This window comes from Topomyia yanbarensis, chromosome 2 (assembly GCF_030247195.1).
Source record: "Topomyia yanbarensis strain Yona2022 chromosome 2, ASM3024719v1, whole genome shotgun sequence".
Classification (NCBI taxonomy): domain Eukaryota; kingdom Metazoa; phylum Arthropoda; class Insecta; order Diptera; family Culicidae; genus Topomyia; species Topomyia yanbarensis.
The window spans coordinates 415,491,492-415,563,580 of record NC_080671.1 but is presented as its reverse complement, the minus strand read 5'-3'; the positions used below and the strand labels follow the sequence as shown (position 1 = coordinate 415,563,580).

The 72,089-nt window shown below is 39.6% G+C and overlaps 2 protein-coding genes across 2 annotated transcripts; one reads left to right on the top strand and one right to left on the bottom strand.

Moving 5' to 3' along the window:
• Window positions 1-20,578: 20,578 nt before the first annotated feature.
• On the top strand, window positions 20,579-49,875 carry LOC131680910 (uncharacterized). The gene is made up of 8 exons (XM_058961626.1): window positions 20,579-21,251; window positions 21,326-21,874; window positions 21,926-22,236; window positions 22,306-22,729; window positions 24,845-24,875; window positions 38,558-39,368; window positions 49,208-49,278; window positions 49,839-49,875. Exons 1-8 carry the CDS (start codon window positions 20,579-20,581, stop codon window positions 49,873-49,875), a joined length of 2,907 nt encoding a protein of 968 aa, XP_058817609.1.
• Window positions 49,876-50,737: 862 nt separating this feature from the next.
• On the bottom strand, window positions 50,738-51,865 carry LOC131680909 (uncharacterized). The gene has a single exon (XM_058961625.1). It carries the CDS (start codon window positions 51,863-51,865, stop codon window positions 50,738-50,740), a length of 1,128 nt encoding a protein of 375 aa, XP_058817608.1.
• Between the last annotated feature and the right edge of the window lie 20,224 nt (window positions 51,866-72,089).

The window sequence follows — 72,089 nt, the reverse complement described above, 5'->3', positions numbered from 1 at the left end:
GTACAATATAACTTTATGGAAATGTCTTTCATTCTTATTACACTTGGTAAGTATATATAAGAGCACCTTTTTGCATTCATCGCGGTATCGGCTTGAATCGGAGTTTTCTATGTGATCGACCTCCACAACCCGTAACTCCGGTGCTGGAAGTCGGATGGAGATGGAATTTAATATCAGTTTCTGGGGACGCAACACCTTTGATTTGAGACTAAGTTGAGCAAACCTAGCCATTTTCGAGAAACCAATATAACCGTTATTCTGACTTTGAATGCTTCCGGATCCGTCGATGGTGGCCAGTGTGGCCAAAGAGACTTTGAATGACTGTTGGGGACCTAGATCTACAAATTCAACAGTTGTGTTTACGTTTTGGAAAAAAATCACCTTTTTACATTCATCGCAGAATTCGTCAGAATCGGGATTTGCTGCGTGATCGTACGTATCACCCTGTAATTCAGGAACCAGAACTCGGATCCACACAAAATTCAACAGCAGCTGATGGACCTTTCATTTAAAATTAAGTTTGTCAAAATCGGTTCAGAAAATTCCGAGAAACCGATTTGGAAAAATCAACAAATTTTGTTTTGTAGCAATACTCTTCAACTCGTAATTCGGAACAAGATGTCGGTTGAAAATGAAATTCAATAGCAACCTATGGGAATATTATACCTTTCATTTGAATCTTAGTTTGTAAAAATCGGTTCAGCCATCTCCGAGTAACCGATGTGGACATTTTGTTAACAAATCCGCACATACACACACATACATACACACATACACATACACACACACATACATACACACATACATACACACAGATATTTTGCGATCTCGGCGAACTGAGTCGAATGTTATATCGTCGCTGTTGTGCTATCTTATGACAAGCGCCATTTAGCACATTTCGAGAAAAACGATTTTTAAAGTTTGAGATTGAATATCTTGAAACTTATAAATGGTATAAACAATCCAAAGAAGACAATTGATGCTTCTATCTGTTCTGCATTAATCTCTCAAATATTACGAAGATCGGTTGACTATGTTGCGAGTTTTTACTATGAATGTAAACAAAAGTCGCACTCACACGTGTCATAGGCGTGTATTGATGACAAAATTTGTATGACGTGTCATAATCGTGCATGGAAAATTTTCCATAGAAAAAAATCATCACTTTTTAACTTTTATTCATATCTTTGGGTTCATATGGTCTATAAACATTCGGTGAAATGCATTTTAAAGGAAATGAGTCAGGGAATCTAGAAAAAATAGTTATTCTTGATTACAGTGTTGCCAAATATATTTTATTTCCAGTTCAAAACTAAAACTGTGTTTTTCTCACAACTCGTATAATTTTCTTTCGAAAATGTTTATGCCATTGTGTTCCTCAGACATTTTCACACATAAAACCGTCTAAAACTTCAATATAACTTGAGCCAATCCCTAGATATAGAGATTTGAAGCAAAAAACTCACAATTTCTTATCATGTTTCTAGCTATATCTAAGTAACCAAGTAGAATTTCAAAATTCTGAAAACGCCACTTTGTAGAGATTTTTCAAACAAGTAATGTGGCATATCTAACTCAGTTTACCCCAAAATGGCGTTTGTCATAAGATAGCACAACAGCGACGATATGAGACTCGGCCCTCCGGGCCTCGGTTAGAAAGTCGGTTTTTGGAGCAATTGCATAACCTTTCTATATAAGAAAGGCAAAAGAATAATATTTAATTAGCTTAATAAGCATGAGTTCAATGTTATCTTCATGTGATTATAATTTGCAAGGGTTGGTGGAATGGGTTTGAACGTGTAGGAAATGGGGGATTAGTAGAGTGGGAGTGGAGGATGCGTCAGAAATCCTTCATCTTATTTCGGTATACGGGATGGATGAAGGAAATGCGGGCGTGAGGGTGGTCCAAGGGTATGAAGGAGGGAGGTGTAAGGGCAAGACGGGGGGGGGGCGCGCGACGCAATACTCAACTGCATATTTTGCCTTCCATTTGAGACTTGGTTTGAGAAAATCGGTGCAGTCATCACCGAAGAACCGATTTGAATTTAATTGTGGAATATGCCCGGAATTCCGGATTTCCGGAATCGTCGATAGTGGACAATATATTCAAAGAATGTTTGATTGGCAATCAGTGATCTAGATTTGCGATTAGAAGTTATTTGGTGACCATTTCAATAGTTTTTAGCCTCTGAGGTATTACGATTTATATGGGAAATTCCAGTGTATCCTTACAAACACCCCTGTAACTCCGGAAGCAAGAGTCAGAACCGAATGAAATTCAGCAGCAGTCAATGGCATTACTGTATCTTTCATTTGAAATTAAGTTCGTAAAAATCGGTAGAGAATTCGTTGTGGAATGGGTGTGATATTAGCTTAGGAACTTGGCGGGTTTCCCGAGGGCGTCATGAACCGCCATAGGTGGCCAATGTGGTCAAAGCTGCTTTGATTGATCATTAGTGATCCAGACCCGCAAACTAGAGTAATGTTACATCAATTTTAATATGTTTTACATCATTTGAACATTATGGTGGTACCAGTTTATATGGGAATTTGCTGTGTGACCGCACTCTTCAACCCGTAACTCCGGAACCGGAAGTCGGATCAACTAAAAATTCAATAGCAGCTTATGGGAGCGTTATACCTTTCAGATGAAACTAAGTTTGCGAAAATCGGTTCAGCCATCTCTGAGAAAATTGTGTGAGTTTAAATGACACACACACATACACACACACATACACACACATACATACACACACACACAGACATTTGCCGATCTCGACGAACTGAATCGAATGGTGTATGATACTCGGCCCTCCGGGCCTCGGTTAAAAAGTCGATTTTTACAGTGATTGCATAGCCTTTCTTTATATGAGAAAGGCAAAAACCTGTTTTAATCCACCTAGCGGTGCAATTGTGCCTTTCTCATTTCTCTAAACTATGGCACGGAGGCTTTTTATGTTCAACATAATTGTGGAAATGTCCATTACATTCTTAGTACACTTTGCACTTATACACAATGGCATGCCAGCCACGAACTTGATGAGCTACGTGTCGACGGTGAAACACTTGAAACAAAAAATAATGTGTCAAATAATGTCACTCATTTTTCTCAGAGATGGCTGGACCTATTTGCCCAAACTTAGTCTCAAATGAAAGGTGCAACCTTCCCATCGGCTGCTATTGAATTTTGGATCGATCGGAATTCTGGTTCCGGAATTACGGGTTTCAGAGTGCGGCCACACAGAAATTTCTCATATAAACTATAGGAAAAATTAAAAATAGATATTTTATTTTTGATGCTAAATGTCTTCAAGGTGCATGAAACGTCGAGATTTGATGCAAACTCGAAAAAAAATTGGCGACGATTCACTTTTTTGGATTTTGGCACATTTTTGTCTTTCTCATATAGAAAGGTTATGCAATCACTCTGAAAAACGTCAACCTAATCCCGGCCCGGAGGGCCGAGTGTCATATCCCATTCGACTCAGTTCGTCGAGATCGGAAAAAGTCTGTATGTGTGTGTATGTATGTGTATGTGTGTGTATGTGTGTGTATGTGTGTGTGTGTATGTATGTGCGTATGTGTCAAATAATGTCACTCATTTTTCTCAGAGATGGCTGGACCGATTTGCCCAAACTTAGTCTCAAATGAAAGGTGCAACCTTCCCATCGGCTGCTATTGAATTTTGGATCGATCGGAATTCTGGTTCCGGAATTACGGGTTTCAGAGTGCGGCCACACAGAAACTTCTCATATAAACTATAGGAAAAATTAAAAATAGAATTTTTTTTTGATGCTAAATGTGTTCAAGGTGCATGAAACGTCGAGATTTAATGCAAACTCGAAAAAAAATTTGACGACGATTCACTTTTTTGGATTTTGGCACATTTTTGCCTTTCTCATATAGAAAGGTTATGCAATCACTATGAAAAACGTCAACCTAATCCCGGCCTAATTTTTTTTTCGACTCGCATAAGGTTTCTGGATTTTAACAGGGGCGTAGTTGATGGTTTACGGAGAGGGGTTACACCTCCCCCCTTCTACTGTTCACTCCCCTCCTTTAAAAATCTCCTTAAATCAGCCCTCAGACCACCACCCCATCCAGCCCTCATACCCCTCCCTTTCAACCCCATCATCTTTAAACCACCACTATATCACAAAGCATACCAATTTAAGCTGGGGAGTCGTTCGTTCATGGGACTTTCGTCCTCCTAACATACCCACCCCCGCATGACAAAATGAGTTAGCAAGCAGATATCATTGATCTAATGCTGATTAGGCTAATGGAGTATGATATTTTTTTGTTTCAAGTGTTTCACCGTCGACACGTAGCTCATCAAGTTCGTGGCTGGCATGCCATTGTGTATAAGTGCAAAGTGTACTAAGAATGTAATGGACATTTCCACAATTATGTTGAACATAAAAAGCCTCCGTGCCATAGTTTAGAGAAATGAGAAAGGCACAATTGCACCGCTAGGTGGATTAAAACAGGTTTTTCGAGTTTGCATCAAATCTCGACGTTTCATGCAGCTTGAACACATTTAGCATCAAAAATAAAAATTTTATTTTTATTTTTTCCTATAGTTTATATGAGAAATTTCTGTGTGGCCGCACTCTGAAACCTGTAATTCCGGAACCAGAATTCCGATCGATCCAAAATTCAATAGCAGCCGATGGGAAGGTTGCACCTTTCATTTGAGACTAAGTTTGGGCAAATCGGTCCAGCCATCTCTGAGAAAAATGAGTGACATTATTTGACACATACGCACATACATACACACACATACACACACATACACACATACACACATACACACACACATACAGACTTTTTCCGATCTCGACGAACTGAGTCGAATGGGATATGACACTCGGCCCTCCGGGCCGGGATTAGTTTGACGTTTTTCAGAGTGATTGCATAACCTTTCTATATGAGAAAGGCAAAAAATAAATGTAAAACAAAAAAATTGCCATCTTTAAGTTAATGCCAACGTGCCTTATCAAATTAACGAAAAGGTTGAGTCATCCAAGCTTCAAGTCATTCAATCTTCAGAAGGCATCCAACTTCAGGCTTGCTCATGTAACTCTATTACACACCTTGCTAGATTTTCTTCCCTTAAACCTTTGCTTTACCTTGAGTACTGTGGCTCAAAATAATCCTTTCATATCTTCCAGTCTCTTGCTAATTAAATGTCTCTGCACGTTGAATATAATGAACAATCAGTTTCCAGATACACTTTATGTCGGAAATACCAAATTTTTGTCTCCATATCAATAAGCCTTCTTCTTCAGGAAAAAATAAGGATCTCTCCCAGGTATTCTCAATGGTATTCGAGTGATGAGAATGAAGTTGGAACGCCCCATTTCGCACTTCGTGACCCTGAAACTTGTATCTGCCAATGTTCAGACCACGCTGTGTACCTATGACGATTAGTCTCCCATGTGTCAATACTGTATACCATCCGCATTCAACGGGAAATTACCCTACGAGGGTGTACCTAATCCCAAAAACATCTACCACAACGAAAAGGAATTTAGAAACTTTTTTTCTTTTTTATTTCGACTATGTTAGTCACATTTTCTTTTTTACATTTTAACAACATTCGATTAGCTAGAGATTACTGGGTAGGGAAAGTTATGAAAATTAGAGCCATAGTACTCAACTGAAAGCAAGGATGTGAAGTAAACAGATCGGAAAAGCAGAAGTGGCAGGGTCATCAAAACAGGCTTAATATCGTACGGGCTTAATTTTTGTCTTCGGCTTATGAGGGTCGAGCTTAGGCAGCATAACTACGAATCACCCGAGTTCACTAGCATGTGTCCTGGTATCGACAGACATGTCCATCTTTACCGTGACAACCGTCGGTGCGCGGGGATGCATTTTCTTGACGTTGCACCTTTCTTAATATTATTTTGTTTATTTTCATTGATGACTTCGTCGTTGGGTTGTGACATTCGGCAATTATTCAATTCATTCTAAAGAAGCGATTCGAAAATCTAGTGTACAAATGAACGGAACTGTCATTTATAGATCTCACATGCTTCCATGCTTCGTGGACTACGTTGATTTCACGGGAGTCGATCGCCGAGCAGTAGAAGAGGCTTATGGGCTTTTTAAAAGAGAGGCTGGCTGTCAACTATTACAATACGAAGCACATGATGGCTGGTAGAGAACGATGCAATCGGTGTTCATTCCGATGAGGAAGTGGGGTACTGTATGAAGCTATCATATAGCTTGTTGAAATACTAGTGACTAAATACTAGTGACGATAACGATTGTGGCCGCGAGATTAAAATACATATTTCGAATATAACTTTCTACAGTTTGAGTAGTCATCTAAAGACGCATTCTTTTTAATCATACATTTTACAACCCCCCTCCCACGTTGTAGATCTGTGCAAAACAAAAGGCCTGGTGCTGATAAGGTTCGGTTGGAACACAGATAAAAAAAATCATGTAAAGTTATGCTAACTATACTGCACATAAAAGGAACGCGACCAATAGTGTAAAATTATGCGTGTGATTAATTTTATATTTGCCACAAATCGAGCTAGAAATTAGTTACGTATGTGTTGGTGACCATACCGAAATTAAAAAAAATTCCTATTAAATAATATGCCAAAACATGAACCGACATCTATAGACTCAACAAAGACACCCCTTTACTGGCTGAGCTAAAGCGTCACATAAAAACGTGACTGCAAAGTGGCGTATATAAGCTTCGCTTGAGCGTGAACGATCCAAGCTCATTGAGTTGCGGATCGTGCATGTATGTGTATAACGCAGTTAGTTTTTCTTTTTACTCAACACCGTTGCGCATGAAATCGTGTAAAATTAGATATTTTAGCTGAAAGTTGAATGAACAGCGCGCAAGTCTCGAACAGAATGACGCAAATTTCCATAGGAACATACAGATTTTCATGATTTTTAGGGTTCCTTTTTATGTGCATAATATATAGCGTAAATTTATTCGTGAAATATAATTACGCGAATAGTTTTTCCGCGATATTATGAAATACGCTTAAGTCAATTTTCATATTTTTTTGCTGTGAAGGTAATCGATGACGAAGTCTACGTTAAGGCAGAATTAAACAATTTTATGTGCAGGAATTTTATACAGAAATCTGAAGGGAAAGGTACCAAACATTTTCAAGCAAATTAAACTCCCGAAGCTACCTAAGAAATATCTGGTTTGGCAGGCTGTCTGTATCTGGGGTTTGAAAAGCGAGATTTGCATTGCAGCTGATTTTGTCAGCCGCGAAATTGTTTAATAAATTTGCATTTGTATATCTATTTGGCTGACAATGTAGCGCGAATACCGAAAAAACAGCTAAAATAACGTTCAACAGAAATCCAGCAAGTGGTCGGCGACTTCGGGGCAAACTCCACACTCGGTAACTGTATGCAATCGTAGAAGATGTGCGCGCGTGCAAGGAAAGAGTGACGACCCGATTTCGACCTTGAAGGTTCCAATACATGTTATGAACACGCGGATTGTTCGGTCATAATGAGCATGATACCTTACTTTTAGAAGATTCCGTGGAGTTCATTTTCTGAAGTAGTCTGTAGGCTAAAAAATGCCAGTTTTGCGAGAGATATAATAGCGTGGGATAACTGTATTTGAGCTCTCTAACGTTGTTATCAATGCTAGGACGAAAAAATATCCAAGTTCAATTAGTTACGCATTTCATTTATTTATATTCCCTGAATATTTTAACTCTATGAATATTGTAACTTGATAGTAAGCGGTATGAAATCAAAAACAGCACTACAGTCTCTTTTTGAAATTTTGACTTTCTCTTTCAATGGACTTTGCAGTCGCTTCCTAGTATACAGGGCAATTGCAGGGATAGTGAAACAACTCTGCTGATACAGAGAATGCTTCCTGGCTGGGACTCGAACATACGATGATTGACTAATCAGACCAGCATCTTACCATATGCACCAAACACAACAGAGTATAAATTGGATAGATTTAGGTTCGAACGCCTTCTCACTCAGTGTAGTGTTTCATTTTTTTCGACAAATTAGGATTTCTGCGTAGATAAAGGCTCTTAATGCAATTTTTACTGTATTCATGGCACGATAAATATGCATATAGGTGACCGCGGAACTAATCCACATTGTTTATTTCAATAAACATTGCACTTCACGAATAGAAGGACATCTTCTATCACCATAAATCAACAGCAATTGTGACAAATTCGTTGTATAAGTAGTTCAAAAAATAAATTTTTCATCGTACTTTTCGACCACGATTATACTTAATTATACGCATAATTGTCCAATGTTCTATGCGATGTCATGTAGAGTAAACAGGGGCAGCCACAAAAGATAGCCTGAATAGTGGTCGCCGTGGCAAAAGTTTCCTCTAACAAAAAAAATAGGATGTCCTATGCACATGGGACACTAATACGTAGAAAGACAGCAAAATTCGTATAGAAAATGGGCAGGGACTCTCAACCCACAATCCCCTCCCTCCTTAGTTAGGCCACTGGTGCAGTCTTTACAGTGCTGGTACGGGGCGGATTCACTCTCATACGTTTATAGTGTGGCTTAAACATGGAGTGTGTCAGGAAATAATGGGAGGCAAATGAGAAACTTATTAGTCCCAGCATAGGAAAAGTCAAGTTAAGTTGTTGTTAGTTGTCGGTGATTCACCAATCCACATTAGAAACCCAAATGTATTTATAGACTGGATATTCAGGAGCGACATTAAGCTTGTATGGGGATTATTGAGGCAGGAGAGCAAATTTGAAACGATAACAAACTCACATACGGACAAAGTAATGATTACCTAAAAACTGTGAAAATTTTAGTGGAAAGACTATTCTTCGTTACGTTACGTGTGCAGCTATATACTATGTGTAGCTTGGAAAACATCTTTATTACAGTCCTAAAGTTCGATGGAAACATATTTTAGTCCTGCTACTTAGGGATTGACCAATCAATATTTTTTAATAATCATCCTCATAATCAAATGCTATTTTTGCATTGTTGTGATAAAACGGTAAGAAAATACCTATATATTATAGATGAAGTTCACTTTTTTTATATAAATTTCCGATCAAAAAATTGTGCAGTCCATCGTGCGAAATGGCATTCAGCATATAGTAATGGGAAAATGTGCACCTCATCGCAAAACAGTACGATAGAATAAATGCTCAGCTGTCTTCGTTTTGTTGTGAAATACAGTTGGAATGCCTTTTTTCCCAGAAACTGCTCCACCTTCTGATGTAGGTCATAATAGCAACGGGCAACACCTAGAACGCGAATGGGCTATAAATTAAAGTCCCGTCATTAAAATGCACCCACCGTTCGGCCACCTACGAAGGTCGCCCATAACGCGGGTAGATTTGATTCTGGAGACACATTTCGCATGCAACGTGTTTGCTTTGGTCGGGAAAAAACACCTGGCAGTAATTCTTTGCGATGCTGCAAGGAACCGATGTGCAGTTAGTGTGATCCTAGCTAGCCACCACCATCGAACCGCACCAATAGATAGATAGTGGGTAGGTACGGGATGGATGGCAGAATTTATTAGCAAGTGGTCACCAGTGAACACGCCAGGGCAAAAATAAAATCACCGACGGTGGTGGGTGCGATCCTTGAAAAAGCAATAAATTTCGATCGTTTTCTTTATGCTCTTCCGAAAGCGCTCTCCAAGGATATAAACTTTAGTGTGGAAAGTTTTCTTGTGGAATTTGTTGCCGTCAGGGGTGAATATTGGATGCTCGAGAAGAGTGCTGCAGTAGAAAATTAGATTTGTATAGTGCATTCGATGAATCTTTTCGACTTGTTTCTCGGTCTGATGAACGGGTTATAGTCAGGGGTTGCCTCATACTCGTTTCGGAGCCATCAGAATGGAGATTGGTTTTTGGTTTGATTGCTAATGTGGGCAAATAAATCCTCTCCCGCATACCACTGAAACCAAATGTGGAAATAATAGCTATTAAATTGCTTAACCCCGCGGAAGTCGCGCAGTCGCAGACTTCATTTTAAAATAATTACAGAACGAGAGCACACGTCGACGGTAAAACATGATGATGTGTTATGTTCTATCAATGACCATGCGGTAGACTTAGGTGCAACGCCCAACTCCTATTTAGCAGAAGGTAAAGGATTCTTCACATTTCCGTTCGATCATGTCCATATGAGCCTGCCTAGTCCTAGTGTTCCGTTCTAAGTTTATAACTGATTCACTCTAGTATACCTATCCAAACAAAATCGATACAGAAGAATCCATCTTGTAGTTAACTACAATCGCTGAATGCGAGCTTTTTTCCGGTAGAATAAGAAGCCGCTTAGCGATTACCGTCGATAGATAACGAAGTTTTCTTCTCAATTCCTTTCTTGCACACTTCCCTTAAATTTAAGATACATTCCTGTTAGCACACCCACCCACGTGCAAAAATGGCAGAGGATGATTAACAACTTAATATTAACATGCAAATCACGAAAGTCTCCAAAACTGATTTCTCTTATTCTCGGAACTCTCTCCCAAATCAAAAAAATCTTAAACTCATCAGAACTTGGATTTTGTACTTTTGGACCGGAACGAAATCGGCGAGTTCATTCGCAACTTTTTTAAAATCTAACTACTAACTACCCGGCCGTAACCCAGAACATAAATGTAAAGCAAATAAGATGCGTGATATATTGGATGACATCGTCCAGGTAAATCAGATTTTTTAGCGGTGAGAGTTTCACTCTGAACTATCGTGTCTAAAGACCCGTCCGAGCAGTGAAGAACAATGGTGTGATCATCGAGCTGGGTCCAAAGCGTGAAAACCTATTGAAATACGTGGTTGGCTGCTTCAAGAATCCCTTATTTCGACAGACGAAAAAACTAGATGGCAAGCAATTACATTTCCGACCCGAATCTTCCCTTTCCAATTATATTTTTCTAAATAAGAAGCATACTCTTCTGTTAATTAAACAACTTTTGCCCGCGACTTAGCAACTTCAATTCGCACGGTATGACATGGATCAAAGCTACCAGCGCTTGCAGGTACATAAGATGTAATGCAATGCTCGAGATCGTTACCGGTGGATGTGAAGGGTAATCTCGTATCACCACGATAGTGACCAACTACCCATCGTGATTTCGAATGCTAATGGCTCAAAACAATCGAAAACAATCAATGTCCCGAAACATTGATGAAAAGAGTTACGCGACCACGATGTCCAAAATAGTCGGATCCACTAATGGGCATCCTCCAGTAGAAGTGTTCAAGTTTTTGACCGACATTGTAATCAACGTCGCGAATCTAGCACGGGTTAAACGCATTGCCGGCGCGAGCTTTTGACGAACGGTCTCAAACGTGGGACAAAGAGTGAACGTTGCAACAACCGATAGTATCAGGAAGCACTCGACGTTTAAAATAACGACGAGTTTGATGAAAGCCAAAAAACGCAGTTATTGGGGCCGCTTCGTTCAGGGGTTAACGAGAAAAACATCGGCGAGCATTCTCACGAGCACAACCTGACGAATGCACAATTTAAACAGTAACAACGAGATCGCGGAATATTCGAACTGATTAATGACAATTTTGAGTAACTTGTCGCCTTTAATTCTCAGAGACGATTTATTTCTTTGTACTTCAACTTCATGGCATAGCATAATAGTCTTATTTGGTATAATCTTAGTTGAGTTCTTTTCTTTGATACTCCTGATTAAACTGTATTATTTGACACATCCAAGATTAGGAGATTTATGTTCAAACTTGTTCGCTAGCTTATTACCCTTTGGACGACAGTCCTTGCGATAGCTGTTGCGACATCGAGCACGTTATTTGGTCATGCGCCGAGTAGTGTGACGTCAGGTCTAATGTTCTTATTTGTAACCCATCAGAGTAACAAGTACTAAGAGGACAAATACCTATTTTTGGTTACTCACTCCGTAACAAATGTATTTGTTTATGCAACATAATGCTTACCCCTGATTCTTATGATCGTTCACATTTTCCTTGTAAATTTTCTTCGTTTTAGTTTTCTATTAGCTTAGATAGGTGTAGCAATTTTTGTTGAACATTTGTATATACGTAACAAAGACCCTCTTGCTATGAAATGTGTACTGATTATGTTTCACAGCGACGATGGCAGCTATGCGGCGATGCGGTTTGTCGTTTGTTTTGGTCGAGGTGGCCATAGAGAGAAAGTGATGGACCACAGCAACGAACAGATATTCCAAATTTATTCCTTTTTTCCGGACAATTGTTCGTTACCGTAACATATAGTCAATACGTATATGCGTAGGGTTAAATCCATTGGAAAGTGTCGGTCTGTTGTCAGAGTATCCTCGAAAGTGCGGTATCGGTTCGTTATTAGCTAAACGAGAAAGAGTGTTTTGGCTGTCCCGACTAAAAACCAAGGAACTGAGATACCGACCGTTCTCACTATGGAACAGCAGTTACACGAGCAAAGCTTTCCAGTAATACGCAAAGGAGAACGAAGCAGGATGGGCAAAGGTTCCTCCTCGGAGGTTCACTGCAGTGGTTTCCGGCATCGTTTACGGCGGGTAGGCGATTCGGCGCTAGTTGTTAGAACAAAGAATGGTTCCTTCCTGCTCACCTCTTCAACGAACTGCAAAGGACCACTGCCAGAGCAGTCAAAGACATACCGAGAGTACTCGGCCGTTGCAGTTCCGGCCGGTCGAACGAAACCGCTCATTTACCGCCACCAGAAAAAGCAGTAAATCGATGTACGCTGTGGAGGAGTTTTGGTTAATAAACACACTAAAATTTAATTTAGCTATGGAATTTCTGTTTCGACTTCGTCTCGTTAGAATTCGATACTAACTTTAACACAAATTTTGATTTTATTTTTTGGAGTTAGAGTCAATTCGACGCTAGCTTAGACCTGTCACTAATTTAGTGTCGGGTTCTGATGAGACGAAGTCGTTGAAGGTGTTGTGCCCTTAACGCGCGAATGTGGTACTAAACAATTATCTCTTCACAGTCTGATTCCTCATCTCGTACAGAACGGAAGCCAAAAAGTGCACCGCTTGTGAACAGCACACACACAAAAAATACTACCCGCGCTGCGCCACTCTATCGTGGACGTGTAACTTACTCATACAGGAAAGTTCCGTTGCCATCAACTGCGAGTAAAATAAGTGAACCACTAAATTAGTTTCGCCCATTGCGGGAGAACACAATCGCGATTTAATTTCTGCAGATCCGTCTAAGACCTTCAGTAGGCGATGTAGGTCAGTTGATCAAGGTGAAAGTGGAACTTGATCTTACAGAAGTTTAACACATCCAGTTACACCATACGAGGCAAGTAGTACTAATAATTGGGGACGGACATAGCGTAGTTGGTAAATCGAATGCCTTGCACGCAGCTCATCTGGGTTCGATTTCCAACCCCGCAGATAGTGTTAGAAATTTTTCTAAGGTTAAAACCTCAACATGACGTCGAATATGAAAACATTAAAACCAAGATCCCGGTGTATATGGAGCTTGATCTAACGGAAATACGCCTACATGATCTGGCACCTCGTACTAGAACGGATTATATTAAAAGATTCATTTCGAAGTGTGGGGAAGCGGAATCCGTCTCTAACGACACATATAGAAATTTTCCCTGAAAGTCTTAACGGTTTTCAGGTTGTGCGAATACGGCTGAATCAATCTTTACCGTCTAACTTGACTTTAGAAGGCAGATCATCCTAAGGTGTTAACTATACACCAATAACCCCCACATACCCTGGAAAAACGCCCACGGATCAGTTCTGCAACCAAACAGTACACTACGGTAAGTCATGCGCCAAATCAACTAACGAAAACTCATCTACTACCAACAACATCACTAAACAGCCTTCGACATCTGTTGATACACTACAGACAGCTGGCCAAAATATAAATACCGGACAAACAATATTTCACGGTATCCCAAAGCCAATAGTTAACATACCTAGGGAAGAAATTAACAAGAAAGAAGGGGGCTATACCAAAGTCACTCGAAAACACAAAAAAGCACCAAACATCTAACAGCGAAAATCAATACACTAACGACGACGAAATGGACGTAAACACAAGCGAGGGGCGGTAGACGAAATGATCAAAAAGCGGCGGAGGGTAAACCTGACCATTGCTCATCAACAATAAAGCGGATTCATACAAGAAGAGGATGCAAAATTTGAAAGAAATCGGTTAAGTAGTTTTGGAATGGTAGGTGTTTTTTCCACAGACGTTCTACAAAAAGCTTCGTCGCCGAGTCGTTTGTCGTTTTGCATAGAAAAATACAGCATGTTATTGGAATGATATACTATAATGTACAAAAATTTTGATCAATTAACTTCACGCAAAGTTTTTAAAAAAATCGCAAAAAAGTGTTTTTTTTTCTCACGCTGAAACCCTTACCCCCCCTTAAACAAACTGTGAGTAGTTGGTAGTTTCAAAAAAATCGTTGACTTTTAGTAAAAGTTTCTCGTCCATCCCCAACACGCCAACGATTACAGCCCTGTATTACACCATCGATATCCTCTCCGCGCGTGTATTGCCAATAGAATCCACCAAGAACGCGAACGACAGGGCGACAGGCAGGATTAAGGTTCCACCAAGAGAGATAATATTTTCTAATCTTCCGACGGGCGGATGCGTTAGTTTTCTTTTGGACTGTTCACCACCCTTCGCGTAGCTTTGCTCGACGGAATGTGGTGGTGGACAATCCGTGCACATTGATATACAACACAGTACACACATATTGCTGTAACAGAAGCGATCGAAATTTATTGCCCGACTTGTGTTCGGTAGTTATGGGGTCATCTGCGAAGAAAGCGTCGAAAGGATATGTGCGTCTTAAGGCGTGTACGATATACCGATGTATGGGTCAACAGGGCAAAGTAAAGGTTCCTTTTGATTCGATGAGGATATTCGGTAGTCGGGTCGGTAGGTAGGAGATATCTGTCGCCACTCGGCCAATAATTCATTTTACTGCTGAACGGTTTGTTTCAATCAGAATAGTTATTAGGCTTTGGGCGAGAGTTTTTGAGATAGCGTTTGTCTGGTCCGGAATTGTGTAATGCTGAACGGCAGATTTTCAAGTTCGCGTGAGTCAGCTCTGAGTCAGAAACGGAAAGTTGTTTCTGGATTGTCTTTGCTCAGCGATAAATCCTGTATTGGGGGGAAATTGATTGGAAACATAAAGCTTGACGAATTGATTGAAGGTTAACCTGAAAAGTTTGGGAAAGCTTGTTTCTGTAATATATTGACTATTTAATGAACATTATTCACTCAGGATTTCGAATGCTTCAGATTGGAATGAAACTGTGTCGATGATATAGGATGCGGGGCCGTCTATCGTAAATCATACTAATGAAAAAAAAAAAAATCACTGATCATCCTCGTGTTAATTTCGACCCCAAAAATTGAATAGCTTAAATAAGATCCAAATTCTGATTCCAAATGAATTGTGCCTCTCAAATGATTGAGATTACAACTAATAAACTACGATAAAATTTTTAGTTCTAATCGAATCAATCAAATCCGTATAACAAAAGCAAGATGCTTTCCTGCTCCAAACCAACAACGAAGAAAAAACATGAACATGCTCTTTAGGAGGCGATCATAGCGCATTGGGTAAGTTGATTGCTTTGTACGCAGCTCATCTGGGTTTGATTCTCAACCCCGCACATAGAAGTAGAAATCATTCTTATCCGAAAAAGAGGAAAATGATCCAAAAGTCAAATACACTATAATTGAAATAAAAGAAAAAATTAACATGATCCATCCAAAGATTACTTTTGTTGATTTTCTAAACAACAATAAACGTGTTTTCCCTCCACAACTATTACCTAAAGTAAAAATAAGGAGAATAACAGTCCGATCACACAAAACATGCATCCAACACATTGCTCAAACGATGTTGATTCGCTTGGGATACACATGGGAAGCGTTCACGGAGACAGACTCGAATGCTAGTACCAACCGCTTGAAACCCTCGCAGAAACTCTATATCCCTCACCGAACAGACCGAAGAGCAAAACAGTTTTCCGACGCTAGGGATAGTGATAAAAATTGTCAAATGCTAGATGCATTTTAAACTTCCCCATTCGTTCGATTCTTCCGCTGAAGCTTTCGACCAGCAGCGCAACATTTTATTCCCATCCAAAACTACGAGGTCTCATTCAGTGAACTGTTCACTTATCCGCATTCGACTGATATTTTCCTCCCACCACCACCCACCACTTTTATCGCTGCCCTCTTGAGTAAATGGAGTTATGATTGCTTTGCTCTTGATCGATGGCGCGCCACTTGAGCTGGCAGGAACTTCCGCCTGCTAACGGCACACACCAGTAGCTCGTTGTACCGTTAGGACTCGTGTGAAAATGATAACAACTTGCTTTCCCCAAGAAAAGAAAACAGCAAAAAATACTTTCTCGAACATTTTGCTACAAAGAGTCAGCTCTGATGAAAGTTCTATCACTTTTCCCAGTGCTGTGTCCGTCTTTTATGAAGATGCGATGCTGCTATCCATCACACATTTTGAATCAACGAAGGGGGGCAAATCATTTTCGTTGGTTAAGCAGAAAATTGCTTGGCCAATTAAAATTAGCCTCGAATAGATGTTTGCGGGTTCGACCAACCGTTCCGAACATCCACAGAAACCCAAATCGGCCGTCGATAACTGCCTGAGCCAGGCCCCAAATCGAGTGAAACGCAAATAACGTCCCCAAGCTGTTTTGTTAAATAAAAATCACATTTCATTAGAATGGAACCGAACGTGGTTCGTTCCTGGATCCAGGGGCACACACATTACACGTACACCCCCCTAACGATTCGGTCCCGCACAGCTGAGAGGACATCGAAGACAAAAGTTACCGAAGCAGAAATTTTCAACCGACTGAACATTCCCCAAGAATCTGGTAATTTCCCAATCAACCAAAACTCTTAACAACTTTATCTTGTCACATGCTTGCGCTTTGGTCGTTCGGGAATAACGGCGACATATGTAGATAATATAGGAAACATGTCTCACCGTTCTCGAAGGAAGTCTACCAGAAAGGAAGCTGCTTGGTTCTGCTGGTGGTATTTTTAATTGAAACATTTTCCCTGTACGTGGTGTGTCGACTGTTAACGGAAAGGGCTGGAAACTACTGTTTTTCGCTTTACTGATATTGTAGGTGGTCATGAGGCTCACTATTTCCTAGCGATTAATGATAATATCATATCTAGCTTGCAGCTGTTGTACTCAAACGTATTACGATAAAGGGCAAAATGACATGACTTATAACACCGTGACAAATGAAGTATTCTTTATTTCTGATGCGTCAAAGAGAAGTTGATGTTAGCTTTATAGTACCAGGTTATAATTTTTCTGAAAATTTTATTTTAATTTTGCTCTAATTTCGTAAATTTTTGAACTATTTGGATGGATCCGGTTTTGAAAAAAATTTCAGCTCAGTTTCTGTGTCGCTATTTGCATTCGAATTCGTTGACCAGTTTCGGAATTATTCAGAATCCCCGTGGGGTATACCCGGCTTCCAAATGGGACGATGGACAAGTTTTGAAGAAACATCTCATAAATGTAAGTAAATTTTTTTGAATTAGCCTTCATATGCCTATTTTTCATTGATCCTCCACAATGGACATCAATTGGACTAATTTTGGCCACCGGAAAACTGTTCCGGGAGAGCCCTAAAAATATATAAACTTTCCTATCACTTAAGTTTTTTGGATTCATAGATTTATACGAAATACAAAGCTCTTTAAATCAAATACTCCTACAGCTCCCTCAACCTTGGTATGACCATTTCTGCACCGTTTCCGGATGGAATCAAATAAGAACAAAAAAACCAAGATGGCGGCTTCCGATTACCACAAAGCAGCGAAAATCATCATCAATAATCGTGTCATCATAAAGCGGGTGGTCAGTACAACACGGAAATTGATGATTGACGCCATTTTGAAAATTCGGATGCCGGCTTCCGGTTATCACAAAACAATGATCATCAATATGGATGTCATTTGAAAAAGGGCTGGTCAGTGGAAGATCGATATAGATTATTTATGCAATTTTGAAACCCAAGATGGCGGTTTCCGATTACCACACAACAGTACCAACCATTATCAATATGGGTGTCAATTAAAAGCGAGTGGCCAGTATAAGACTGAAATTGATTATTGATATCATTTTGAAACCCAAGGTGGAGGCTTTCGGTTACCACAAAACAGTGAAAAGCATCAGCAGTATGGTTGTCATTGTAAAGTGGGTAGTCAGCAAGAGACCGAAATTAAATAAATAAATGACGCCATTTTGAAAACCAATATGGCGGTTTCCAGTTACCATAAAATAGTGGAAACAATATGGGTGTCATTTGAAAGGCGGTGGTCAGTAGAAACCGAAGGTGAGTCATACCCTATACTTGATGTTATACAGACGTTTAACTGTACGGTGGCGATATGAAGCATTACAATCCTGTGCAAATTTTTTAATCAACAACTGCTATTCGGACTGGTTCTTCATTTTCTTTACAACAGGGAACATAATAAAACATATTTGAAAATTAGTAAGTTTTGAGTTGCGATGTTATAACTAACTGATATTGTTGTGATGTTAAGACTATTAGAAACATCGTTTTCATATATCTACTACTCGTACTCTATGATTGGTCGTCAGCAGCTGGACATAAACAAATATGTTATATTTTATGAAACAGTCAACGGAACAAAAATAAATCCATGAATGATATTTCAAAATTTTCTTCAAATGCTTCAAATAACAAGTTCAAGATCAAGTTCATGAAAGTGGAAATGATTGGAAATATTTTCTAAGTTTATGAACTTATTCAAAAGCACGCAGTTTACGAAACAAGAACAAGTTCCGTGAAATTGTTAATGTAAAATATTAAGATCATGCACAAATTTGCATATTTCATGAAGTAAATCATGAAAGTAAGCACGAATTTCACGATTTTAGCGACTATTTAACGATTGCGAAACGTGAGCATGACATGAATGGATCCATGAATAACATTCTGAGTTTCATGAAATAGTTCATGAGAAAACATCAAGACTGTTTAAGTTCTGTTCCCAAATTCAAAACCGTGATCAAGATGTAACAAATCATGGGTCCAGTCGTCTAGTTGGACCGTAAATAATGTAGATTTATGGATATAAAGGGCGCACACGAAATTATTGCGACACCGAAAATGTCATGCCAATTTTCTTATAATGTTTAAAATCAAACCAAAATTTTAGGGTAGCTTTATACATATATTTACTCCAAAAATCAAAAGAAAAGTTAATCGATGGAGCTTTGAGCGTAAAATTGAACGCATTTTCGCTTGATACCCCCATCAAAGTCTTTACAGTGCCATCCGGTACCAGTTTCTCAGTTTTTTTCCATTTTCTTAACATGTCCTTCTCGTCTTTGACTGTCTTCTTGCTCTTCCGAAGTTCCCGCTTCATCGTTGCCCAGTACTGCTCCACCGAGCGCAGTTCCGGACAGTTTGGAGGATTCGTGTCTTTTGGAACAAGATGGACAGAATTGGCCTCATACCACTCCAGGACACTTTTAGAATAGTGGCATGATGCCATATCTGGCCAAAATAGCGGAGCTTCGTCCTGCTGCTGCAAGAACGGCAAAAGGCGCTTCTCGAGGAACTCAGATTTGTAGATCTCGCCATTTACTGTGCCCTTTGTCACGAAAGGCTCACTCCTCAGTCCGCAAGAGCAGATGGCCTGCCAAATGAGATATTTGGAGGCGAACTTCGACATTTTCTTCTTCTTAAATTTGTCGTCCACATATAACTTGCTCTTGCCGGCAGGGCAGGAAATCTTCGCAAAATGAACCGAAGGAAGAACGAAGTTTAATACAACATATTCGTGCAGACGAACCTCGCGTTTGCATCGGTTCCACGAGAATTGAAAGCTTTTCGGTGAAGCTTTACAAAAGCCATCTACGAAACTAAAGCAAGCTTCGGGAAAGATACATCAATGTTCAAGAAGAAACATTCGAAGCTACAATCCCGTTCTCGGTGAACGTGAATCACGCTGATGGTTCGTCTTTGTTACTATTCGAGAATATATAGACAACTCTCCGAAGCAACCTTCGGCAAATGAGCCGAAAGAACTATATCGTATATACGAAGGCTATGAGTAGAATCACGAAGCTCCCGAAACGAAGTTCGCCGAACACAGGTAGGCGAACACAGGGATGCCATTATGCCAGATTTATCTGGCACAGCAAGAGTTTTTTGCAGCTTACAGACAAAAAGACAAACCTCTCATTCTGCCAGATTTTTAAATTAAAGAAGTGTTTGCACACACATTTTGAAAATCTGGGGCATATTTTCCAAAATTTATAAAAAATCGATTGATAAATATTAATGACTTTGAGGTCGACAGATTTTGCCAGATATTTTTAATTGATCTGCCAGATATTCTTTGAAAAATAGCGGCAACCCTGGGCGCACACATCACCCGATCGAAAAATGATGCAATTTATCTAGGCCATCGAGAGCAGAATACCTTTCATTTCATATCCTCGCGTCGTACAAATAATCCTTTTTCATTGTTTCGAAAGTGTTTTATATTTCTTTGGTGAAATGACGCAAGTAAAAGTTGACAACATGAATAAAGAATTGCTCTGTAACCAAGACGAACCATCTAGCTCAGTGCATTCAAAAAAATCACCAGATGAACCAAATTCAGAACCCAAGCCTAAGCGGATGCGTGCCAGCGAGCAGATTTCCAAAAAATCCTTTATTTTGGCACATACCACTTCGGAATGTAACGATGGTGCTTCGATGATAAAGTGCATACTGGAACTCAATTGCAAATATATGCAAAAAGTTTTTCGTCAGCAAAATTTCGAGAGGCATTTCAAAGCAGCCCATCCGCTACAATATGCCAAGCTAAATTTAGGTGTAAATACGATCGATAAAAACGAATTCTTTCCGTTATCTGAAAAAGTAATTATAAAGACATCGAAACAGCAAATGGTCGGAGGGGCAGTCAAACTCGTTACGCAACACGGTTTACCATTCGCTACCATGGAATGGGAGGGTTTCCGCGATATTGCTGAACCAATACTAGATGCGTACAATATTAAAGTGAATCGACACAACATAGTTGACTTCGTCGGAAGTGCTGCCAAAGGAATCGACAAAATCATAAAGGAGGAATTACGAGGATCTATGATTGCGATTAAAATGGATATTGTGACAAAAATGTATCGGAGCATGCTTGGCGTGAATTGCCAATACATAAACAATGTCGGCGAAGTTGTGAAGCGAACGTTGGGTAAGAAAAATTAGTTTAAATATTATCAAAGTAGTTTCCATAAATATCTTACTAAGATGACTCTTGAATTTCAGCGATTGTTGAATTACATGACCGCCATACCAGCAACGTTCTTAAGAACGAATTTCTTAAGGTCTTGGATGGCTATGATATACAGCTTTCTCAAGTCATATCGGTCACTGTTGACAACGCAAGCAACATGTTGAAGTTTGGCAAAATTTTAAACCAAGAGCCCGAAGCTGAACATTGGTATGAAGTCGAGGCCGGTATTATAGACCCTGACGATGATGATTCCAATGATTTAGATTTGACAGAATGGGTTAAAGCATTAGAGGAGACCGTAAACGATAGTTACATAGTTATTACACGCTGCGGAGCTCATACCGTACAGCTTATTGTACACGATGCATGTAAGCCTCACAGCGACGACCTAAAGCAAATTAGAAAAGTGGTCAAACGTTTTCGCTCTGCGGAGTACAAACATTTCTTTGAAGCAAATAAGGAAATTGGGTATCCGTCTCTGCCAAACGAGACAAGATGGTTTTCAGACTATCGATCGATGGCCTCCCTCGTTAAAGGAAAAAAGTTTTTCTCCAATTTAGGAAAACAGTATCAGGAGTTAGGTGAGTAGGGCTAAAATTATTTACACTGTTACTGATGAATAGTGATTCTAGATCTGTCGATGAGCTGGGAGTTTGTCGACTCGTATGTGGAAGCTTTCAAACCACTTTATGATTGCACGGTTTCCATTCAGAAACTTGGATTGACATTGCCTGATTTCTTCATGGAATGGATTCGTGCTTACGGCCGCATTACTGAAGTTCAGGATAACAATCGGTTCAAACAAGAGATTGTAGCATCAATGGAATCAAGACAAAAATTACTATTCGCAAATGCGGCATTTAGAGCAGCTTTATTTTTTGATCCAAGAATAAATTTCAATGGATCTAGCTTGTTTTCGGTCACACAAAAAGATGAAATTATTGTAAGTAAAGTATATTTAATTACATTTCAGACACTATTAGAAAAAAGAAACCTGTTGATTTTTTTATAGGAATATTTAATGCGTCTTAACTCCCGTTTAGTGAGAGAAGAGAGTGATGTATTTACAAGCCCTTGCAGTTCCAAAGACTCCGTAACACCAACGGGACACTTCAGCCTTAATAAATATTTATCTCGAACGATAGGCGGACAGGAGCCACAAGCACCGAACCAAGTTTCATTTGAAGCGATACTTCGCGCGATCGCATACCAGGAGCGAATTGATGCAGATGTGAACTTCAATCTGATTCAACATTGGATCCCGCAGTTGTATCGAAACGAAAAGTTATGGAGAATTGTTAAAACATTATTGACAATTGCACCTACGCAATGTTCTATTGAGAGGGATTTCAGCTCATTCAATAACATTTTCACTAAATCAAGAAATTCACTAGACTCACGTGGCTTGCAGAATATAATGAAGGTGAAAACCAATAGTAGCCTGATAATGCAGGCAATGTACGATGTTTTTCCTCGAGTAAACTCGTGATCTATTCTTTATTTAAGTAATAATAAACGTGAATTGGTAATTTCGATATTTTAGACTATCTCACAATCTTACCCATTACAATGGACGTGTAGACGTTCTCCCACAAATCCTCTTCGCGGATAATAGTTGTGGTGAAAATCCTGCAGTCGCTGCAAATAGGTTTCTGCTAGATATGAGAAACAGAAAACTAAAACTTCTGCAAACATGTTAGACTATAAGCGAAGTGAGGACTCAGTTCTGCTTCGCCTTTACTCTAATATGGCTGCAGATTTTGAGATGAAGTGTTTTGTCTCGTCTACCGGTTATCAGATCAGCAAGTCTGTTGCTATTACACTGTCAGCACCTAAAGGTAGGAAAAAAAATCAGAGATGGCGCCAAAACTTACATTAAGATACGAGTTGTGACAAACTTGCAGCAAATTAAAGTGGTGAAGGCAGCGGATTACTTGTTTTCACAATGACATGCTCTGCCATTATACGCGCAAATGTACAACGTATACAGGAAGTCGCATAGCACATGAAACATTTATGCGTATAGCGGTAGTGCTCGTTTCGACTTCATCGAAGTAGATTTCTTGCCTTTGACATTTCAATGTTAGTTTCCGCTTCAATCTTGCTCTGATTAGTGGTATGTGCACTAACTCAGTTATGGTTAATATTATGAATTTAAACTACAGATCGATGACATAGACGCCATCGAGTATATTTTCAGGAAATCTCTTTTTGTCTTGCGTGATAAGGCCAAATGCATGCCTTTGTCACTTTGATTTTGGCGCTTTAAGGGGTAATTTTTTACTATCATTTAAAAGCGCTTGCGCTGAAAGACGCAGATTTCCGTAGCGAACTTACACTTACAAAAAAGGGAAATTCGACCAGCGGCGTGTACGTCACTTTTGCATACAAGATCAGTCCAGTATGCTTTTCCTAACTATACACTTTTGTCAAACTTTGTGTACTACAAAGCATCAAACGCATCCATTGATAGGTGATTCTTGATGTTCGGTTCTGAAAGTCTCATGTGCCTCCATCGGCCAGTAAAATTGTGATCAAGAATAACTGCATCCTTTCGTTATGTTTGATAGCAACAACAATGCCAAAACATCGATATCCGACCGCCGCTGATTTGGTTATGTGAAAACATTTGATCGAGGTTGACTTATACAAGAATTTTGATGATTACGTTTTTGAATTTGAGGATGAATTCATTGGCTCGATTGGCACGTTCTCCTTGTCTTGTTTTCAGTCGACCTCAAGCTCGATTTGTTGAGCACTGTTGTACTGGAGTCTTCGAAAAAATTCTCGATCAAAACGAACTGGAAAATAAACATTGTTTGTAGCATAATGTGAAAAACGAAGAAGTTTAAGGTTTATGAGGTTGAAAATTAAAACCAGTTGAATATTGGCCTGAACAGAATACTGCGTAATTGACGGAGTCTCACACATGGGTTTCATTCTATTTCTAATGTTGGGAAGTCGTTTTCACAAGGTTTGATTGTTTTCCATGGAAACTTTTCTCAGTATTAGTGATAAAACTATTTGAGCTTTATTTAGACAAAACGTTTAATGCTAGGAGCTCGAAGTTAAGGAAATAGCGCTTGAAAATCTTGCTATTTTGCAATGTATAAGCACCTGCCATATGCCGTTTTTCATTGAAAAAACCCGTTGCAGTGGATTGCACTGGAGTTGCATTTTCCAGCAGAAGAGCAGACCACTGTGCGGGTTTATTCCCACTTTTTCTGCTAGATAGTGCAACACCAGTGCAATCCACTGCCCCGGGGTTTTTCAATGAAAAACGGCCAGACTCTTATGCTGTTTTCGGTTTTAGAATCGAGTCGCCCTAGGTTCGCTCTAATGTTTACAGTTTCCATACAAAAGTGACAGCTCCGAGCGAACCTAGAGCAGCTCTGATTTAAAAATGAAATCAGCATTAGTGAAAAAATTTCATGACTATATACTCATACTAAAAATATGTATATAGAATCTATTAAAGACCCAACCGTTTGGGCGAACGAAGTACTATACCCGCTCTAAAGATACATCAGAATATATTTTTCTAAATCCAGAAAACTTACCAAAGCCTTATCTAGTTCACATGTTAGGTTGAATGTTATCCATTAGTTTAACAGTAATATCAAGTATTGCGTAGTCTTGAGGCTCATAAGGGATTCAATATAGATTATTTTCCGGAAAAAAATTTCGACCTGTCACCTCGAAGAATATACTGCGAAGAATATGTTTGCCAGCCCTCGCCTGCTGCGATTCCATTAGCTGTTTGGTGGCAATCTATTCTCGCGTACTTTTTAATATGGACCTATGTGAAAATGAGAGCCTCTCTTTGTATACTTCTTCTTTCGATTATCACGGCCTCACCATTAATCTTTCCAATAATGCTCCAGTACATAGTGGTAGACTATGATTTCGACTACCACATTATGCAAAGAGTTAAGCAGCAAATGCAAATGCGACCATGTTAATAGCGGAAGAGAAAGTAAACAAAAAGAGGCTCTCATTTGCACGTAGGACCTTTTCAATAAGTTTGCTTGAATTGAAACATCATCAATTGCAAATGTGCAATGTAGAATATACGTGGAATGTATAAATTCTACATTTGATGATTTTATATCGTGTACATGGTGTTTAACTTCATTTTCTAGCCCTAATTTATTTCATTTGAAAATTTATCCCCGCCCTGTTACGAAATCTTGATTTTATCCCTACTGGTAATATATCAGTAGGGTATCTTAAATGAACTTGTTACGTCACTGTTCAGTTAACCTCAGCATCCATAAGCCACACATTGTCACAATTATTTTTCACCTATTCCACCCTTAATACAAGGCCTCTGTCTAGAATATACTTTTTTGCATAACTAATAGGTAGGTATTTGAATAAAGAAAACTATTATCGTCCGGCGAACATGTTAGCGATGGCCCTCGCGATGCTAAATTGATATAATCTTTTGGTGTTCGTGACTCTGAAATACTTCGAGATAATCTCTTTTTCTGTGTTCGCGAACATCATTTCGAAGCTCCGTGTAAATTTTTCAAAAACATCGATCACACGAACCAAGAGCTTAGCTCGTTTTCGTCGAAAACTACGCAAAAGCTTTTACATATCTTTCCGAACATCAATGAAATGAACAAGAATCTTCATTAGTCCTCGCCGAAGAGCATTCAAAAGTATCGCCCAAATGTCCGCAATTACGATGGTAAGCGATTGTGATGCGAAGCTTGTGTATACGAACCAGTAACGCAAAGCTTCGTGCTTTGAAAGCATTCGAACATAGGTTCGGTTCGAATATTTCCTGCCCTGCTTGCCGGTGAAAAACTCCAACCCCGGAATTTGCTTAAAATCGGCTTTTATATACGTTTCGTCGTCCATCACACAGCAGCCATATTTTGTCAGTATCTTCTCGTAGAGCTTCCGTGCCCGAATTTTGGCCGTCGATTGTTGCCGCTTATCGCGGTTTGGGAAGTTCTGTACCTTGTATGTATGTAGTCCAGCTCTCTTCTTTGCATTCTGGACGTAGCTCTGCGACATGCCGATCTTTTTAGCCAAATAACGGCTTGAGACGTTGGGATTTGCTTTAATCATCCGCTTCACCTTTCCCTCCGTCTTTTTGTTCTCCGGTCCCGGTTTTCTTCCAGCTCCTTTGCCGTGGTCCAACGTCAACCGCTCCTGGAACCGCTTCAACATTCTGGAGACGGTTGAATGGTGAATGTTCAACATTTTTCCCAACTGCCGGTGCGACAGGTCAGGAAATTCCAGGTGGTTGGTTAAGAATTTGTTCTCTCGACTCGCGTTGGTTCACCTCCATTTTCGTTGAATCGAAAAACACGACTTCGACAGTATGTAAACAATACACATCAATGAAAAAGTGTGCAAAATTTGGTTGATTTTTACCCAATGGAAAAAAATTATGCCCTGTTGAATGTGTCGCAATAATTTCGTGTTCGCCCTTTAATCACGACTCAACATTTTGTTTATGGCTAATATTCATAAAGTTAACTAATTCACGGACAGAAAAAATTTGGAAATAAATAAAAGTATTAGACAAGCGTTACGGAAGGATATTACGTAAAAATTAATCAGTAGTCATGGCATTTTATTCACGAATCTGTCGTGCGGTGTATTCAACGTAAATACAGCGAAGACACGTTTTTATCAGCCTCCTTGGCTAATTTTGGGTTGACAGAATAAGAAAAATAATAGAACATATTTGTTTATTTCTTTTCAATAAACCTAAGTGTACTAATGTTCTTCTACAATCCCAAGACATAACCTTATAACCCTGTCTGGTTGACAAAATTAGGTAAAAAAACTGATAAAATCGGGGGCTGATAAAAACGGATCTTCTATGTATAACATTAGAAAAACGGGTAATCTAAAATTGAGTGAATTTATATCATAGTAGTTTGTCTTCTTTTGGTGACATTAGGATATTAGGAATATTCGAGTTCTACATAATAGGTGTGGGAAATAAGTCACGGCGCCACGTCGTCCGCGTATCGTTCGGCGGCGTGGCGCAGTGGCGCACATGTCTGACCGCAAGTCGCCATCTTAGCTTTCAAAATTGCATCAATGATCTTTTTAATGTCTTTTACTGACCACCCTCTTTCAAATCATACCCATATTGATACTGGTTTTTACTGGTTTGTGAAAATCGGAAGAGGCCGACATCTTTGGTTTCAAAATGGAATCAATAATCAATTTTTGTCGTTTATTGACCACCCCCTTTCAATTGACACCCATATTGATGATGGTTGTCACTGTTTTGTGGTAACAGGAAATCGCCATCTTGGGTTCCACATTTGCATCCATAATCAATTTCGGTTTTCTATTTACCACCTCCTTTCCAATGACATCATTATTGATTATAGCTTTCATTGTTTTGAGGTATCGGAAGCCGTCATCTTGGTTTTCAAAATTGCATCATTAATCACTTTCTGTCTTCTACTCACTTCAGGTCAAATTATTTTCGTTTTATTTTAGGCCCCCATTCCGTTCCATTTCTGGTTCATATCTGATTATTTTAGGGAAACTTCTGGTTAATTTCCGTTCTATTTCCATAAATGTTATGTCCATTTTCGTTAAAATTTAGGTCTGTTTCTCGATTTTAGGGCCACATTTATTCAATTTCAGGTTCATTTTCGTTCCATTTCAGACCCACTTCATTTTACTTTTCGTTCCATTAAAAACCTGTTTTCATTTTTTCCTTTCAAGTACAACTGTGTTCCATATCAAGTTCGCTTCAGGTTGAGTTCAGATCCGTTTCAGATCCATGTCAGGTCCACGTCACGCCCCCTTCATGTTCAGTTTTGTTGCTTTTTCAAGTTCGTTGCATATCAGGTCTAATTTCAGCTTCATTTCAGTTCCGTTCCTATTCCATTACAGACTCCAAACTCCGCTGTCCTCCGTGCCGTTCTAATTAACAACCGGGAAGTTTCATTGTACATGCTCCGTACGCTTGTCGACCGTGAGTAATGCGTGGGTCGAATGTATACCACCGGCCTTCGCCTAGGCCCCAGACGATCTCCGCAGATTTATCTCCGTCGTTTCGGTTCGGTGATCCGGCCTGATCAGTGGAACGTAGGATGCTGTAAAAATAGGCCACGAGAAAAGACCCTATTGGGCACTGACATTTGACCTCCGCGGTCTCGTATGACTTTTATAACCAAATCACCCTTCGAAAGGGGTCTTTGTTCAAGACGCTCTGCCTTGGACGGAATCTCACAGGTTGCTTCTATCCGGTCGTTGCTTGAGTACTGGAAGAAAAGCATGTTAGACGTGCTTTACTGTTGGCTGATATTATCCCTACCGCTAGTAGCACTTTGTGGTTGTTCGAGGACAATGCTCTCAGGTTGTCGGTGCCTTTCTTCGATCGGCTTTTTCATGAAGTCTAAAAGGGGACGACGTTAAGCGAAATCCACAATGTGATGCATTTGCTTAGCGCTTCGACATCGGCGAAACCATCCGACGGCTGCTATTGACTGTAGGCTGCAATGTCGAATGTCATCGTCCTTAGAATCTTCACGAGTCCTTCCACTCTGACGTCGTTTCAATCTAATGCAACCGCATTAGATGGGCTCGCCTTCCGGATCTTTACAGGTTCTTGCTATCTGGTCTTGTTTCAGCGCTTCGATGTCGCTTTTTGTAACCTCCTTGCGGGAACCATTCACTTTCGGCTGATCTGAGTGCTGCAAATTTTTCTACGGCTGCTAATGACCGTGAACTTTTCGAGATCGAGTCTAAAAATCACTAGCCGAGCTTTTTTCGATCGAGAAACGTGCTCATAAACCTACTTCTGCAGCGTCGGTTTTACTTTTGGCGTTGCTGTGTCAATGCCGAGGCAATATCTAGCACTACGGTTGTGTTAGGTTGTGTTGTGAGAGTGCGTTTCGATCGCACGATGGTGTCTTTGCGTGCATTTCAAGCGTCGCTTTGCGAAAGACCTTTCGCCAGTGGCGTAGTAGCGGGGGGGGGGGTGGTTTTGGGGACAAAATGTCGCGAAAACTAGGGCCATGCAGTAGACGGCGTGCAGCTTACGGATTAAATGAGTAGCTCAGTACGCTACACGCTGCTTGTCTTAGATCCAGAAGGCGGACTCAGAGCGTAAGATCGGAGATTGAGAGAGGAGCGCAAGCGATGTTTCGAGAGGGTAGTGACTCTTTAAAACGGGAGATCAAGCTTAGCAAGCCAATTGCCATAAGTAGCTGTGCTGAGAAATAAACGCCAATCCCTGGGGGACGCGTACTTAGTCATCATGACGAAGACGAGGGTCCGTCAACACCAACTGAAATATACCCGGGTAAGCTAAAGATAATCGTTGAGGGTCTCTTCCCGAATCACGATTCAACTACCTGGTCACCGAAACCGTACGGCGAAGAAGAAGGAGGTAACACAGCCGAGTGGTACGTGACTAACGACGAGCTCAAAGAAGCGTCGATGTGACTAAAATCAAAGAAAACCCCCGGTCCGGATGGAATACCAACCGTGGCGCTGAAAGCTGCGATCCTGGCATATCCGGACATGTTCAGGATGCTACTGCTGAAGTCTTTAGATGATGGTAATCCCCGAAATGAGGAAGGTGCAGAAACTGATGTTGCTCCCAAAGTGTGGGAAGCTACCGAGCCATCCAGCCTCGAATAGACCAATGCCGCAGCGTGGCATAAAAGAATGAGCCAGATCCTGAAGAGATACTTCCAGAGTAGAGCACTGCTGTATTAGACGAACAAACGGGCAATAGGCAATGCGAGTCACAGCGGGCGTTCCTCAGGGCTCCATTCTCTGTCCAACACTTTGGAATGGGATGTACGATGGGGTCTTAGCACTGCGACTTCCCAGGAAAGTGAAACGTCAACACTGCTTGGAGTGTGAGATCGTCGAGGAGACACCGGAGCGTCTTTGAATGTCCAAGGTTTGAAGTCTTTGAATGTCCGAGGAGAGTCTTTGAATGTCCGAGGTTTAAAGTGACGTGCAGGGAGCTACTTTAAACGGGAGGACCGGACATCAATCCTGATAATGTAGCCTACAGAATGACAAGCGACGTAAAGACGTGGAACGCAGTAAACAGAGATATGATGTAGATCAGTGATTCTCAACCTGGGGTCCGCGGACCCCTAGGGGGCCGCGAAGTCATTGCTGGGAGTCCGCGAAGAAAAATATATTTTCCGAGTGCATATTGAAATTTCAAGTCATGTTTCCTAACAAATTGAAAATAACATATTGATAGCATACAAAATTGATGTTTATCTATGGGGGTCCGCAGCAACCCAGTGTGATATCTAAGGAGTCCGTGGTACGAAAAAGGTTGAGAACTGCTGATGTAGAACATGACCGTCTTACAACGGAATGGACATCGAACAACGGTTTTGGGAGAGCAATCACCGCCAGGGAACTCTCGCAGGAATAAGCTAGATTCACCGCCGAGGACTAGTCGAGTAGACTGCAACAGAGCAGCGAGTATGAGTCGTCGAAACGCCAGCGAACTGGACGTCACGCTCCATGCGGATTCGTCAGACCGACCACGGCACCCCGCCGGTTGTTCCGATAGAAAAATAGCGAAAACCAAAGAAGAATCGATATTGGGAGATTTCCCCGCCAGGGAAATCTCCGTTAGCGTAAACTAGATTCACTGGGGACTAGACTAGCCACCACTAGTCGCGGGTCATCGGCGCACCAGTGCACCGGACACCCTGCTTCACCAGAATCGCCGAACTGACCTCGGCACCTAGCTGATTAGCTCGATCTCGGGAGAACTTCTCTCGCCAGAGAATTCTCTGTCGGAGTAGGTCAAGTCGAGGAGCTGAATGGATCATCAAGGAAGTAGTGCTAAATGACCCAAGAAGATAACTAAAGGGCTTAAAGTAGTTGCGGTGCTAAATGGCACCGGTCACGGAGCCAAAGGGCTCAAGAAGTTGTAGTACTGAAACCAAATAAGAATCGGTATCGGGAGAACTTCTTTCGTCTGAAATCTCAGACATCTGAGATCAGCGACAGTCAGATTCACCGCCGGGAACGAGACCGCGTAGATCGCGACGATACACCACCAGCCGCGCCGGGGCTCCAGCAAACCGGATGCCCTACTCTACCGGAATCGCCGAAATGACCGCAGCACCTGGCTCGTTGGCTAGCTTTCGAACTTCTCTCCGCGGGGAACTTTTCATCGGAGTAGGCTAGATCTATCGTCGGGGACTAGACCGAGTAGTTCGCGAACCAGTCGGAAGCTCAACGAGGAAGTGGTACTGAATAGCACAAGGGAACTGAAGGGCTCAGTAAATTAGACAGTCCGAAGTTTGCCGCCCAGATTGTCCTCGTAGGGGAAGAGCATTAATTCTATGCCAACAGCTAGCTTTCCTACCTTGACTACCCAAACCCGTTCCCTGAGTTGTTAGTTTTGAACATTTTTTTTCCTGCTCAGAATGTTTTTGAACATTTTTTCATATATATACAAAAAAAATTATATCCCCCCCCCCGAAAAAATTTCTTACTACGCCCCTGCCTTTCACCTTCCGTGTAAGGTGTTTGATTTGACGGTTGGCCAGGGTGGTTCAATTTGACGGTTTTTTGGCAGACATTACAATTGCTATTTTTAGCTTTTTCTCTTTTTTGCGTGGCTTATAACTACTTAGGTCAGGGTCACATTTTGGCTTCCTTCTATTCTAAAAGTATATCAGTTTTATCACAGAGAACAGACATATAAGCTAGAACAACCTTTCTCGAAAAACCTGTGTAAACATTTAAATGAAAATACGTTGAAAATCACCATCGCATACAGGTTCGCATGCGTGAATCATCATTGCATTCAAGTTTGTACGCAAGGTCCGTATAGTGATGGCTGGCTGATCGTAGCGCCGCCCAGTGGCAAGTTGCTACTTGCTGTTGTCATTTCAAAGCGACAGTTTAATTTCTTACACAAGTTGAAAACTTAACTTGTATGTCAGTTCTCAGTGGTTTTATAGAAAATCCGCGATTTTCTGACTTTTCAAAATTGAAAAAGTTCATGTTCCCAATCCGTCCATGTCAAAACTCTTATATCCAGATTAAGTTTAATCTAAAGGCTATTAGATCGGCGAAAAAACTTGCGCATAATAACGCCATTTTGAATGTGAGCTTTGAATAACTAGATATTTTTTACATTTCTCCTCGTTTTAATACATTGACCGCACGAAGTTAAAACTTTTGCCAGGATATTTCTTTTGAAAATAATGGGCAATTGTGGGCAAAATTCAGGTTTATAAACTATACTTTAACTATAGTATACTTACCAGGGATGCAAAACTATGGTTTTATTAAACCAAAGCGCTCCAAAGTGCTTCGATACTAGCTGATTCATTTCCAAACGCGGTTGAAGCAAAATATGTAGTTCAATTTTGCACGAAATGAAATCGATTCATAACTGCAAATAGAGAAGGGCTTCACAAAACTATTTCATTTGCCTGCTGGAAGGTTCCATTGAAAGCTGAAAAAATATCTCTCCATATTGACTTGACTAGAAGGCTAAACGAAATAACACAAAAAGCTATCAAACATGCCAAATAATTTATTACATCGTAAAATCTGCTACTTACTTGTTATCAACCGAAATCCTCACTAATCAAAATTGCAATACAGCCATCCTTTGGAAATACAATATGTAAAAAATATCTTTTTAACATGACAGAGAAGGCAAGTCTTTGATTGAACAGAAAGCTTTTCTTGCACTTGTATAACACAAACCTGTAGATTATTACTAAATCATTGATTTTATACAGGGTCTTTGGTTCATGATTAAGAACCTCTGTGATTGACTATCATATTTGGAGAAAAAAATCGTTCTACACATACCATCAAATCTCAACCGTTACAGAGTTATTGAACTTTTTGTGTTAAAAACTTATTTACCTTGAACTCTAACTCGAAAAGTGTACTTCGTATTTCAAATCTTTTAGTTCCATTGGAAACTTGAGACAATTTCCTATTGAATGGTGTCCTCATATCTTTCAGTTAATTAGTTTTAATTACCTTTTAGTGGCAAAGTAGTAAAAAATTAGTATTTTTGATGAGGTTTTTGATGATTTTCTGAAAATAATGCATTATTATTATAGCAATATCTATTATTCAAAAGTTAGGTTTTAGGACGATTCAAAATTTGTTCTTGAACATCATATTCCTATCTCTTCTCGTTTCTTAGTAATTTCAATACTAAACTTTTCCTGTAATCGACTTAAAAGTGCGATGTATGTACAAATATCTCTTAGTTAAGTGTACTAAATTACTTTTAACTAGTAAATAGGTTTGTAATTATTCTAGTTAATTATCAACTAAATTTATAGTAACTATTGTTCATTTGGTAAGGAGCACCAAATTCTCTATAACTTATTATTTGAAACTTTATCCCTATCGCTTTTCATTTCGCTGCAATTTAATAGTTAACACCGCAAATGTGATGGGTTCGAAATCGTTGTTTTTGCTTATGAAACGATATGATAAAAATGATTTTGCGTCGAAACAAAAAGAGACAATTGAATGGAGTCAAAGAAAGAATTGTTGACCTTGTTGAGATGCATTAATTCCATGATAATAATGGTGATGTTTATTATTTACTATTTTAAGAAAACTAAAGAAAATGCTAACAATAACACTAACTTTAACCTAATTTACTTCTAAAAGAATACTAAATTCACTTAACTGAAAGGTATTAATAAATTTTTCTCTGCAAAAATTTTCTGGCTTTCGAATAAAAAGAAGAAAAGGTACAATAAGTGCCATACATTTTCAATTAGAGCTAGTATTAGTGAAAACGATATAAAAATATCCAAGTTCAATAACCCAAACAATGAAATCAAGAAAAGATAAGTGTATTACGTCAAAGAACGAATTATGTAGCTCTTCAAGACTAACAATCTGAATTATTAAAATGATGGTGTTAATTATTAAGATTTTCAAGAAATGAACGAAAAATAAATCAAAATTGTTAAATTTTAAATAAATTACTTTAAAAAGGATACTTAGACTCATTAGCTGAGACATGTGAGGACATCGCTCAATGTGAAATTTTCTCACCTATCCAATGTTTCTAAAAGATTTGAAATACAAAGTATACTTTTTGAGTTAGAGGTATTTTAAGATAGCTAAGTCTTTAACACAAAAAGTTCAATAACTTAGTACCGGTTGAGCTTTGATGGTATGTATAGAACGATTTTTTTCTCCAAATATGACAGTAAATGACCCCTCGAGAGGGTCTTAACCATGAACCAAACACCCAGTATATTATATTAGTTGAATGTTAATTTCTGCTGCAAGCAAGTATTAAAATAATTTCGGCCAGGTTTTTCAATTAATTACTCCTCTGTGTGCTGGTGCTAGGTACTGATGAGATGAATTCGAAACACAAGTAAAATGCGATATTTTAAAAAATTAATATGAGACTATCCCCTTAATTTGTTTTTCAATTGAGACGCACATTTTTTGCGTTTCGCCAACTATCGAAACTATTCTGATCGGGTATTCGTACGTATGTATTCTTTTGCGTCCGGTGAAAATGCCCCCAGTAGTACAAATAGGATGAGAACCGCTGCTCCAGATTACGAGTGCATTTATTTGCATACACTAAAAGATAGAATCGCAAACTTTGCTTAAAATAGTTGTACGTTGATCTAAACGCAATGAAATCAGCGAAAAAAACCTCCTTGTAAAAGTCGGATGACTCGAGTTCACCGTTTGCGCCAGTAAACCGAACTGGGTCGTGTTTTTGCTAAGTTATGCATAATATGATACATAACCTCAGCGGGATGCGGAATAAGATTCTTCTTCTACCAAGCACCACATCTGAATAGAACCTTTCCACTAGATTCGTGATATGTTTTTCTAAATATATATCTCGATAGATACTGTAGGGGACATTTACGGGACGCTGCTGCCGTACCACCCCATTTTATATTGTTCAATTAAATTTACGAGGCCGTATGGTGAATTGAGCTTTCGAATTCTCTTGCAAACGGGCTGGTTCGGTTTGATAAAGAAAGAGGAAGCTTTAGTGCTTTTCCGTTTATTTTATGGCTTTTTTGTGAACCATAAATCGAGATTTTCTCCTGGTGGCATTTTTCTTATTGTTGATACGCAACTTTACGCTCATTTGACTACCCGATTTGGTCTAGTTACGGTTTGACGAAGAGTCGCCGGGAGAATTCCGATCCACTATTTCATGATTATTTTTGTGTGCCATCGGTCCGGAATACGAGGGTTGAAATTTGCGTATTTGGAGTATTAGGTTATGGCTAGCCGTAAATGTCATATCCTATTGGGTTTCAGATTATTTGGATTAATCTTGTTTTGTGTGACCAAGTAACTAACCATTTTTAACGCCCAGTTTTTTGTTTCTGGTAAAACTCAAATAGTAACACGTAATGATTGTCAGCCATCATCACAAACAACAAAAACACCCATTGTGTATGTATTAAATCTTTCTCCGCAAACCATTCGTCGTCTGATGGCGACAGCTCTAGCGATTTTCCAAACAATTACCAATTTATTTTTACGATGCAATAAACACATTACACGCCCCACCCGAGAGGCGGCCAACCATTGATTACGCGCCAGGCTGGAAGTTTGTTCGCCAATTTTGCTATTTTTTTCTTCTTTTTGGTAACTGAAACCGCTCTAGTGGTTATCGCCGTCACAGTTTCTTTGTTAAACATTCGTTCACCAAACACGGGCGGTGGTAAATCGAGGGTGATTTTTTTTTTCGTTCGCTGAAAGTTGATTTTCATGAACAAGTTTTTTTTCTTTGAATTTGCACTAGAACCAATTTTATTCTTACTTCGTAGGGCGTGATGTAATTTTGTGTGTGGGTTGGTGTTTTGTTGAAAATGTTTAGTGTGCTGGAAGGAAACCGCTGTAAAAGTTGGTTGATTGGTGGCGATCAAACTAGACGAGTTGTCGTTTATGGGGTTTTTTTCTCGCATTTCTGATAAAAAATGCAATCCTGAGAAATGGGTTCTTTTACGACAGCAAATTATTAATACTTTTATGGTGTTGGAAATTTGTACATATATCGATGCCATGAATAACAACGAGATAGATTGCCTCTCGGATGAACAAGACTACTTACAACTTAGTTCTATCAGTCAAAATCGTAGAAACTGGAAGTATCTTATTTCACTGGTTCTGAAAGGTGACTGAACTTGAACACGAAAAATACAAATAGAAGCACAATCAATCGAAATTTATAATATTAAACCTAACAACTGGTATTGCACGTTAAATACGTACACATATACAATATTGAACATTTTCAATGTATGTGTGATATCGAATACATAGCTAGTATAAAGCAGTAGTGTCAAATCGATGGAAGATCGTTTCTTTTAAAAATATTACTTTTTGCTTAGAAATTGTAACGTAAAATTTTACCAGATATTTGCGGTTCTCTCAGTTAGTACGAAGTATTGGTCGCTTTTGATGGCCCTGGGTAGGGCTATAAAATCAAGTAAATATACTGACTGAGAAAACCGTATATATCTAATAATATATTACTTTTTGTATTGCGAGAAACCGCACAAGAATTGGAATGATCATAAATTGAATTACATGATTTATGTATGGTCACTAAGACAAAAAAAATATTGTAGGTAGATAATGGTCTATAAAGGTAATCATGGTAATGTAGATCACAATTGTTTGAGCTGGGTTGATAATTATTAAAAAAACAGAGGAAAAAAAATCAACACTGGTAAGATTTCTTTTTGTGGAAAATTGTTTCAATATTATTTAATTAAGCATTTCAGGGTGTATAAATTTAAAATAACATATATAATTGCAAAAAATAATTTTAGCCAGTTTTGGGGATTGTGCAGTAAAAACATACTTCGGGAGCAGCCGAGACAGCGGAATTCGGTAGCGAAATAAGGCAGTGTTAATCGGGGGCTGCTACACCGAAATTAAGCAGCGGCAGCGGAATCGGACTGCACTGCGGAACTTGCGGTAGATTCAGCAGTGGCAACGGAATTCGTGATCGACAAACGGAATTCGGCAGTGAAATTCAGAAGCCGAATTCAACAGAACAATTCGGCAGCGTCAGCTGAATTCATCAGCGTTAATTGAAATTAGCAGCGGATTTCCATAGCGTAATTCAGGTTCGCTAGCGGGCTTAGACAGCGGAATTCGGCAGCGGCAACGGAATTCGACATCGACAACATAATTCGATAGCTACAGTGGAACTCGGCAGCGGGAATTGAATTTAGCAGCGGGATTTGTCAGTTACAGCAGAATGCGACAACGGTAATAAAATTCAACAGTTGAAACCGATAGCGGATTTCGACAGCGCTATTCGGTAGCGGCAGCTGAATTCAGCTGCGGCAACGGAATTTGACATCAGCAGAATTTGATAGTGGAATTCGGCAGCAGCGGCAGATTCTACAGCGGACTATAACAGCGGCAATGAAGTTCACTATAGATAGCGGATTTCGACAGCAGCAGCGGCAATGGCAATCAATGATTGAATTTGGCAGCGACAGAAAAAAAGTAGAATGAAATAAAATTAAAAATTGATAAAATGAATGAATTAATAAATGAAGTAATAAATTAATAAAAAAATAAAATGAATACAACGAATAAAATAAATAACCAGTAAAAGGAACAAAATGTATATAAGTACTAAAACGAATGACATGATTAAAAAGAATGTAAATGATAATATTTATCAAATAAATGAAAAGAATCCGACAGTGTAATTCGACAGTGGGATTCGACAGCTACATTGGAGTTAAGGAGCGACAGCGAAGTTTGGCAAGTTCAACGGAATTCGATAGCGTCAACGAAATTCAGAAGCGGTACCGAAATTCGGTTACAGCTAAATTCGAAAGTGGAACTGGGGAGCAACATGAAAAGAGTGAATAAAATGAATAAAATTAACAAAATTAATAAATTAAAAAAATGAAAAATAAAATGCATATATTGAATAAAATGAATAAAATGAATAAAACGAATAAAATGTATAAATGAATAAATGAATAAAAGGAATAAAATGAATAAAATGAATAGAGTGAATAAAGTGAATAAAATGAATAAAGTGAATAAAGTGAATAAAGTGAATAAAGTGAATAAAGTGAATAAAGCGATGAAAGTGAAGGAAGTGAAGAATGTGAAGAATGTGAAGAAAATGAAGAAAGTGAAGAAAATGAAGAAAGTGAATAAAGTGAATAAAGTGAATAAAGTGAATAAAGTGAATAAAGTGAATAAAGTGAATAAAGTGAATAAAGTGAATAAAGTGAATAAAGTGAATAAAGTGAATAAAGCGAAGAAAGTGAAGAAGGTGAAGAAAGTGAAGAGAGTGAAGAAAGTGTAGAAAGTGAGGAAAGTAAGGAAACTGAGAAAAGTGAGGAAAGTGAAGAAAGTGAAGAAAATGAAGTAAGTGAAGAAAGTGAAGAGAGTGAAGAAAGTGAAGAAAGTGAAGAATGTGAAGAAAGTGAAGAAAGTGAAGAAAGTGAAGAAAGTGAAGAAAGTGAAGAAAGTGAAGAAAGTGAAGAAAGTGAAGAAAGTGAAGAAAGTGAAGAATGTGAAGAATGTGAAGAAAGTGAAGAAAGTGAAGAAAGTGAAGAAAGTAAAGAAAGTGTAGAAAGCGAAGAAAGTGAAGAAAGTGAAGAAATTGAAGAAAGTGAAGAAAGAGAAGAAAGTGAAGAAAGTGAAGAAAGTGAAGAAGGTGAAGAAGGTGAAGAAAGTGAGGAGAATGTGAAGAAAGTGGAGAAAGTGAAGAAAGTGAAGAAAGTGAAGAAAGTGAAGAAAGTGAAGAAAGTGAAGAAAGTGAAGAAAGTGAAGAAAGTGAAGAAAGTGAAGAAAGTGAAGAAAGTGAAGAAAGTAAAGAAGGTGAAGAAAGTGAAGAAAGTGAAGAAAGTGAAGAAAGTGAAGAAAGTGAAGAAAGTGAAGAAAGTGAAGAAAGTGAAGAAAGTGAAGAAAGTGAAGAAAGTGAAGGAATTGAAGGAAGTGAAGAAAGTGAAGAAAGTGAGGAAAGTGAGGAAAGTGAAGAAAGTGAAGAAATTGAAAGAAGTGAAGAAAGCGAAGAAAATGAAGAAAGTGAAGATATTGAAGAAAGTGAAGAAAGTGAAGAAAGTGAAAAAAGTGAAGAAAATGAAGAAAGTGAAGAAAATGAAGAAAGTGAAGAAAGTGAAGAAAGTGAAGAAAGTGAAGAAAGTGAGGAAAGTGAAGAAATTGAAGAGAGTGAAGAGAGAGAAGAAAGTAAGGAAAGTGAAGAGAGTGAAGAAAGTGAATAAGGTGAGTAAACTGAATGAAATGATGCGAATAAATAAAATCAATGAAACCAATAAAACAAAAAAGAATAAAAAAAATCATTAAGTTTATTGATCAATAAAATCAATAAATCAACGAAATAAAAAAAAATAAAATCAATAAAATCAATAGGATCAATAAAATCCATTAAGCCAAAAAAGTCAATAAAATCAATAAAATCAATAAAATGAACAAAATCAGTAAAATCAATAAAATTATTAAAATCAATGAAATCAATAAAATCAATAAAATCCATAAAATCGATAAAATCGACAAAATCAATAAAATCAATAAAATCAACAAAATTAATAAAATCAATAAAATCAATAAAATCAACAAAATCAATAAGATCAATAAAATCAATAAAATCAATAAAATCGATAAAATCAATAAGATCAATGAAATCAACAGAATCAATAAAATCAACAAAATCGATGAAATCAATAGAATCAATAATATCAATACAATCAATTAAATAAAAAAAAATCGATAAAATCAATAAAGCCATTAAAATCAAAAAATTGATTTAATTAAAAATATAAAAAAATATTATAAAATAAAAAATCAATAAAATCAGTTAAATGAATAAAATCAATAAAATCAATGAAATCAATGAATTGAGTAAAATCAATAAGATCAATTATATCAATAAAATCACTAAAATCAACAAAATCAATAAAATCAATAAAATCGATAAAAACAATAAAATCAATAAAATCAATAAAATTAATAAAATCAATAATATCATTGAAATCAATAAAATCAATAAATTAAAAAAATCAATAAAATCAATTGAATGACTACAATCAATAAAGCCATTAAAAGGAGTAAAACGACTAAAATTAATAACATGATTAAAAAGAATGAAATTAATAAAATAAACCAAACGAATTAGATTAACAAAATGAGTTTAAATTAATAAATTGATAAAAATGAATAAATAAAATGAAATGAAAGAAAGTGCAGGAAGCCGTGGTCCAATTCGGATCCCTACTATTTCTTAGTCAAGGTAATACTACGAACAGTGTACATATCATAATGTCGTGGCTGCCTTGTAACTCTGTTATAAGTAAAAAACCTGTTTTAATCCACCTAGTGGTGCAATTGTGCCTTTCTCATTTCTCTAAACTATGGCACGTAGGCTTTTTATGTTCAACATAATTGTGGAAATGTCCATTACATTCTTAGTACACTTTGCACTTATACACAATGGCATGCCAGCCACGAACTTGATGAGCTACGTGTCGACGGTGAAACACTTGAAACAAAAAAATATCATACTCCATTAGCCTAATCAGCATTAGATCAATGTTATCTGCTTGCTAACTCATTTTGTCATGCGGGGATGGGTATGTGAGGAGGGCGAAAGTCCCATGAACGAACGACTCCCCAGCTTAAATTGGTATGCTTTGTAATATAGTGGTGGTTTAAAGATGATGGGGTTGAAAGGGAGGGGTATGAGGTGGTGGTCTGAGGGGTGATTTAACGAGATTTTTAAAGGAGGGGAGTGAAAAGTAGAGGGGGAGTGTAACCCCTCTCCGTAAACCATCAACTACGCCCCTGTTAAAATCCAGAAACCTTAAGCGAGTCGAAAAAAAAATTAGGGATTAGGGGATTAGGTTGACGTTTTTCAGAGTGATTGCATAACCTTTCTATATGAGAAAGGCAAAAATGTGCAAAATCCAAAAAAGTGAATCTTCGTCAAATTTTTTTCGTGTTTGCATCAAATCTCGACGTTTTATGCACCTCGAATACATTTAGCATCAAAAATAAAAATTCTATTTTTAATTTTTCCTATAGTTTTTATGAGAAATTTCTGTGTGGCCGCACTCTGAAACCCGTAATTCCGGAACCAGAATTCCGATCGATCCAAAATTCAATAGCAGCCGATGGGAAGGTTGCACCTTTCATTTGAGACTAAGTTTGGGCAAATCGGTCCAGCCATCTCTGAGACAAATGAGTGACATTATTTGACACATACGCACATACATACATACACACACATACACACACACATACACACACATACACACATACATACACACATACACACACACACATACAGACTTTTTCCGATCTCGACGAACTGAGTCGAATGGGATATGACACTCGGCCCTCCGGGCTGGGATTAGGTTGACGTTTTTCAGAGTGATTGCATAACCTTTCTATATGAGAAAGGCAAAAATGTGCAAAATCCAAAAAAGTGAATCTTCGTCAAATTTTTTTCGTGTTTGCATCAAATCTCGACGTTTTATGCACCTCGAATACATTTAGCATCAAAAATAAAAATTCTATTTTTAATTTTTCCTATAGTTTTTATGAGAAATTTCTGTGTGGCCGCACTCTGAAACCCGTAATTCCGGAACCAGAATTCCGATCGATCCAAAATTCAATAGCAGCCGATGGGAACGTTGCACCTTTCATTTGAGACTAAGTTTGGGCAAATCGGTCCAGCCATCTCTGAGACTAGGGTTCGTCGCGGTTGCGGTAATTACCGCAACCGCGCGGTATTTACCGCACCCGCACCGCAAAATCTGCGGTGCGGTGAGTCACTTTTTCCCGCGGTTGCGGTGCTGGAAATGAGCTTTTACCGCGCGGTATTACCGCAACCGCACTTCAAAAAATAATTGATAAAGTCTGCAGTCTGCATTAAAAAGTGAATTAAAACTATGACTTTTACCATTTGAGAAGGACGCAACTAGATTTATTTTCTTAACGAATGCTTAGCAATGTCATTATTAGGAAAATCTCTCTGTCAGAACGTTCTACTTTTACTTGTTACCCTACAATAGAGAAACATAATTAACATTTGATTGCTCTAATTTCCATAGACTTGACAATGATTTGAAAAGAAATCCGAATACAATCTGTATTAGACCTATCGCTACTTGATTTTTTACATTTTGGTTATGTATTTGTATTTGCTACTGTTACTAAGAAATAAAATCTATAAGCTGTGTCCAATATAATTTGGCATCATTATTTTTACGACATATTTTGAACACTATTTATTTTATATTTTTATTTTTTTTTAATTTTTGACTACAGAGTTTTCAACCTTAGGGTCATTCGCCTCTTTTCGGGGTAGAGAAAACTCTTTTGGAAAATCTCTAACCCTATGTGCGGGGTTGGGAAAGAAACACAGGTGAGCTCCGTACAAGGCAATCGATTTACCAACTACACTATATCCGTCCCCCTATTTATTTTATACTTCAAAGTAACACTTTACTAAATCTTTTCAACTACATATAACGCACAATCCAATCATTGAAAAAAAAACAATTGAATTGTACTGTCAAATCCATTTTGAAAATGCCTCATTTCTCGCGATTTTTCTAGGCGATTGTAGAATTATGAATCTTTTTTGATGACATCTTGTCAACTGTGAATGTCAATTAATTTGGAGAACTTAAAGATAAACTTATAATACTGCGACTTATAAACAACCCAAAGAATGTAATAATCATCATCAAATCAAACGAATTTGGAGGAATTGTCAGTAAAGGAGATAAAAGTATGAAAAGCGTCTAAAATAAGGAGGGGTCCAAATTAGGCTAATTACCTTATTATTCGTTCATCAACATCGTATTTCTATCTCTTTTGATATTCTAAATAACTTTTTTTTTCGCGTACGTCCATTGTTCGTCCAACTGGAGATATTTTCTACCTAATTAACAATTAATATTTTTCAGTTAGAAAGTAGTTTTGTAACTTTTTGAAAGTAAACTTTCGATGTTAGTAGAGTATTGCGATTTTTTGTGTTTCTCAAGTGTCATATTTAGCCCAGATAGAAAATTTTGCAGTTTGGACAATTTTTTACCCCTGCCAACTTCCATTGAAGTTTTTGCCGTTTCTTGAAAAATACGAAGTTAGGTTTTTGGGGTATTTTGTTCCTAAAATCTCCTATTTGTAATAATATTTCTGCTGTATGCTGTAAATCATACATCTTTTGCTGGTTTTTTTTGAAATGTTTGACAACTCTATACCGGTTGAGATGAGATGGATTCCTGATTTTTTGTCAAATATGGCGACGTATTGGGATAATATATAGAAGTACTGGTGTTTCTCCTTGATTTTTTCTATGAATTTCTTTTAAGAGTTTAAGGTGATTTTTGCTATGTAAATGCGAAAAACATTCATTTCATTTTCATGTGGCAAAGTCATTGAAAATATAAAAATTCAAAGAAAAATATATGCAACTTTATTATTCCATTTTTTCAAATAACTGCAGGATAATTAAATTAAAAGTTTACGTTTTTGAATGAATAATGATGAAATACAGCTACATTTCATAGGACTTCAGTGCTATGCTAATATTTAGAGAAATGAGAATGTTTTACCTTGTTTCGAAAGTATTTGTTTAAAAATGTACGGCATTTTATTAATAAAACTTGCAAATTTGAATTTTTTCATAAATGTTACATTCTGAGGAGTCCATCAAAATTAATTTTCGTGTAAATAAGAATAACATTTTATTATATATGCTTACCCAAAATAAATGAATAATTTTTCAACACAATTTTTAAAAAACATTATTTTTACCGCATTTACCGCATTACCGCGCGGTGCGGTAAATGCAGTGCGGTTGCGGTAAGCGGTGCGGTTTTATTATTTTTTTGCGGTTGCGGTGCGGACTATCCATTTACCGCCCACATCCGCACCGCGACGAACCCTATCTGAGACAAATGAGTGACATTATTTGACACATACGCACATACATACATACACACACATACACACACACATACACACACATACACACACATACATACACACATACACACACACATACAGACTTTTTCCGATCTCGACGAACTGAGTCGAATGGGATATGACACTCGGCCCTCCGGGCTGGGATTAGGTTGACGTTTTTCAGAGTGATTGCATAACCTTTCTATATGAGAAAGGCAAAAATGTGCAAAATCCAAAAAAGTGAATCTTCGTCAAGTTTTTTTCGTGTTTGCATCAAATCTCGACGTTTTATGCACCTTGAATACATTTAGCATCAAAAATAAAAATTCTATTTTTTATTTTTCCTATAGTTTTTATGAGAAATTTCTGTGAGGCCGCACTCTGAAACCCGTAATTCCGGAACCAGAATTCCGATCGATCCAAAATTCAATAGCAGCCGATGGGAAGGTTGCACCTTTCATTTGAGACTAAGTTTGGGCAAATCGGTCCAGCCATCTCTGAGAAAAATGAGTGACATTATTTGACACATACGCACATACATACACACACTTATACACACACATACACACACACATACATACACACATACACACACACATACAGACTTTTTCCGATCTCGACGAACTGAGTCGAATGGGATATGACACTCGGCCCTCCGGGCCGGGATTAGGTTGACGTTTTTCAGAGTGATTGCATAACCTTTCTATATGAGAAAGGCAAAAATGACGTTTCCTCAGTGTCCGTTATAGACAGTTCTGCAACATGAGCATTATATAAAACTCTGCACTTTACAAGACTTTTATATTATTTTAAATAGTGGGTAGGGTAGTTCTGAATTAATTGAAATCTGAAAAATAGCTTTTCAACAGTTCGAAATAGACTTCCGCAAGCTGCCAGAAAAATAAGGGAAAACAAATTTTAAAACACTTTGTCGCAGACACTAAAGCTGTTTTTCTTGGGTTTTAATTTTAATTTTTATTTAATTAATATTAGTAGTTGGTGTGCGCCCTAAAATACTCTTCCAGTTGTCCAGTTGTCCAGGTTACTTTGTTGTAAATAAAAAACTACAAATGTTATATAAATAAAACTAATCTTTTTCTAGAATATATTGTTCTATTATTTAATTTAAAACAGTGAAGTTCTATTTCGAACCTTTAAAAGGTTCAATTTAAGATATTACTACACTTAAATCCACCATAGCTCCTGTTTAAACGAAAAGCAGGGTCTTGCAAAGTACAACAACTTATCTAAATATATTATAAGCCTAAGTTATTAGGTTTTTGCAAAAAATTAAAATAGTTTCTATACTCACGTAACAGAAAAATGTTTGAATCTGTGATCAAAAATTTTTACAAAAAATCGGTGACATTACAGAAAAAACTGTAAATATGGAAAATCTGATTGCCAGCAAAAACGGCATACGTTTTATTAAGACCAATCCGGGTTTAAGTACCAGCAAGAGCAGAAATGGGATGAAAAAACCTAATGAAAGCGCTAAAATGGCTTATAAATCTATACCACTTTTGCTCTGAGAGGAGAAATATTCTATTTTTAAGGGGGTCCTCTTATATAATTGTGGCAAAGAGTACATAACGTTTAATAATTTTTTTAAGCAATAAAATGACTATGACATGTGCGCTATTCTGAAAAATGCTTATTAAGGGTTCATTCATAAAATAAAAATTGTTGAGTGTAAGTTGCGAAAATGGCGGCTTTCTCGGAACAAGATTTTTCGAATCTGCGGGCATTCTCGTTTTTGAACCATTCAGCCAATCAACTTCGGGTTTTGCCCGCCTAAAAGAAGGCAACATTCTCGGGCGCTGTAACCTGCAGAATCGCAATATATTGATCATTAACGATTTTTAACACCCGGTCAAAGTGTAAAAATAATTCGAAAAAACGATACTTTATTTTATGGCCGCCATTTTGTTTCTTTATCGAATTTTTTCATGTGTTTTAGGTTGGGGCGCCTCTACGGAATGTAATCTCCAAGATCGTTTTGGTTTGCTTCTTGTAGACGACGAATTTCGACCTGTATCGTGCCCGCTGATGAGGTTGGTTTTCGAAACACCTTTTGCTGGAGCAGCCGTTTTGGACGCCATTTTTGACACATTACACTCGAATTTTTTTTAATTTTATTGATGAAACCTTCATAATAGCGCGGAATAGCGCACATGTCAAAGTCATTTTACTTCTTAAAAAAAAATTATCAAACAATAGGTACTTTTTGCACAATTATATAAGATGACCCCTTTAAGCTGAGAATAATTTCAGAAAAGGTTTATCACACGTCTTTGAAACCTATCGTCAATATTGGTGTCAATTGAAACTGGGTGGTCAGTAGACACTGAATATCGATGATTAATGCCATTTTGAAATCCAAGATAGTGACTGCCGGTTACCATAAGCAAGTAAAAACCGTCATCAATACGAATGCTTGAAATGAGGTGATCAGCAGGCATCAGAAATTGATGATAAAAACCATTTAGGAATCCAAGATGGTGACTTCCGTTTACCAGACAATGGAGAGCTCCTCCTGGGTGTTATTTGAAAAGGAGTGGTCAATAAACATCGAAAATGATTAACGCCATATTGAAATTCAAGATGATGATTTCCAGTTACCACAAAACAGTGTAAACTATTATTAATCTATGAGTCATTTGAAAGGGGTGGTCAGTAGATATCGAAAATTGATGAGTAACGCCATTTCGCAATCTTGCGTTGGATAAGGAACTTTTGAGTTGTTTGAGCTATACTCAAAACTAGACAAATTCAACTCAAATTTGAACATACTTAACCCAAGGTTAAATGGAAACGATCACCAAAAATTGAGTCAAGAGAATTCAATATTAGGTAATTTTTCGTATGCGTGCAAATGTGCGGCAGAATAAGTATTTAACCGGTTTCGTTAGCATCACTTGTGTGCAAAATGGCACCGATGATACACAAGTATTCTTACATAATACGCGTATCTGTTGTAGATGATGTGGTGATGGTGGAATCCTAAAGGTGATCGAAAAACCTTATTAGGATTAAGTGATCTGTATTACTCTTTCGTTGAGAACCGAGACGATGGGTACAGAATTGGGAACAAAAGATTTAAAAAAATCCGAACCGCAATTAAAACCGACCCTGGGTGTTGCAGGTTTCATACGTTTCAGGGATACACAATGACAGTACCCAAAACCTATTCAAGTTGAGAAATGGTGATTCTAATTTGTCGCCGACCTCAGTAGCTAATTGCGAAACAACAAAACAACCCGAAGCGGGTAGCATTCCTCTCTCTCTCCGCCGGCGGGCACAATACAAATGCGAAACCGAAAGCGTCTCGTTATCTCCTAATGAAATTTCACGCTTCGCCTGCCGGGGTTCTAAAATTTAATTTGCTGCGAAGTCCCTTTTTCCCATGCATCGGTGACCCCCACGTTGAAACGGTAGAGACATCTAGAAGTTCAAGCATATCTGCCCTGTCACACATAAGTAATGTCGTTTCTTCCGGCTATGGCTTTCGTTCATCCAGATCCTGCAACAAACTTCGCCCCGTGGTGAGGCAGGATAGTACAACCAGTAAGTACAACTGTGTCTGATGGGGAAAACTCATCGAGGGTGCGGTTGTGTGCGGTTGAGGCTGAAAATTGTGCACCAGTCGTCAGTGGTAGTCAAAGCACGACACAAAGGAAACAATACACCCCCCAAGAAGACAATCTGTTTCCGGCAGATATTCGTATTATAATTCCTGTGATCCTCTCGGATGGTCCCTCCGGGTGCCCGTCTCCTGCGAGCGACGTGCCATTTCAAAGGCTCCCCTTAGAGAACCGCGCCGGATACAGCAAGTGTGAGAAACGAATGGGAAAAAATGGTAATTCCTCACAAAATGAAATGAAATCGGTTTTTGAAGTGCGTTGCCGCCTGGCCACCAGTCATCACGAACGCTTGCTGCTGCTGCTGCCGGTGCTGTTCTATAGCAAATGTACCGGCAGAAATGGGGCTTATTTTCCCTCTCGACTAAGCAGGAATTTCCCAGTCTGTTCCTCAAGCGTTCCTGCGACAGAGCACTGAACATGCAGAAGAGAAGACGATTGTTCGCATCAACGAGTCCGAAATAGGCTTCGGTATCTGGATTTAAAATCCAAAACTGCCTGTCGTCGTTCATCATCGTTCATTTTGGATTTTAATACCAGCAGCTCTTTCCAGGTTATGAAAGCCGTCGGCGGTGTCCGACTCGAAGACAGGTCTGGTACGGTTGATGGTGTTTGACACTAATCTGCGGTGTTGGTGTGACTTTTAATATTTCGTTTAATGCTTTCCGGTGGGGACTGCTCTTTGAATGGGGAAATAAGGCTCTTAGTCTGAGATAATCATATATTTGATAGTATCTATTATTAAATCGAAATGCGATGATATATGCAGATTGCTTTCACGAGTTTGGGGCAATGGTAGTGACTAAACAACGCGTTGGAAGCTGCATATATAAATTGTAATCACTATCCTGGACAGAAATCAAATCATGCCAAAACATAAAATTTTTCAATTAAATTAACTATGCACACGACCTTTCAACATTTCAATTTCTTAATAGCCTAACAACACTGGGGACAAAACTTCTCCACATTTCCAAATAATACACTGTCGTATGTGTTGAAGAAAAAGTTTCCATGTTTCTAACTACGGTTCAAGAAAACCACCCAGCCTCCGCTGGAAACAAAGAAATACCATGGTTTATTCAGACAGAATTACATCCAACATTTGAGTGAAACGCTTATGGAACTTTTACTAATTACTCATGTGAGAAAGTTTTTGCGCTAATCCTTTCAGGACTTTCCGAACATGGGTAGCCTCCATCCCTTGTGTCATCGTGCCGCAATCTCACGCACCACCATTCATATCTTGGCTTTCAGGTCCTTACACCCACGTAATTTAACATGACTTTCTCCAAATCTTGCTCACGCTGGAAATGACAACCCTCGCAGCACCAGAAACCGAACCTAATATCTCTGGAAGAAGAGCAAGTGCAGCGTCGCATTTCGCTTCACGATGTAAGGTAAGTACCCAAAAACCACCAGCCTGATTCCGAGTTAATAAAGTAAATAAACAGAAAGGAACGGGTTTACTTAAAAGAATTAATTCTATTATTACTCGACTCGGATGCGCTCGAACTACCGGCCTGTACACCGCGCTGCCACCGGCTGCTGGCTGCTGCTATTGGGAAACGGAATTTATATCTACATCAAATTCAAACTCATAGCGGAACCCGCTTCCCTTTTTCAACTAGACTTTGGTGACACGTGTTTGCTCTGGATTTGCATCTCTAATTGGGATCATCGGTTTTGGTTCCGGCAGGCATGTCACATGTGTCGGTGCTGAGCGAGTTTGAAATTTTGCCTGCGTATACTGTTGAAAGTGCCCGGCAAACTTTTCTTCCGTCCATTAGGCACTGCTCGAACTTTCGCTGAATGAATTAATTGACGCAATCAGTGTGGAGTTTCTTGCCTGGTTTGGGATGTTTCTAAAGTTTACCCAAGCCGATCAATATGCGTACATGGCAGCCGTAAGTACCTACCCATACAGCCAAAATTGCTTCTCTTATTCTTCATATTGTAGGGAAAGGAAAATGTCGGATTATGAAATTAGTGATTAATGAAAACAATTTAGTGAGGTAGAACTTTTGAACAAGTTTTATCTATAATATTTTACCAGCATATGTACGATTGAAATATAGAATCTTCCAATTCAATAAGCGAAAATAAAAAAAAATTTCCTGAGATTATAAATATTCGGAATTCTTCAAAATAGAAAAGCGGATTATTATATGAACAAAAGGGGATCACAGACTAAATTTAAATATTTGCTGGAAATGTACTTTCATGCTATTGCGAAGACGAAAAATGTACACAATGATATTAGAAAGGATTTATCGTGTAAGAAATAACCTTGTGTGTGCCAATCCTGCGTGATTTGCTTTGCGCTTCAATCTTATAATAATTGCATAAACCAAACGATCACCACTATCCAATATAGTTTTCCTATTTCCAGAATTCGATAAAAAATGTGCCTACGCCACTGCACAGTGGTTTTTCCGCCAAAAACGTGCGAAAAATTATTAACGCAAAAGCATTGATGTTTTATGACGATCCAAGACCTTCATTTTTATGAAATAGTTATGGTGATTAATTCCCTTTGAAGTGAGATATTTGCCACAATTTTTTTCAAAGTATGAAAAATAGGATGAAGTCTTCAGAAATGTTAAAGAACTTGCTTTGGTGAACATCTTTACTGAAGACTAAAATTTATAGTACCCTCAAAGTTATTGACCGTGTTTATTAATGACCGCTTGAAACTTTTTTTTCAACATAACTTCTTAAATATCATAGATAAAGTTTCAATAACATAACACTGCCCCCCCCCCCCCCCCCTGTACGTCATCCTGTGGTTAGTTAACTTCCCGTCGCGCCGAACATCCAGCACAGCAAGCTTGGTTACAGGCCGCTCGTACACGCCATTCACCGTCCGTACAGTGGCTGACCGTCTCTGGACTTGCAGGTCTCGATGATCTTTCCCGTCGGCCAACAGTTTCTCGGCAGTTTCGGATCGACGATGACAACGACGTCCCCTACACACACGGGTTTCGTATGGATGAACCACTTCGTTCTTCGGGTGATCTCTGGAAGGTAGTCTGTTAACCAGCGCCTCCTGAATTGATTGACTAGCGCTTGCGATGCGCGCCAGCCTTCATGCAACACGATGCCGCTGTCGTCGTTTACAGTGAGCGGCTTCGTTCCATTCGAGGAATTGAGCAGGAAATGGTTCGGAGTTAGAGCGGGGTCCGATTCATCATCGATCGGAACGTGGGTCAATGGCCGAGAGTTCACTGCGTTCTCAACCTCAGTCAGAAGGCTCCGGAGTACTTCATCGGTCGGTTTCTTCTTCGGGCAGATGGCGGTCAGATTCTTTTTAACAGTGCGGATCAGGCGTTCCCAACTGCCGCCCATGTGCGGCGAAGCTGGAGGGTTGAACAACCATTTAGTTTCGGAGCTGACGAACTCTACCATTATCGCCTGTTGGTTGATAGCGCACTCGGCATTCCGTAGTTCTCGACTTGCGCCGACAAAGTTTGTCCCACGGTCGCTGTATATCATCCTGGGTGAACCGCGACGGGCGATAAAGCTGCGCAGAGCCATGATGCATGAGTCCGTGCTAAGTGAGTGTACCAGCTCAATGTGTATCGCACGAATGGTTAAACAGGTTGCGAGCATTCCCCATCGTTTTTCCACTCTTCTACCGATGACGACCTCCATTGGCCCGAAGTAGTCGATCCCAACGTGCGTGAATGGACGTGAGAATGCCGCGAGTCGTGCTGGCGGGAGATCGGCCATGATTGGAGGACGTGGAACTGAGTTATCATATTTGCAACGTTGACATTGCTTTCTAACTTTAGCGTAGCAAACTCGTAGTCGCGAAATCTTATATTTCTGTCGGATTTCATTTATGGTGGTTTGATGGTTCTGGTGGTGGTATTTTTGGTGGTAGTATGCCATGATCAAGGTGGTTAGGTGGTGGTCGCGAGGTAAATCGATAGGATTCTTTGCGTCTTCTGCTACGTAGTCGCAAAACCGTGTTCTACCCTTCATCCTGATGACGCCCCGTTGATCGAGTACGGGCGTTAGTTGGCATAGTTCGCTGTTCTTTGGAATTTGCTTGCGTGGTTCTTCCGGGAATTCCTGTGCCCTACGCAATAGGGTTACTTCTCCTTGGTACGCTAGTTGCGCGAGGCGATGAAGGTAGCTCTCTGCCTTCTTGCGCCCTTTTGTTTTTGGTGGACCCGAAACGATAGGCTTCTCTTGAAGTTGCAGTTTGCAGTTGGCTGGAAGGCGGTATACATATCCGACGATGTTGACGAGTCGCTTCCAGCTGGAGAACTTATTCACATCGATTACTGCTTCAGGGACCGTGTAGTGTAACAGGAGATTGGGGCGAAGCTCTGCGATTGTGGAACCGCTTTTGGTCGGCGATTGTGGCCACTCCGCCTCCGGACGCCAAAGAAAATCTGGTACTTTAAACCATCTACTGTCGGGAGTTATATCCGGCTGACCACTCCATTTGGTAGCGTCATCGGCTAAGTTCAGCTTGGTAGGCACCCAGCGCCATTCATTTATCTCAGTGATTTCAAGAATCTCGCTAACTCACAACGCCACAAACTGGGAGTACCGTCGATGATCCGAGTTTATCCAGCACATTACATCCCAGGAATCGGTCCAGAAAACACGGTTAGAGATTGGAATAAAAAGTGATTCTCCAATCGATCGTGCTAATCTTGCACCAATAACAGCTGCTTGGAGTTCAAGCCTCGGAATTGAAGTAAATTTCAGCGGCGCCACCCGTGTCTTGGCCGAGACTAGAACACACTCCACGATCTTGTTCTGGACAAAGCGTAGATATACGGCGGCGGCAAAGCCGTTCTCACTGGCATCGAAAAATGTGTGCAGCTGTACTTCATAATTTGCACTGGAACTAGTCCGAATACGGTAGCATCGCGGAACCGTGACCTGTTCCACTCGCGGGAGAACCTGCAGCCACCGCTTCCACTTCTCGAACGAAGATTCGCTGATCGGGTCATCCCACTGAACGCCAGATCGCCAAGCTTCTTGCAGTAAAATCTTCAGGAACATCAGGAAGTTAGCAATCAGTCCAAGTGGATCGAAGATCGTCATGAGCACCCGAAGTATTTTCCTTTTGGTAGGATACCGTTGGCCTTCTAGCAGCGCTCGATCATGCCGGCTCCAGCCGACCTTGTAGGTGAAAGCGTCCGACGACGTACACCACTACTTCCCTAGCACCTTCTCGGTAGCCATCTCGGATAACATACCAAGATTTTTCTCTTCGATGGTTTCTTCCTTCAGGGCCACGTACGAGCGTATGACTGAGCGAGCTCCAAACTCGAGAGTTTCCTGATATACTCTTTGGTAATATAATCTGCAATCTGTCAGTTGAGGGCTTCGGCTAACACTGCATCCTTCTCCATGCGTTTCTCAAGAGAGTAAAACCGTCGAAGAGCCATCGCACGGCTGTCAGGGAGGCGAATATGGTCAAATCGCCAGAGTAGCCCCGTCTCGTATCTACCGTTTCTGAATTTTGTAAGTGACTTCAGCAAGTGTTGTGACCAACGATCATCGGTAGATAAGAATATGTTGTCCGGTTTCGATACTCCAAGACTGTCCAAGTCGAAATACTCCTTCATACTGCGATGTAGGCTTTCGTCCATCTGTTCTTCTGGGTGGTGTTCGTGAGACGCACATTGGAGCTTCTTCGACATGACCACCGCATACAGTCCATCCTAGCCTTGTCTTAGCTGCGATCGGCTGATCTATTCGACCCTCTCAGCTTTGCAAAACCAAACCGACCCGTGCATGCTTCAGTCCTATCAGGATACGCGGCTGTGCCTCATGATACGGGTCTATTGGCAGACCTCGTAAGTGTGGGTACAGTTGCGACAACTCGGTGATGTCCAGAGTTTGGCGTGGAAGCTGTAGTTCACCTACCGTTCTTACGTTGCGCAGATTAAACACCTTGGTGTTGCCGTTTACTCCTGCTATTCCTACGTCAACGAATCGAGAGTTCTCTTCGTGACGCTCTTTACCTCCTGTCCACCGCAGACACCGTGGACTGACTTCACCATCTAACTGAAGCTCGTTAGCCAACCCGCTGTCGAGAAGTGTAAGTTCTGAACCGTCATCGAAGAAAGCATAGGCATGAACGGCCTTGTTGATTCCTTGCAGTACTACGGGTAAGTATCGGAACAGTATAGCAGACGACGATGCTCGATGATGGTTGATCCCATGCCCTTGGCTCGGTCCAGGTTGTACAGACGAAGAATGCACGGTATTTGATGGAGGACGCTCGTTTTTCTGGTCGTTGTGTAATAACGTGTAAGCATGTTCGGCACAAACCAAATTCCCGAACCGCAGCCCATCTCGCATCTCGAGATAGTTCCAGAAAACGCTTGCATTTGTCTGCCGCTTTACATGTACCCTTGCACGTTGGACAGTCGTGGTTGGCGCGAGCTTTGGGTCCCTGTCAGTGGCGTCTGCGTTGGGCGTCTTATATGCTGGGTTCTGCTCAAGTGATTCAAGATGAGCGTTCAAGAAAGCGTTACCCTTCTTAGGACCGCGATCTCCATTACGTGCCGGCTTATGCTCCTGTACAATCGAAGGGTCGGCCACCGTGCTCACGGCTTCGGCAGGAGAGTAGACCCAGTTCCCGATGGTCGCCAAGTTGACCCTAGGTAGAGCTCGACGATGGCACGCCCAGTCCAACTTTATCGTTGGCGGCAGTTTATTGACGAGTTGCTGAAGTAGCGAGACATTGCAAAGATGGTTCTCCAGGCCACACGCGTGCACTGTTGCACAGAAGTTTTGTAAATTCACCGCAAAGTCGACTATAGTCTCTAACTTGTCCTCCCTCAGAGGTGGTAAGGCATTGATCTTGGCGATCAGAGAATATACAATGGCCTCAGGTTGCCCAAACATCATCTTGAGTGTAGCCATCACTCCTGGAACGTTAGAGGGGTGCATCAGACGGATCTTTACCGCTTCGTATGCTCGTCCTTTTAAGCTCTTCTGCAGCCGTATATTCTCGTCCATCGTGAATCCGCACATCGCAATTTGTACTGTTGAACGATGACAGAAAGATCGGCCAATCTTCAGGATTACCAGAGAATGTAGGTAAACCCCTTGATATTGCTTGTCGAGCTGAGGGCTGTGCCCGGGTGGGCTGACGGGATTGTTGTGGTTCTAAAGGGTTCCGATGTATAATGGATCGTCCACACTTCGATGCGCATTGGTACGCCAAGCCACTATCTTGTGGAAGTGGTTGCTGCTCCGCTCGGTACGGATTGGTGATCGAATTGGGTCTGTTGATGCGGCTGGGGGTTCGAACGCATGATTGATTATCTGGACAAGGGCCACATCTTTCCGAATTCTGCTCCGAAATTGGCCTAGAATGTATGATACCGTTTTCGGAAACTCGAGAATACGATTGGTTACTTCGATGCGATGTGTTTTGTTCTGAACACTGTCTATTCAAAATATCCTGATGGTCTTCTGCCCTGTTAGAAGCGTTGTGCGTTGAATGTTGTTGTGGGTTGAAGTGTTTTGGAACCGAATCGTTCATCTGTCCTTCCTTCTGAAGCGTATTGACATCATTTATCCAGTCGTTCACGCGACTCAAACCGTCGTGGGAGTACACATTCGTCCGGCTTGCCATCTGTTGAAGAATGTTGTATTTCCTTACCACGTACAAACGCTGCTTCTCTGCTGCTTGCTGATCAAGCACATGCTCCTCTTCCAATTTCAATAGCTCCAGTTTCAGCAGCGAGTTCTTAGAAGATGCGTATGAGACCATTAAGAGAGATCCTCTGGGTGGTTGTTCCGAAAGAGCCTTCTGCTTGACCGACTTGCTTGTTTTATTCAGCTGCTGCTGTTCTCGCTGCTGCAACTGAGGGGTACTGGGAATTAGTTGGTTCTGCCTGGCTCCTGGTCCTTGCTTTATGCTGTCTGTGACTTGATTTACTATCGCTGGAGTCTGGTTTGAAATCGTAGATTTTCACCGGATCCCTTTTGTCGTAGTACAGTTGGGACAGTTCCAGCTCTGGTCGTTGATCTCCTTCGTTACCCCCACGCAAGCGAAATGATGCCACTTGTCGCACTGAACCATGTCGTTGGTGTCCGGACCACCACATATCTTACACGCCTGTCCGGGAAGAGTTATATCGGGTTGTTGCTCTACCTCCACATTCTCTTCCGCCACCATTGACACACCACCAAACGCACCATCTTCCACTTGTATTTCACTACCACTTTCAGCTCCGGCTTTTGCCTTTGATCGCGAACCTTTCGAACCACTTTTCGCGACCGCTTTTGACCGACCCGACATTGCTCAATTTAAATTCAATCCGTAAACGAAAGTTATAAGATGTTGACAGTTTCGGTCAACGCGCTTTTAGGGATTATTCCGAAACTACAATCTCTAGTAAATAAAACAACCGACGTATGGTTTCGATACAGAGAGAGAGATTGTAATTTTCCTGTATAGGATCAAAGGTTTTAACATGGTAAGTTTTCAAATTTTAGTTATATATGTTATTTAGTTATAAACTTAGATATAATTGTATATAAGAATAATCATTAAGATCATAGGTTTTCGACTTTCGTCTAGTTCCTTTTAAGGTGTTCGTAACCGGATGTTTTGCCAGCAATTCAGGTGTTTATTAGCCAGGGACTATTTCCTGTAGTTCGTAAGTATTTAGTTGTAAGTATTTAGAAGATATTCCAGTAGTTTTTAGTTAGTTTCTCACCTCGTAGTAGCGCAATGATGAGTAAATGTTAGGTTAGAGCACAAAATCTCGTGCGGGCAGTACCCTGCTAGCTAGATAATTGTAAATATATGTATGTATCCCGAAATACCTATATGTTTTAAAGTTTTACCTAGCTCATAGTTTCACTCCAGTAGATTTAATTTCACCGATATTTAGGTAGTATTTTAATTTTAAACTAAACTTCTATCTTAAAGGATAATGTACCTCACACGGTGTTGAACTTGGACTTTTTGCTTACTCACCCTGGGTGACACTTCACATAAGTCTATACCTGTCGGAGTGACACTTGACAAATGGCTATACCTGCTACGAGCCCAGCGGGTTGGCTTTCTACGGTTCGATGCGTGCAGAGTGCGGACCAAAGCATGTATCCGTACAAGAGCGCGCGGACCAGTTGTGTCCGATAACAAGGCCGATAATTCATTTTTTAGGGTACATCGCACGTGTTAGTGGGGGGAGAGAAAGCCGTATTTAGGGGCGGCTTGCTCCCCTCTTATGTTAGTAAAGGAAAAAGGTAGGAAGTGGGATACATATTGTAAAATTTTGTAAAATTGACATTCTCGTTGGCTGGTTGACATTTGTGGGGGATATGCACACTTTATCGTAGTGGTTTCCATCCTGTAATCGCATGTTGTCATGATATTCTTGTGACGTGTGTCATGATGTTCTGGATGGACGGATATCAAGAAAGGTATGCATCGTAGACTCGTGAAGCAATGCCATATTGTAGATACAGGGAGAGGTTGACGAGGTTGTACTGTGCATGAGAGAGAAAAATGTATTAAACTTGGACATCAATAGTTTTCAAAAAGATGTATGTAGGGGTGGTCACGGCTTGCCAGGATATCCCGGACTGGCACATAGGGTGATCTACCTCGAGCCCGAAGGGAATCTATTAGTTGGGACCTGGCAACACGGTACTCTGCGTACAGCCAAACAACATGCTCGATGTCGTGATTGCCGTTCTCAAAAACACAATGATTACTGTCAGCAAGCCCTATACGACGGAGATGCGCATGAAACGTGTAATGGTTGGACATGAACCTTGACATCGTACGAATAAAGTTCCGGTTCACACCCAAGCCCTTAAACCAAGCATTCGTTGATACCTTCGGGATAATAGAATGTAGCCACCGTCCCAGATGCCCATTGCTCCATGAAGTTTGCCAACTTTCGAGTGTCCTCTGACGAGAGATACTGGAAAATTCATTGAAGCAAATTGGTCTTTCGTAAGTGTCGCCTTCTAATGCGTCCACCTCGGCTGAGGAGTCCGCCTTCTCATTGCCCGCAATAGAACAATGTGACGGGACCCAAACCAAGGTAATCTGGTAAGATTTTTCAGATAAAGCACTCAGATATTCCCGTATTTTCCCCAGGAAATACGGTGAGTGCTTTCCAGTCTTCGCCGCACGGATGGCATCAATGGAGCTGAGGCCGTCCGAAACGATTAAGTAATGGTTTGCGGGCAGGGTGTCAATGATCCCGAGAGTATACTGAATGGCAGCTAATTCTGCGACGTAAATTGAAGCAGGATCGTTGAGTTTGAATGAGGCAGCAAGATTTTGGTTGAAGATACCGAAGCCTGCGAACCTGTCGAGACCTGATCCGTCAGCGTAGAACATTTTGCCGCAGTCGACTTGATGGTATTTATTATAGAAAATATTTGGGACCACTTGTGGGCGAGTGTGATCCGGGATTCCACAAATCTCTTCCTTCATGGATGTGTCGAAAAATACAGTTGGAGCAGAAGTATCTAAGAGATGAGCACGGTTAGCGTTATACGAAGATGAATTGATGTTCTGTGCCATGTAATCGAAGTACAAGGGCATGAATCGGGTTTGAGAATTAAGCTCGACAAGCCTTTCGAAATTTGCAATCACCAATGGGTTCAAAATATCGCATCGAATGAGCGATCGATACGAGAGGTCCCAAAATCGATTTTTTAAATGGAAGGACTTCGCAGCCAGCACTTCTAAACTTATCGTATGGGTCGAGTGCATGCAACCCAAGGCAATACGCAAACAGCGATACTGGATTCTCTCTAGTTTGATGAAATGTATGCTCGCATCGGAGCGAAAGCAGAAATATCCGTACTCCATCACTGATAATATCGTTGTTTGGTACAGCCTGATTAGGTCTCCTGGGTGGGCACCCCACCATGTTCCGGTTATTGTACGGAGAAAGTTGATCCTTTGTTGGCGCTTCTGTTTCAGATACCTAATGTGACATCCCCAGGTACCTTTGGAGTCGAACCAGACCCCGAGATATTTGAATGTTGAAACCTGAGCAAACTAAACCCATTAATTGAAGCTGTAGTTACGCTGGTTCACGCTTCCTAGAAAATACGACTAGCTCAGTTTTCTCCGTGGAGAACTCGATACCCAGCTGGAGAGTCCAAGCAGACAAATTGCCCAAGGTATTTTGCAGTGGTCCTTGCAGGTCGACGGCCTTGGGACCTGTAATAGAGACCACACCGTCATCTGCAAGCTGCCTTAGCGTGCAGGAATTGACAAGACATTCGTCAATGTCATTCACGTAGAAAATGTTGAGAAGAGGGCTTAGACATGAGCCCTCGGGAAGGCCCATGTAGCTAAATCGTGATGTCGATAAATCGCCATGCGAGAAATGCATTTGTTTTTCAGACAACAGGTTTAGCAGAAAGTTATTTAAAATTGGCGAAAGACCATGCTGGTGCAACTTTTCATAAAGAATGTTGATAGAAACTGAATCGAAAGCCCCCTTAATATCCAAGAATACTGATGCCATCTGCTCTTTGTTAGCATATGCCATTTGAATTTCTGTTGAAAGCAACGCAAGGCAATCGTTCGTCCCTTTGCCTTTGCGGAAGCCAAATTGTGTATCTGACAGTAAGCCATTTGTTTCGACCCAATTATCGAGGCGAAACAAGATCATTTTTTCGAATAACTTCCGGATACAGAACAGCATTGTAATCGGATGATACGAATTGTGGTCGGAGGCTGGTTTTCCTGGTTTTTGGATGGCGATGACCCTCACTTGTCTCCAGTCATGTGGGACAATGTTACCCTCAAGAAACCTATTAAATAAATTCAACAAGCGTATTTTGGCAGAGTCTGGCAGATTCTTCAACAAGTTGAATTTGATTCTATCTGGCCCCGGGGCTTTATTGTTACATGATAAGAGAACAAGTGAGAACTCCACCATCGTAAACGGTGTTTCGTTCGCGGTATTGTAAGGCAACGCGGCGCGGTAGATTTTCTGTGCCGGGGCGCAATCCCGACAAACCTTCTTGGCGAAATCGAATATCCAACAGTTTGAATTTTCCACGCTCTCGTTAGTTCTGTTTCGGTTTCGCATACGTCGGGCCGTGCCCCAAAGAGTGCTCATCGATGTTTCTCTTGTTAACCCGTCGACAAACCGGCGCCAGTAACTGCGTTTCTTAGCTTTCATTAAATTTTTCATTCGCTTTTCTAATATCGCGTACACGCGGTAACTAGCAACTAACCCGTCGTTCCGGAAGGTTTTATACGCGGCAGCTTTCTCCGCGTACACGTCTGAGCACTCTTTGTTCCACCACGGGTTGGGAGAACGTTTTTGGGTGTTCATGTCGGGTACTCGTTTCGTCTGAGTTTGAATCGCGATATCGAGTTGGACAAAAACTTATACTCTTCCTCCGGGGGAAGTACCTGTGTTGAATCGATCGTTTTGGTTATCTTATCTGCGTAGCTCTTCCAATCAATGTTTCGTGTGAGGTCATAGGGGACATTGATTGGTTCCGAAGGTCTTGAACGAATGGTGATTGCAATTGCAATCGGCAGGTGGTCACTACCGTGGGAATCAGATATTACCTTCCACTTGCAATCTAACCGTAGTGATATCGAGTCTTCTCGAGCCAAGCGGATAATGTTAAAGGCGTGGAAGTTATATTAGGGGTTTATATTAGAAGCAAGCCATGTTTCACATAGGGAAAAGGCATCACAACTGTTTTAATGAATCAATTTTGGGGATAATACTTCTGCAGTTCCACTGTACAACAGTGATCAGATCCGTGATTCCATTTAATAAGTTAGCCATCGAAGGATACGATCGCTGCAAAAATGTTCTTACTGTTGGTAGAATAGCGACCTGCAAGCTTTTCAGAGGATCGGTAGTGTTGAAAGCTGTGAATATCCAGTCTACAATGTCAGAAAATTTAAGGAATCCCTTTTTAAGTTGAGTTTCGTGATTTGTTGGTTGGGCTACAGCCTATGTCCAACTAACGAATTTAATTCACTAGTTGGACCGACTCACAAATGCCAAAAACTCTCCAAAGAAGACATTAGTAGTGTAAAAGATTGTTAAAGTCAATTCGACATGAGATTTTCACGTTCAGATCAGACTTTTTAGATGGACAATGGTCCAATTATCGGAGGTCCAGCTAAAAAGCGGTCCAGTTAAGGTTGCACAGAGAATGCGCAAAATTTGCAAACGAAAAAAGCAGTTTTTTTCCACACCGTATGCCAGATCTTCATAAAAATCAATCAGCGTATGTAGAATGTTGTTACAGTACTGCTGATTGATTTTTATGAAGATCTGACATACGGTGTGGAAAAAACTGCTTTTTTCGTTTGCGAATTTTGCCCTTTCTCTGTCCAACCTTAAAAGCGTCCAACCAGCGAATCACGACTGTAATAGATACGCAATATATTCTGAATATTTAGTGGGCGTCTCCAATATCTTCAGCTCGATTTTTCAATATTTGTCTTTGAAGTCCAAAGACTAAAAGAAACATTATCTCCAAATTTTTGAATTCAAAGAAATATTTATTCCTACACATTAAAGTCACCATTACTCTAGGGAAAAATACTAGTTTCGGCACGATTAATTCTTTCCAGTTTTAAGTGGTTCTTTCTACATATACTCAAAGTGAATGCAGGTCCCAAACGCATTCGGCTAGTTGTTTTAAGGGTTCTGAATTTTCTGCTTAAATTCAATTAGTAGCTTGTTGCTCGATGCTGTTGGCCAGAAGAAACTCCGGTCCGGTAAACTTTGAATCAAATCTAGAACTGCTCGGACGTTCGCGCTGCTGGTGTGATATACGTAAACTTGTGCAGGCGGAATTATTATTGCTCGAGCACTGTGAATTTGCAAACAGTTCTGCATAATAGTTTGGCATTCAATTACTGTATAGTTTCGTTTCGTGTTTTTCGTAGTTGAACTTGTTCGGTGAGTTGTTTTATACCTACTTGGAAATGTATGATAAGCGGTTTGGATAGTGTTCCTATTGGTGAGGCTGTTAAGTCAAATGGTCAAATTTTCTCTGAAGGATCATAACACCAAAGCTTCGCTTTTGCTTTGAAGCAATTAAAAACTCGAACTTAGTCCTTGGTGATGTAATTACGCCTTTCTCGTATATGCAAACAGTGACGACGGGGTGAAATGGCTTCAATAAAACATTAGCACTGCAATGGTTATTTTGCCATCAATAAAGTAAAAATTATGGTACATTATGAATAATGCTTCTACTAAAATTCAGTTAAAGTTTAAATTAAAACCGCGTTCAATTTTTTATACATCTTGTCTTAAAGGTACACTGTCCAAACAATCAAAATGCTGAACTAGTTCACCATATCACACTGGCGTAGCCAAAAATTCATCACGAGGGTGAGGCGGACAGCTGCGTTATGATGCATCTTTGATAAATCTAGAATTTTGATAATCAAATACTGTTTTAATGGATCCGGAGTACCAATGAAATGTGACAAGGTTTGAAATTTTATTGAATTCTTGATTCAATATGAAGAAGGTTGACTCTAGAGTCGGTTTGTTATAGAGTCTCGTACAGAGAAATGCACAACACTACATAAAATGATGACAACTTTTGTGTTTCTGGCAACCACATTTTTTGGTGTAGCTTTGAGTGGTTTCAATTGAGCTACGCAATTATTTTATACGGAGTGAGCTGAAAAGTCACAGTGTTGTGGCTACAGCCCTTTATTTACAATACTCTTTTTATATTTTTGTACACTGTTATAAAAGAGTATGATAACATGAATAATGTCTTGTTTAGTCGATTGAAATATTTTACCGTAATATTATTTCCAACAACACTAATACTTTTCTTGCGTGATTTTCGAAAGACACGATTTGCACGATAAGTAGCCACTGACACAGTGGCGGATCCAGGGGGAGGGTCCTGGGGGTCCGGACCCCCTCCAAAATTTTTAAACTTGTTGAGAAATTTTGAATTAGTTTCAATTTTATATCAGTTTTAAACATAAAATCATTACAAACCAAATTTGACAACCAAAACTGAATTTCATTAAATGAGGTTTCAACGCATGACGTATTGTACAATGTTCAAAATTTCGGGCCCCTCCCGAAATTTTTTTCTGGATCCGCTCCTGCACTGACATGCTTGATAGGGAGATTTGGCTTCACTGTCGGCGCACCTTTAAACATAAAAACTCTACAGACACATTACACACAGACTAGCAAAAATGCAAAACGTTCATGAGGGGACGTTAAGGGGTAAGCCCATGCAAAGCTTATGAGATCTTCCGTGATGCCAGTAAATATTGCTAGTTTTACTGTTTTTGTCTCTGCAAGTCTGTGTATTTGCCTCTATTCTTAAGGCAAGGGATAAAGTGGACTCAACGACCAATAAACAAACAGCAAGTGATTTCCCATCAAGAAAGAAGATCTCCTGATGCAACAAGAAGAAGAAGAGATGTGAAGACACAGAATTTATACTTTGAGTACTGAACTTTGAGTTGTGTCATCTAACCGTGACGATGCCATTTCACTTCTTAATTTGGTGTTGGTGTTTTCTAAACCTTGGAATAATGTTTCACCTTTTTCTGGACAACACCAGGGCCACCATACGATCTTTTCAGTTACCTTGACAGCGTTGATTTAACAGCTGGATTTTAGATCTTCGATTTTTGATTTTCGGGCTTCGGAGTTCGATTTTCGATTCCCAATCTTTGATTTGTGATTTTCGATTCTCGAATTGTTTTGGCTGCGGTAGATCGAGATTACTCCATCCTCAACACCGGCTACGCCACTGCAGTATCAGAACCAGTCTACTGTCGGGATTAATCTATATATGGACAACTTCCGACAGACAGCATGTAGGTAGGGTAGATTTCCTCTCAAATTCTCATTTGCTCACCACTTTATGAGCACCTTTCAGGATAACGTGCGCAGCGTTTGTCTTTCCAGCCATCATACCAGCCCAGGTACCAGCAGCCAGCCGGCAGGGTCGAACGACTTCATGCTGCAAACAGTAAAACTTGTTTTGATTTGTTAGAGCTTATAAAAGCGGAAATAACTGAATATGATCTCTCTCTTACTCTCTAGCTGCCGAGTGTCTCCACTTCCTGCCGTTGTTAGAGCTTGAAAGGCTATATAGTTCTTCAGTGCCGTCGAGTAGACACTTTGCAGATAAATATTTGTTTGGAGTAGTTTCTGCATTCCACAGCTGCAGCAATAGTTCGGCCGGCATAGGTGGCTTTCCCATTTGCAAACTTCGACTCCACAGCCAGCACACAGGTCATCACTGCCGAACGAGAACGTCTGTGATTGCGTCTGCAGTAAAATTTTGGAAATAAAATTAGTTCGTTTTCGTTTGACTTCACATTTATTAGCACTCACAAGATGGGAGTAGGTCATCTCCGGAAGTCGTTCATTCTTACTGGCGTACACGAGCGAAGGTTGAACCCGTGTGTATTATGCAAATCGAATCACGTTTGGAGGATAAATTTTTTCGACAAATAAAATTCTCATCACACGGATGATTTATGGCTTCAATATGCAGCGAAACTTATTCTTTTCCACGGGGGGTAGTATTATAAACTCGTGCCAAGTGGTTGCCGTCACGTCAGCTGACTGGGTCAGTGCCGTGAAAACTCGTGGTGGGGGGCGAAGGTTGAAATAGCTTGTTTGCCATTGAAGTGGGGTCGTGTTTGATTCTGCTTCGCTGCAGAGCTCGGTCAAATGTGCAGCAGTAAACGAGACAAATTGCTCAATTTCGGCACCTAATTTACCGTCGAGAACACGGGCGCTGATTTATATCGTCTTTCCATTAAGGTAAAGAATTTGAAGCTGAAGGTTGATGTAATGTTATTAACCGGTGCGGGGGCTGGTGAGCAGAGTGAGCATTAGAATACCACATCAAGATTGTGTAAAACATTATTATCTTTAAATAAGAGAGAATTGTATGTTGAATCAAAATCATTACTTCATTTGTTGAAGTGACCATCATTGTACTAAACGAAATTTCACAACCTGTTCACTTGACCGACATTTTCCTGCCTATTTCAGGCAGAGCCATCAATGTAAATCTCCAGGACAGGAAAAATATGTTTTTTAAAGCAACTATATTATTCAATCGGCGAGCGAGTGTTTTATTGCATTGCTGGCTCCGCCCTATTTGATAACTTTGAACGATGCAAGGCATGAAAGAACTAGACTGTTATGAGAAGTCGACGAAGCAAGTGAACCGCAATAAGTTTTTGTTTTACCGTTCGGTTCATGAGACTACACAGCAGCGATGCCAGATTTACAGATATGTTCGTATTTTACAAACTTTTGATAGTCTCTTATAGACGTAGGCAGACATCCACAGACTTTTAAAGAGTAATATTGTTTAGCAAAATAGTACTAGAATAACTTATTCAAATACTTTCTTTCACAATAGTATTTTATTTTCAATGTACTTTTAAAATAATATTCTAGTGTAACTGGGATTTTCACATTATTCTTCAACAAACATTTCACAAAAACATGTGACATCGCTGCTACACAGGCCTTTAAAACCGATGGCGTTATTCTTGTTTTAGATTTGTTTCATTTATCCGAAACAAAATTACACTCGCGAAGGCTTATCATCCTGAAACAAATTACAATTACGCGCGAATATAGGATTAAAGAAAAACAAGTTTCCGAATAGGTCATTAGGCCGAATAGGTCGTTAGGCCGAATAGATCATTAGGCCGAATAGGTCATTAGGTCGAATAGGTCATTAGGCCGAATAGGTCATTAGGCCGAATAGGTCATTAGACCGAATAGGTCATTAGGCCGTATAGGTCATTAGACCGAATAGGTCATTAGGCCAAATAGATCATTGGGCCAAATAGGTCGTTGGGCCAAATAGGTCATTAGGTCGAATAGGTCATTAGGCCGAATAGGTCGTTAGGCGGAATAGGTCGTTAGGCTGAATAGGTCGTTAGGCCGAATATGTCGTTAGGCTGAATAGGTCGTTGGGCTGAATAGGTCGTTAGGCTGAGCAGTGATGGCATTTCACCCTAGTGATGCACTGGCGCGTAAGTGTGATGCCTACACAGAGGATACAATGATCACACACCACAGAAAAGAAGCAGAACGCTCTTTCTTTCGGAGCTGTATAGACCGATTTCAAGTGTGCGCTGGTGTTGAGGTAGTTGGGTGCGAGATAACCGTGCTCTCTTGCTCTTTAAATTCTCTGTGGTGCGCTCAGATAAAGTCACCACCGCGCGCGCCACAGAGTCGCTGTGGTGTATTCACTGGCGTGGTTTCACTGGCGTGTATTCACTGGCGTGTGATCTTTGGTTTGTTTTCGTCTTACAAGCGGCATTGCGAGTGAGATTGATTTGATTTGCACAGGTTGTTGCGTTGTGTTGTGTGGATGGTGGTAGCTTATTTCAAGCTTATATTATTTTCTACTGAAGATTTCATACAAGTTGCTTGGTAAAGCGAACGAGTTTATAAAGTATTGTTACACTACCTGCAAAACTGAAAGTACTCGGTCCTCGGAGCAAATTGGGAAAACTTTTTACGTATCATCGTATAAAGAGTTTTATAATGACCAGAGACACCTGATATGCAAACTCGTGTTATAAGTATTAATAGTTTTATTCTAACTGAATCCTACAAGTTTAAAACGAAATCTTAGATTTCGTCGACTGGCTTGACATATTCAGTAAAATTAGGTATACGCTTGTGACGATAATTAATTAACATACAACATCACAATTGAGCGTACACCCGTTATTCATTTGTTTATTTGTCTATTATTTTGCGTGGAAATCGTTTAAACAGCAGGCGAAAGCGAATGTTTCAAGAGCATGGGAGCTAGGACCGGGATTCTGCGCGTCAATGAGCGAAATAAATTGGCTCAGTTTCGGGGCCAACTAGTGTTCGCGCTTATTTTAAATGAACAATGAATCTTGTGTTCCATAAAAAGGATGTTATAAATGGGTCAGCAGCAACAATGTTTATAATACGTATTCTAGATTTTTGCGTCAGTTAGTATTTTAGACCGTTATTATAATGCACGGATTTATTGCACGTAATATCAACAGCAAAACAAAGTATTAGGTATCTGGTAGTATCTGTCGGAATCTCTGTCAATCTCTATGAAATTTTCGTATTTTCAAGTAACAAGTAAGGTGTTTCCTCAAGTTTAAACAAGCGATTTTCGTGTGATAAATTATTCCTCATTATAACTTTCTTGAATGAGGTGTTTTATCCAAAAGGTAGTGTTGGGAAAATATCAAAATATCAATGTTCACAACAGAATCTTTTCATCGCCGATTTTCTAATAAAAAGTTCACTGATATAAAATATCGCTACGGAAAAAATCGTCAGTGAACTTCAAGAGTGCCGATGTTTGGGAACATTATTCGGTTCAAGCAAATATCGGAAGAAGAAAAGATCTCTTGCGAACTTTTATATCAACGAAAATATAGAAAAAAGTTCGCCTTATGAAAACATCTTGCACGATTTTCGAACAGGGGATTTCCGAGGGATTTTCAAAGATTCCAAAAACCTGTAGATTAACATGATATAAAAAACTACGTTCTATAGTATTACGGCAATAGCTCAATAGGATAAAGAGTCAGGCTACTTCAGTGTCAACGAAGCTTTCTTCAGAAGCCATCGTGTAAAAAAAAAATCATCAATCGACAGAATTAAAATGGGAAAGAATTAAAATGGTGCTTGAATGGTATGTTGTCAAAATATATATATATATATATATATATATATATATATATATATATATATATATATATATATATATATATATATATATATATATATATATATATATATATATATATATATATATATATATATATATATATATATATATATATATATATATATATATATATATATATATATATATATATATATATATATATATATATATATATATATATATATATATATATATATATATATATATATATATGGAAAAAAGCAAATTCTGGTATGGTGGCCGGTTCTTAACAACCCGTTGTTTGTATGACCGAGTATGAAAGTTACATATAGTTGAGCTAATGTATCTATAGTTGCATGTCCCATAGGAGCCGTAATTAGCAATGGCTATATTAATGATACATGGTAGTGGTAATGGTACAAGAAGTTTCACATACATAAATTGGTTAATAAACAATTTTAACATTTTTTATCATTTTTGGGATTAAATGCTTTCGTTTAATATATTGCCATCGCCCATAGAACTTTTCATCGATTTTTTAGCAGAATTTTCACTCAAATATTCTAGTTCTTTGCACACATACCAAAGATACGTTGAATGATTTCCCATATTTGCAATTCTAAGGCAGTTCATAAGACACGTAGAACAACTTTCAACATTTTGCTTTTATTGCACTATATTATTAGTCTAACTAATGCTATCGTTGTAATGCAGTACAAGTGTAGATTTTCAAAAAATTTATATTAGAATTAGAACGAAATATTTTTTTGTATCGCTACGTCGCTCGAGAATAGCCAAAAAAGCGTAAAATATTTGGCTTTTACTGACCCAAGCATGACTAAAATGCGACTCACACCTTAAGTGCGGAACTATTAAACTATTATGTATTTACTTTGTTAGCATTACTAGAGCATTCGAAATTGATAAATTTTTAGAAGAAAATGGAATATGTTGAGAATAATTAGTATTGTCTGATATAATATTACTAAATATCCATAAAAACTTATTTCATCAGGAATCAAATCCTATATTTCTGTTTATCAGAAAATTTGAATCACCTAATTGGACTAAGAATAAAAATCACGGAAGTGTACTCGATTCGAAGTGTATGCATTAATACTTACAGGTGAATTGATTAATATATGTATAGAATACGAAGTTTACGTTAATTTTTGGGATACACGTAGATCGTATTCCTTTTTCGGATCGAAATGAAAACAAAAGCACATCCTCACGTCACGAAATCAACTATAGATTCAAGGTTTACACAAGAAGATTTTTATTCGGTGAGGTCATAAACATTCTCTGATACATAAACTTAATATTATAAGTTTTACAAATTATAAAATCACGGTAAACAGATAAACGTTCTTTGGAACAATTTAGTATGTACTGCAAAGACGGTGGATTTGCCATTTTGAACTTCTTTGCTATACTCGTACCCGAACATGTTAGGTTTTAATTTTAATTCTCTCTCTTATTACTCCATCGCATGGAAATTCGAGAGAAAACCAGCTAACTTATGTAAATGTCGGGGAGTTTTTTTTTTGGAAGCGGTCCACGGCCGGAACTCTATGTCCCGTAATTTTTGATCCAGAGCCAAAAACCAAAGCTTTTTAAACTTCTTAGAACGACAGCAAGCAGCATACGTAAGATTTTTTCTATGTCTTGATTTTTCGCGAAATGGCACATTTTTTAGTCGAAAAACGCTGAAAATGTGTTAAAAATCGACACAAAATTTGCTTATTAAAAAATTATGCAATGAAAAAATTAAATCCCACGTACATCGCTGGAGAAAGTAATCTTGAACATGTTGTAAAAATTTTAGGCTCATCAAAAATCTTTTGTTCGAGTTACATTTCCGGCCAGATCAAATATTTCGAGAAAAACACGGTTAACGTTTTCAGTATACTCGAGGTATACATAAGAGGCGTTGCGAAAAAAATTGAATATTTATTTATTGTTTTCGCGATTCATTTTTTGGAATATCATTTTCAGCATCCTAAAGCACCAGTAAACAAAATTCAACCAATAAATAAAAATTAAATGTTTTAAAAAATCTACAGTGTTGTAACCCCTTGAAAGCACTGTACCGGTCAAATGGAAGCGCTTCTAAATTGGCACGTTATTATTTTTAATAACGCGCTACAGAAAAAAACAAGTAACAATGTGAATTCTCGTGAACGTTATCTTGTTTTATGTGGACTTTATCTCAGAAAAGTTGGACATTGGATAAGCCTCTTCTCGCGTGAGTGAGAGAGAATTACAATGCCTGCGTATGATAATAATCGAAAACGTGTGTAATACCAGGACATTACTTGTAATGGATCACTTTACTTTTTGGCGTCGCCAAATTCGCAATCAAAATAAGTTAAATTACCATTGAGTTATTCAGTCGAACAAAAAATAGGCCGTTCCTAATGTGGATGTACAAATCCCGTCTTACATCTGTTATACGTTATGCCCCTAGGCTCGAATACTTCAGGCTTCCCACGGTAGTATAACAACACTCTATAAACTCGCAAGCTTTACCAAGCAACTATGAAATCTTCAGTAGAAAATATATAAGCTTGAAATAAGCCACCGCCATCCACACAACACAACGCAATAACCTGTGCAAATTAAATCAATCTCACCCGCAATACCGCTTGTAAGACGAAAACGAACCAAAGATCACACGCCAGTGAATACACGCCAGTGAAACCACGCCAGTGAATACACCACAGCGACTCTGGGGCGCGCGCGGTGGTGAATTTATCTGAGCGCGCCACAGAGAATTTCAAGAGCTCTTCTCCACACTCTAGATCGTTCCAGTGTTGGGTGTATGAAAATTTACCTCTGCCATCAACGTGCGCTTACACATATCAAATACGGTGGTGTATATGAACGAAAGAGAAGCGCTCTCGTTTTGCTTGCCAGAGTGTGGGGAGTAATTTCAATTTCTCTTTACTGCACAGAGGATAGGGACATCACTGAGGCTGAGTAGATTGTTAGGCCGAGTAGATCGTTAGGCCGAGTAGATCGTTAGGCCGAGTAGGTCGTTAGACCGAGTAGGTCGTTAGGCCGAGTAGGTCGTTAGGCCGAGCAGGTCGTTAGGCCAAGTAGGTTGTTAAGCCAAGTAGGTAGTTAGGCCGAGTAGGTCGTTAGGCCGAATAGGTCGTTAGGCCGAGTAGGTCGTTAGGCCGAGTAGGTCATTAGGCCGAGTAGGTCGTTAGGCCGAATAGGTCGTTAGGAATGGGTCATTTGACCGAATGGGTCATTTGACCGAATGGGTCATTTGACCGAATGGGTCATTTGACCGAATGGGTCATTTGACCGAATGGGTCATTTGACCGAATGGGTCATTTGACCGAATGGGTCATTTGACCGAATGGGTCATTTGACCGAATGGGTCATTTGACCGAATGGGTCATTTGACCGAATGGGTCATTTGACCGAATGGGTCATTTGACCGAATGGGTCATTTGACCGAATGGGTCATTTGACCGAATGGGTCATTTGACCGAATGGGTCATTTGACCGAATGGGTCATTTGACCGAATGGGTCATTTGACCGAATGGGTCATTTGACCGAATGGGTCATTTGACCGAATGGGTCATTTGACCGAATGGGTTATTTGACCGAATGCGTCATTTGACCGAATGGGTCATTTGACCGAATGGGTCATTTGACCGAATGGGTCATTTGACCGAATGGGTCATTTGACCGAATGGGTCATTTGACCGAATGGGTCATTTGACCGAATGGGTCATTTGACCGAATGGGTCATTTGACCGAATGGGTCATTTGACCGAATGGGTCATTTGACCGAATGGGTCATTTGACCGAATGGGTCATTTGACCGAATGGGTCATTTGACCGAATGGGTCATTTGACCGAATGGGTCATTTGACCGAATGGGTCATTTGACCGAATGGGTCATTTGACCGAATGGGTCATTTGACCGAATGGGTCATTTGACCGAATGGGTCATTTGACCGAATGGGTCATTTGACCGAATGGGTCATTTGACCGAATGGGTCATTTGACCGAATGGGTCATTTGACCGAATGGGTCATTTGACCGAATGGGTCATTTGACCGAATGGGTCATTTGACCGAATGGGTCATTTGACCGAATGGGTCATTTGACCGAATGGGTCATTTGACCGAATGGGTCATTTGACCGAATGGGTCATTTGACCGAATGGGTCATTTGACCGAATGGGTCATTTGACCGAATGGGTCATTTGACTGAATGGATCAATTGATCGAATAGGACATTAGACTATAATTATGTTCAGCAGATAACCTGTACGAGACCATCGACTTTTGGCAGTCTTCGTATTCGATGACAGTATGCACTTGACTAAAATGCGCAGACATCGAGCGTAAAAGAAGCCTTGCGACTGGCGACCGAAGATCAAGCGACTATATATATATATATATATATATATATATATATATATATATATATATATATATATATATATATATATATATATATATATATATATATATATATATATATATATATATATATATATATATATATATATAT

Excerpts from the sequence above, each read along its gene's own strand:
- LOC131680910 (XM_058961626.1), top strand. The coding sequence starts at position 20,579 with ATGAATAAAGAATTGCTCTGTAACCAAGACGAACCATCTAGCTCAGTG. Across the intron at positions 39,369-49,207 it reads AAGTGAAGAAAGTGAAGAAA|CACCAGAAACCGAACCTAAT; the intron begins GTGAAAAAAGTG and ends CAACCCTCGCAG. Across the intron at positions 49,279-49,838 it reads ATTTCGCTTCACGATGTAAG|GGAAAGGAAAATGTCGGATT; the intron begins GTAAGTACCCAA and ends TTCATATTGTAG.
- LOC131680909 (XM_058961625.1), bottom strand. The coding sequence starts at position 51,865 with ATGAAGGGTAGAACACGGTTTTGCGACTACGTAGCAGAAGACGCAAAG.